This window comes from Hippopotamus amphibius, chromosome 13, assembly GCF_030028045.1.
Source record: "Hippopotamus amphibius kiboko isolate mHipAmp2 chromosome 13, mHipAmp2.hap2, whole genome shotgun sequence".
Taxonomy (NCBI): Eukaryota; Metazoa; Chordata; class Mammalia; order Artiodactyla; family Hippopotamidae; genus Hippopotamus; species Hippopotamus amphibius.
This window is the reverse complement of record NC_080198.1, coordinates 72,448,758-72,520,846: the sequence shown is the minus strand read 5'-3', so window position 1 is coordinate 72,520,846 and position 72,089 is coordinate 72,448,758. Positions and strand designations below refer to the sequence as shown.

Genomic DNA, 72,089 nt, shown 5'->3' with positions numbered 1-72,089 from the left:
AACCAGTCCTGGAAAATGGCCTGTGTAACCCAGGCTTTGGGGTTACTCTTCCACACAACAGGGAGAGAGCCCTTGGCTATGTTTGTAAGGGCTCTTGGATTGTCTGAATGATGAACTAAGAGAGGCTTCAGCTTCCTATATCGCTGGAAGCATTGCCACCAAACAGAGTTAGCCTGTCCTTTGCTGCTGTATAGCCCGGCATCAGCTTTTCCTCCTTACTGATGTAACTGTGGTCTGGATTCTCTTCCAAGACAGACCTCTCTCATCCACATCAAAAAGCTACTCAGGTAAATATGTGCCTTCATCAATAATTTCTCAAAGCATTTCAGGAAATTCTTGGGCAACTACAGTATCTGCACTTGCTGCCTCACCACCTACTTTTACATTGGGAAGTTTGGCTGTAGCCTCGAACCAATGAAACCAGCCATGGCTGGCATCAAAAGATGGGCCCTCTGATTCTTCGCCGTGTTTCTTCTTCGAGTCTCATAAAGCCTTTTAGCTTTCTCTTGAATCAGCATTAAGCTGAGCTGGACTCGATGCTGATGCTGAACCTGCATCCACACAGTGAGAAGTGTCTCCATCTCCTCCATCACTTTTCCACACTTCTTTGGTATTATTGTCAACATCATCGGCACAGCAGACGTCACATGTTCCATGATCTTGTCCTTGTTATTTGGAATTGTGCCGCTAGTCGAACGATTCATGTTATAAAAATGAGCGACATCTACCATCTTTTCATCTCACTCCACTCAATTTTTTTCACTTTTGTTTCCATCGTTATGTATTGGCGCTTTTTAGCAGTACCAGCTACATCACCATCGCTTTTACACTTGCTTCTGGACATCCTGGGCTTGAAATAAAGATACTGTACTACTGTACTCTATATAGTACTGTATGGTAAGGTACACAAAAGTACAACCACTTGTAGAGGATGCCCGCACCTGAAAATGTACGCCAGATACGTGAACTAACGTACGTGATTGGACGTGTGAACGCATGTTTGCATCTTTGAAAGTTCGCACTTGAAGGTTTGTATGTAGGGGACTTACTGTACCTAGCCTTTGGAGGAATTGGGACAAGGGGATATTGGTCTGGAGTGTAAGAGCCCAATAAAGGAAGTCATTGGGGATGTGGGCTCTGGATTGTTTGGTTTACATTTGAAAGGTGCATGCAAGGGAGAGGTTTTTTTTGGTTTTTGTTTTTGGTTTCCTAAGAATTGGCTAACACTGGGAGGGGCAGTTCTTTCAAGCTAGCAAGGTGTCAGATGTCAAAGCATCAGAATGCAGAAAATAAAGACGTGATTAATACAGTCATATAATGATGCACGTGTGCAGTCCAGGAGTTGTGACCACCTAGTCTATAGCTCTGATCTACTAACTAGAGACCAGAAAATCCTAAGTTGTTATAAATAAAGTAGGCCCAAAACACTGAAAAACTGCCTAGGGAACCATTTATAAGGCATGAAATAGACCTAGCCTTGAAGCCCTGGGACTGACTCTGATATTCCCAATATTCGTGCTGATGAAGCTCTGTGCTACTGATATAAAAGTCTTTCTTTAGGCTGGTAGCTTCAGGGGGCTAGATAGGGGGCAGCTGAAGAACATGAAATGAGAATGACAAGGGCAGGAAAAGAGCTTTAAAAATGTTTATTCAAGGGGAGCCATCAAACTAAAAATATAGGAGATATGAAGACAGTAAAAAAATAACCATTCAGAAGATGAATTCATTCCAGATAAAAATGAAAAAAATGAGCAGTCTTAAAATGACTTTGTCTGTTTAAAATGCTGTCTTAGTCTGCTCAGGCTGCCATAATGTAATACCAAAGACTGGGTGGCTTAAACAACAGAAATGTATTTTCTCACAGTTCTGGAGGCTGGGAAGTCCAAGATCAAGGTGCTCGCAGGGTCTGCTTCTGGTGAGGGCTCTCTTCCTAGCTTGCAGAGGGCTCCCTTCTCACTTTGTCCTCATATGTCGAGAGGGAGGGGGTGTGGAATCTGATGTCTCCTCTTTCATAGGGACACCAGTTCCAGTGTATCAGATTACCACCCTTCTGACTTCATTTAACCTTAATCATCTTCTTAAAGGCTCTATCTCTAATACAGTCACATAGGGGATTAGGGTTTCAACATATACAATTGGGGAGGGGACACAATTCAGTTCAAATATGCCTCTAGCCACTCCAAATTCATGTCTTTATCATGTGCAAAATACGTTCATTCTGTCCCAACAACCCCCAAAGCCTTAACTCATTCCAGCATCACCTCTTAAGTCTAAAGTTCACAGTCTAATCTAAATATCATCTAAATGAGATATAGATGAGACTCAAGGTACAGTTTGTCCTGAAACAAAAATTCCTCTCCAGCTGTGAACCTGTGATACCAGACAGTTTATGTGCTTGTGAACTACAGTGGTGGGACAGGCATAGACATTCCCCACTCCAGAAGAAAGAAATGGGAAAGAAGGATGGGGTGACAGGTCCCGGGCAAGTCCAAAACCTAGTAGGCAAAGTCCACTAGATTTTAAGGCTTGGGAATAATCCTCTTTGGCTCCATGCCCCACCTTCTGGACCCACTGGGGTGGCAGTCCTGTGGCTCTCTGCTGGGTGGGGTCTCATCTCCAAGCCTTCAGTTGGAGGTTGGCTGGCCTGTTGAAACCAAGGTGATGGCCCTACCCTTCGAAGCTGAAGAGGCAGCGCCAATGATCTCTGAATGGCCTTTGGAGTAATGCTTCCCTTTTCTTAAAGAATAGTGTACATTTGCACCCAAATAGCTCTGTGGTCCTGTCTTGTAGAATCTAAGGTTGACAGCCTTCTTTCATTTCATCCTGTCTCAGTCTCCTTGACTGGCAGTGTTTCTGCTAGTAGAATCCCATCTCTATCCCTCGTTTTTGCTGAGGTAGCTGAATAAATTTGTGATTCTAATCCCTGCTAATCTTCCTTTCAAATGGTTGTTTAGCCATACCCTCAGTGTTTTCTTCAGTACAAGCTTTCTCATTTTTTATAAAATGGGTAGACTGAGAATTTTTTAAGTCTTCAAGTTATGGTTCCTTTTTGCTTAACAATTCTTTCTTTAGTTCATCTCCCTCTTCGTGCATTTGACTGTAAGCAGTCAGGAGGAACCACACTGCTCCTTTAATGTTTTTGCTGAGCAAACTCCTCAGCTAAATACCCATTTTTTAAAATTTTATTTTATTTAAAGAAATTATTTTTAATTTATGTTTTATTTTTGAGTTGGATCTTTGTTGCTGTGAAAGGACTTTCTCTACTTGCAGCAAGCAGAGGCTACTCTTCATTGTAGTGCTGGGGCTCCTCAGTGCAGTGGCTTCTCTTGTTGCAGAGTATGGGCTCTAGGCATGCAGGCTTCAGTAGCTGCAGCACATGGGCTCAGTAGTTGTGGTGCATGGGCTTAGTTGCTCCACAGCATGTGAGATCTTCCTGTCCCAGGGCTCGAACCCATGTCCCCTGCATTGGCAGGTGGATTCTTAACCACTGCAGCACCAGGGAAGTCCCTAAATTTTATTTTTTAATTGAAGCATAGTTGCTATATAATATTATAGAAGTTACAGGTATATGATTTAGTGATTCACAATTTGTAAAGATTATATTCCATTTATAATTATAAAATATTTACCATATTTCCCGTGTTGTACAATATGTTCTTGTAGCTTATTTTATACCTAATAGCTTGTACCTATTAATTCCCTCATGTCCTGTCCCTACTTGTAACCACTAGTTTGTTCTCTGTATCTGTGAGTTTCTTTTTTGTTTTATTCACTAGTCTGTTGTATTTTTTTAGATTCCACATGTAAGTGATACCATGTAGTATTTGTCTTTGTTGACTTATTTCACTTAGCATAATGCCCCCCAAGTCCATCCATGTTGCTGCAAATGGCAAAATTTCATTCTTTTTTATGGCTGAGTAGTATTCCATTGTATATATGTACATTCCGTTCATCTGTTGATGGACACTTAAGGTGCTTGCATGTCTTGACAATTGTGATTTATGCTGCTATGGACATTGGGGTGCATGTATCTTTTCAAATTCGTTTTTGGTCTTTTCAGATATATACTCAGAAATGAAATTGTTGGGTCATGTGGTAGTTCTGTTTTTGGAGGTTTTGAGAAACTTCCATACTGTTTTCCACAGTATGAATGGATGCACAGAGTGAGAAGTTAGAAGTTTTTAACAAAGAGAAAATATAAAGAACAACCAGCCAGAGAGGAAGACTACAATAACTGAAATGAAAAATACACTAGAAGAAATCAACAGTAGACTAAATGATACAGAAGAATGGATCAGTGATCTGGAAGACAGAGTAGTGGAAATCCTGCCACTGAACTAAATACTCATTTTTACTGCTTGCAAGTTCTGTCTTCCACAAAACACTAGAAGACCAGATCAGCCAAATTTTTTGCCCTTTATAACATGGTTATTTTTTTCTTACAGTTTCCAGTAACATGTTCATTTCCATCTGAGACGTCACCAGAATGACCTTTACCATCTATGTTTCTACTAACATTCTGTTCATGATTATTTATGTATTCTTGAAGAAGATACAGACTGTCTCTAGATTCTAGCAAGGGTTCAGAAAGAAAAGAGGAGAGTTTGAGAATACATAAATAATCATGAACAGAATGTTAGTAGAAATATGGATGTTAAAGATCTTTCTGGTGAGGTTCAGAAGGCAATACTGCTTTCACAGCAATTCAGGCTTTTCCTAATATGCATCTCAAAAACTCTAGCCTCTACTCACTACCCAGTTGCAAAGCCCCTTCCACATTTTTAGTTATTTACTACAGAAGCATCCTACTTCTTGGTACCAGGATCAGAGAGGAAAAGGAAGGAATGACCTCTGTTTAAAAAGATAAAATCATATATGTGAATAGGAAAAAGATCCAATTAGTAACCCCAGAAACTATATCAGCATTAAAAAAGTCATAAAACTGAAAGTATAAACTCTGGAATGAACAAAGTTAAAGACTTAATAAACTGGAAGAGAGAACTAAGAATTATACCCAGGATGCAGCATAAAGAAAAAAATTGAAAAAGTTGTTGAGATATGGTGTTCTTCAAGAATCCTTGTTTCGTAAAGTTTTACTGGGATTCTAGCAAAATAGAGGAATATTATAGCAGCATATTCAAAGAGATAATGCCTGAGAAATTTTAATGTGTATAAATAAAAATCAATAGGGAAAACACTAGTCTACAGTTTACCAATCCAAGAAAAGTTAGGAAAGGAGGAGAAATGAAGCCGTGAGAAATTGCTGATGAACGTAAACCATGGAATAAAATGGTGAGTGTAACTCCAAATACATTATAGTGACAGTAAATGTAAATGGAGTACATGATTCTGATTAAATTAAAAATCAAATTAGTAGCTTGCATATAAAAAGATCAGTTATATGCTCTTTATAGGAGACACTGACACACACATACACACATTGCCACACCCATGCATACCTACTACTCTAAAACAGAACATTTAAAAAGAAAAAAAGAAAAAGAGATATGCCAGGCTATATGGACCAAAAAAGAGCTGGTATAACAGTGTCGCTCAAAATACAAGATGAAGCAAAAGCATTAACATGAATAAAGAATTATGAAAAGAGTATAAAAATTATAAATTTATGTATACTTAACGTAGACAAGCTGTAAAACACACACACACACACACACAAAACCTACAGAAACTCAGAATTACAAAATAAAGTTGACAAACTCATTATCATAATGGCAGAATTTAACACCTCTCTTAGAAACTACTTATTTGGAGAATATATAACAGAGGATTTGAATAACACATATAGCATGATTTTGAACGTATATGTCTCTGTATCCAAAAGAGAACCCAACAGAGAATGCATTCAACATTTTAAATGTACAAAATTTACTATATACTTTCAGTCATAAAGAATCACAGTGATTCACATATCATCTGATCACTATGTAATTAAATTAGAAATGAAGTATTATAAATAGTAATGGAAAACCTGAAAAAATAAAAAGCCTAAACAATGAACGGATTAAAAAAAATTCACAAAGAAATTATAAAATGTATTAACTGAATGATGATTAAAAAAACTAAATTACTAAAAAAAGAAAAATAAAAAATTTATGAGATGTAGCTAAAGCAGTACCTAGAAGTTATGAATAGTCTTAAATGTATTTATTATAAGTAAATGAGCTAGCATATAATCTAAGAAGCTAGATGAAGAAATCAAAAGAAGAGTAAGAAGGTTGAAGCAATGAAATTATAAAAACACATTAATCTAGGAAAAACATTAATGGACATAATTTTAAAAATCGATTCCTTTGAAAGCTAGTAAACTAGTCAAGGCTCTAGAAAGTTTGAGCAAGATAGATATATTGGGTTGGCCAAAAAGTAACATCTCATGGGAAAACCCGAATGAACTTTTTGGCTAGTCCAATACGTACGTAGATTAATGCGTGATTCTTATCATGGAATGCTACTATACAGCAACTAGACTGAGTGAATCGGGCCTGCATGTATCAGTATACAGAAATCACAAAAACATATGTTAAGGAAAAGAATAAAGTTGCTGAATGATAAAAATTTGTTTTATTTATTCATTGGATAAAGTTTTATGTTATATATAAAAATGTATATGTGTGTGTGTGCGCGCGCGCGCGTGCATTAGTGTGTTGCGGGTATTTATGTAACAAAATTACCTATTAACATTCTATTTCTTAAAAAAATGGAAGCATACAGCAAAATGTTAGCATTTAAAAATCTTTTAAGCAATAAAATAATATACATATGCTTGAAGTCTCTTTTTCACCTTTCCTATATCCCGTTCTCTTCCTTTCATCCACAGAGGTATCCGTTATCCTGAAGTCAGTATCGTTTTGTTTTATTTTACTTTTCCAACTCGTTTTATACCTCTGCATTTCAGAAAAACTCCCACTGTCACAAAGTAGTTTCTCTTTTCCCATTTTAGGAAACTATAACTCCTCCTTTGAGAATTTTGTTTTCTAGTAGTTTCTTTTACATGACAAAGGAATGATTTCATTCTTTGGAAAGACTTAGCCAACCAAATGAATACTGACATTTAGACCCAAGGCCAAAAAGAAATCAGTTGTCTTCCTAGCACCAGTTATGCTGTGGACATGTAAAGCATAAAAGTGGAAAATACAGTCACCATTCACTACAGATCTTTAGAGTACCTACTGGCTCATTTGGCTAGCATGGGAGGAATGATGGAGAAATATGAAAGGCATTGCCCAATCCTTTCTGAAAAAAGATGGCTTTTTGTACAAATATATACTCCATCCCCCCGATTCTTACATGTTGCTTTTGTGGAATAAAAGTTGAATATATGTATTATACATATTATATATATTTTTCCATTCAATATATCATAGTAATTAATTACCATAAAGAGGATAAGTTTTCTCATAAAGGTAGCCTATGAATAGCTTTGTTTCTGAGATAAAATAAGATTTTCATCCTCAGTATCTGCTTTACTTTTGAAAATGTTTCATCTTAATTACATCATTAAATGCAGGTTGATTGATGATTATACAGATCTTACCAGCTGGTAAAGACCAATATCAGAAAGTCTTAATTGCCTTTTGTACATTCTGGATCAGACAACTGGGTCCTTTTATAGTTTATCAGTTCCTAAATTTTCTAAAATTTAATAAATTGACTTTCTCAATGATACATTATACTTGAGCATCCTGAGGGGGAAAAACATTTATTGACCATTTCCACATGGCAAGAATCTCCTCTATGAGTTACAATTGACAAATTAGTTATTTTCAGCTTTTCTTTACCTCCTATTATTTCTTCTTTTCAAATTTGAGGGACTTTTGTATATCTTTATTGGCTCAAAAACTCACAGTTGCACTGCCCAACTATGTTTTTTGCCCCTTTTATTATGGAATTGTTGCTATTTAAAAGAAATTTCACACAAGCATGTAATTATTCCCAAATACATCACACCAATATCCCATTTGTTGCAAGATGAATAAAACTAGTATATCCCAGAACCTGTGAATAGTAGACTGTGAAGATATGACTATATCTAAAACACTTTAGTCAAACTGATGTCTTATTGCCACCCACTGAAATTCCATTTGTGCTGTGTTCTACCTCTTCAGGTTTAAAATTTGCAGTCATTACCAATCTATGTAAAATTTCTATATTCTTAGAAAAGCTCACAAATTCAGACATTTTTGTTAGTACACATTTAGCCAGGCGTTAAAAGTAATATAAAACTAACACAAGGTATAACCATTTACCACAGGAATTTGGATTTGTTGAGCTATGTATACACATACCAGCATAATTCCTGATGTTGCAAAGCAGCATATGAGCCAATGTCTAATGAAATCAAATGCTCGTGCATTATTAAAAAAAAACAATTAATTTGAGCTGGAATGGTCAAGGACAGCTTTGTGAAATTTCTAGGAGAGTAGAACCCAAGTGGCTACCTAGTTTGTGGATATGTAGAGACCAAGGGTAGTTGATAATTGTACGTAGAAACATGAGTGTATCTTGTTCGGGAAACAGTGGAGTGTCTGACCTAGCTAAAGAAAAGGTTCTACACTGGGAAATAGTGAAGAGAAAACTGATTACTGGAGCAGGTTGCATTGTGGAGGATCTTCTATGACCTAAGAAGATAAATGTAGAGCAAAGTTTATTAATATATTCATTTATTTATTCATTCATTAATAGGGTTCCTCCCAAAGGATCTCCCAGGTCAAATAAATGTGGAAAATACTGTGTTTTCTGTACTGTGGGTCTTCTCTAAGACATTAATATGTTAATGGGCATTTTGATTTCTGAAAAGAAAATACAGCATTTCCCAAACCTATGTGATCATGGAACCCCTTCTAGGAAAACAATGTGTGGATCAAGTATTCAACATGTATTGGTACTAATCTCAGTCTACAAACTGATATATGTAAGATATGTACTGTTCTATACTTTGAAATAACTCATTTGATTTCTAGTTTAATCTTTTGTTCCCAGATTGGCAGAAATTCAAGATCTGTTTTCTCCATGAGTGTGTCCATGTGCTGGAGTCTTCTAGTGCCAAGGAGTTAGGAGGTTATGGAGTGGGGAGACGACATGTAACTTATCCTCTGTGTCATCTGTGTATGCTGGGCATCTGCTGAGATGTCCTAATTCCTATCTGGTCCCAGGGAATTGGTCTGTACAACTGTTGCTGAGACGTGTCATTCAATTCCAGTGGCTTTGTTCCTTCCATACCATTCTCAGATTGATGGGAATAACTTCACTGATGTGTTCCATGTTGAGGTACAAGAGATTCTGCATGAATGTACAACACCCCATCTTTCTTAGACATGTCATTTAGTTGTTCTGTGAGGGCTTCCTGATTCCTCTTGGTTTCTGTTCAGGAAATGGGTCACATGTTCCGTACATCGAATGGTTTTGGGCTTTTCCCATGAGGTTTCCACCTAAATCTTTACTCTGTGCCATGAATTGTTTTGTTTTGTTTGAAATAAATTTTCAAAACTGATAAGCAACAAAGAGCTCTTTTCCCCTCATATTCTTCTGTAACTTCTGTTCCCTGAGGAAATGTTCTAGCTGTCTCTTAAGACAGCTTAAGACGGGGAGAAGGGTAGAGGCAAGAAATATCTGAGGAAAAAAAATCAATTATTGTTTCAGAGATATTTTCTACCACACTTCCTAACACCCCTTGGGAAGTGCTGTTCTGAAGAACGGAGGGTTGAAAGTGGATGAATAAAGGGAGGTGTGTGGTAGTAATGCTGTCGAGTTATGATTTTCATGTCTGGTAGACTACAGGAATAGCCCTCAGTAAATAATGAATAACTCATTGTCTTTGTGGTCTTTTGTGGAGTCCTCTCCTACACTGACTCTTGAAAAGCCTCTCGTGCTGTTGGGAACTCTTCTTCCACCATGTGAAGAAGACTGGCTAGCTTGTTGAAGACAATGGGGGTCGACCCAGAGCCAACAGCAACCAGCAGACATGTAAGTCAGCTCCAGGTGAGCTGCCAGCTGACTGCAGGGTGCGTAAGTGATCTTAGTTGAGACCCAGACTGCCAGATGAGCCACCACCAGTGTTAATATGAATCATAAGCAAAGAAAATGGTTGTCTAACCCACTTTTATTAATATAAAAATGTACAGTAAAATACAAAAAACATAATATGGCAGGACTAGAAGATAGAGGAGATATTTTGTGGGAAGATTTTCTCAACTATGCATCCATGGGATCAAGACAAAGAAAACTCAAATGGGATGAGCTGCGACCTTGTAAGGTCTTAACTTTCATTCAGTGACCTACAGTGTTTTCTTGGTTTAAGGTGCCTCATGTATATCCTTCTGCCAGGAAATTCATTTATTTCTGGACAGGATCTGAGGATTTAATCCAGACTGAACAAACTCATGCACATGTTTCGTGAAAAGAGTTCTCAAAGAGATATTTCTTTTAAGCTCTTTATTGGAATATACTTGCTTTACCTTGTTGTGCCAGTTTTTGCTGTACAACAAAGTGAATCAACTGTATTTATACACATGCTCCCATATCCCCTCCCTCCCGTGACTCCTTCCCAACCCTTCCTATCCCAGCCCTCTAAGTCGTCACCCATCATCCAGTTGATCTCCCTGTGCTATGCAGCAGCTTTCCCCTAGCTATCTATTTTACATTTGGTAGTGTATATATGTCAATGCTACTCTCTCACTTTGTCCCAACTTCCCCTTCACCCCCCACCCCGTGTCCTCAAATCTGTTCTCTACATCTGCATCTTTATTCTTTCCCTGTCACTGGGTTCATCAGTACCATTTTTTTAGATTCCATATATATGAGTTAGCACACAGTATTTGTTTTTCTCTTTCTGGCTTACTTCGCTCTGTATGACAGACTCTAGGTCCATCCACCTCACTACAAATAAATCAGTTTCATTCCTTTTTAGGGCTGAGTAATATTTCATTGTATATGTGTGCCACATCTTCTTTATCCATTCATCTGTTGGTGGGCATTTAGGTTGCTTCCATGTCCTGACTATTGTAAATAGTGCTGCAGTGAACACTGTGGTACATGTTTCTTTTTGGATTATGGTTTTCTCTGGGTATATGCCCAAGAGTGGGATTGCTGGCTCATATGGTAGTTCTATTTTTAGTTTTTTAAGGAACCTCCATACTGTTCTCCATAGTGGCTGTACCAACTTACATTCCCACCAACAGTGCAGGAGGGTTCCCTTTTCTCTGTATCCTCTCCATCATTTGCTGTTTTTAGATTTTGTGATGATGGCCATTCTGACCGGTGTGAGGTGATACCTCATTGTGGTTTTGACTTGCATCCCTCTGATGATGAGTGATGTTGAGCATCTTTTCATGTGTTCGTTAGCCATCTGCATGTCTTCTTTGGAGAAATATCTATTTAGGTTTCCTGCCCATTTTTGGATTGGGTTATTTGCTTTTTCTGATATTGAGCTGCATGAGCTGCTTGTATATTTTGGAGATTAATCCTTTGTCCGTTGCTTTGTTGGCAAATATTTTCTCCCATTCTGAGCGCTGTCTTCTTGTCTTGTGTTTGTTTTTAGTTTTTGTTTTTTTGGCGCATGGCCTTAGTTGCTCTGCAGCGTGTGGTATCTTCCTGGGGCAGGGATTGAACCCGTGTCCCCTGTGTTGGCAGGCGGATTCTTAACCACTGCGCCACCTAAGAAATCCCTTCTTGTCTTGTTTATGGTTTCTTTTGCTGTGCAAATGGTACCTAAGTTTCATTAGGTCCAATTTGTTTATTTTTTATTTTATTTCCATTATTCTAGGAGGTGGATCAAAAAGGATCTTGCTTTGATGTATGTCATAGAGTGTTCTGCCTGTGTTTTCCTCTAAGAGTTTTATAGTGTCTGGCCTTACATTTAGGTCGTTAATCCATTTTGAGTTTATTTTTGTGTATGGTGTTAGGAAGTGTTCTAATTTCATTCTTTTACATGTAGCTGTCCAATTTTCCCAGCTCCACTTATTGAAGAGGCTGTCTTTTCTCCATTGTATATTCTTGCCTCCTTTGGTGCTCATATGTGCGTGGGTTTATCTGTGGGCTCTCTATTCTGTTCATTGATCTATGTTTCTATTTTTGTGCCAGTACCATACTGTCTTGATCACTGTAGCCTTTAGTACCGTTTGAAGTCAGGGAGCCTGATTCCTCTGGCTCCATCTTTCCTTCTCAAGATTGCTTTGACTATTTGGGGGCAAGACTGAACCAGGAAGAAATAGAATATATGAACAGACCAATGACAAGCACTGAAATTGAGATGGTGATTAAAAATCTCCCAAGAAACAAAAGTCCAGGGCCAGATGGCTTCACAGGTGAATTCTATCAAACATTTAGAGAAGAGCTAACACCTATGCTTCTCAAACTCTTCCAGAATATAGTAGAAGGAGGAACACTCCCAAACTCATTCTACGAGGCCACCATCGCCCTGATACCAACACCAGAAAAAGCTGTCACCCAAAAAAGAAAATTTCAGGCCAATATCACTGATGAATATAGATGTAAAAATGCTCAAAAAAATACGAGCAAACAGAATCCAAGAGCACATTAAAAAGATCATATACCATGAATGCAAGTATTCCATGAATACCCTGGAATGCAAGGATTCTTCAATATACGCAAATCAATCAATGTGATACATATTAACAAGCTGAGGGATAAAAACCATATGATCATCTCAATAGATGCAGAAAAAGCCTTTAATAAAATTCAAATGAGGTATTATAGGAAATACACAAAAAGGAAGGGTCAGGTGTGATTATGGGGAATTCTAATCTTCAGTGACTTTGAAAATTGTAGACAGGCCGCTGGGTGGACCCATGCTAGGCGGGGTCTTGGCATCATCCTGCAGTTGTGCCTTTTTGTAAATCACTCTCTCTCTCACTGGCTTGGATTCAAGAGGTTGTTCTGTTGTCACTGATGAAATGAAAAACAAACAGTTATCTAAGTATAAGCATCTTCTCAGATATTAGGCTCATCTCAATGCCTGATTAAATGGCTTTTCCTAACGGTTTCCTCAAAGCAGTGAGGTAAATGTCATAAAACCAAGAAATGTGAAAAATATGAAGGAACGCATGACACATGTCCTCAGGTTCTGAATCTAAATGCTGCCGCATAAAATGGACTGCTATCCGTTAGCTGTGATTAGCTAGGCTCAGTTAGAACTAGCTCTGATCTCACGGAAACTTCTACTGGCCCCATTAATTGCTTTTTTACAAATTTATTTTACATCCATTGTTTCATTTAATCTTTTCAATAATCCTAAGATTTAGACATTATTTTTATTCACATTTTAGAGACGAAGAAACTGAAACTGAGCTAGAATAACTGGCTGAAGTTAACGCAGCTGGTAAATAGAGGCACATGAGGTTATAGTCTGGAAAGGCTGTTTGACGTGAAGTCAGGTCCTTTTTCTCTCAGTGATGCTGGTTCTTTTCAACCTATTTCAAAGACACGGGGTACCTGTGGTACGTCAGGAACCACTGACCAGAAAAAGGAGAGAGAGGGGAATAAACCAAGCAGTGCTCTGGGCCTCTCACTCTGGTTTCAACCAGAGCACATGTGATACATATATCAGTCCCATTTAAAGTTTTGTTTGAAAAACCAAATGCTGTATTATGCCATGATGTCTCCTAATGCTGTGCTTGCAACTTCTTGCAGTTAGATTTGTCTCATCCTTTCTTTGCTCTCACAACAGTGTGAAACCTCACCTGACCTGGAGCACATGGAAATCGTTGCCCTTGGGATGTGCTTTAGGCTCCAGGACAGCACAGTCTAAGGATCTGCCGTGACCCCTGGCAGCCTTGCTGTCTTTCTCATCAAGGCCAGTTAAATTATTCACAGTACCTGCAGCCTTCTCACGGCTGTCAGTGATATCACTACTATCACAACTCATTGAGCTCTCTTCAAAGAGGGAAGTGATATCTTCTCCAAATATCTTGAGGCAGTTTTCAATGAGAAATTGTACAAAAGAAATCTGTTACACAAAAGGGCCAAAAACAAGGTATTATTTTACATATGGCATAGTGGTAAATCACACTTCATATATGAATCTTGGCTCTAACAAAAAAGCAAAATAATCCTGAGAGAAATTCAGACTTGATTAAATATATATATATATATATACACACACACATACATATTTATAAACCAGTTTTCTCTAAGAAATAACCAATACTTTCAAGAGGACTTTGGGCACAGATTTTAAAATTCTTTCAATCAGTGGGCTAAAGTTATAATTTGTGGGCTAGTTTAAATAGCGAACATTTTTGTAATGATGGTTACGTCTTTAATACTAGGATAATTTTCAAGTAACCCACATAGAATGTTTGGGGCCAAGGTGTATATTCTCTTATTAAATTTTATTTATTTTTATTTAAAAATTTTTCCAGTTTTATTGAGATATAATTTATATATAACATCTTATTAAAATTTATAAAGTATCCAATACAGAAAAACTTGTGTGGTTTACTTCAGTTAAGAAATATCTGAAATATGGGAAGCAGAGATTTCAGTGGTTTTTTGTGAAAGAAGGAAGCAGCTGGAGAGAAAACATGTCTGCTTGTCTAACTGCATTGCCTTGCCTCATGCTTGCTCTGGGTAAGCTTGGGGGAAGAGCTCTGATCCTATTAGGCATGTTGTGGCTCTGTTAGGATGTTCTGAAATCTTTTACTAGTTTCTTCATCCTGTAGTGGAGGTGAAATAGCAGCCAAGTTTTTTTCTGAACGAGCCAGCGGGAGGCCAGCATGTGTGGCGCCACAGGTGCTCACGTTGCCCGAGCCACCTAGGATGTGCCAGCAGTGACCGGAGCCGCAAGGTGTTGGCATCACTATGTAATGATGAAACCATGGCTTGGAAACTTTGCCCAAGTTTACACATCCTTCAGTGATTAGGCTGAGAGTTGAACCTTGGCTCTCAGACTTCAAAGCCCAGATTCTTTTCTATCATATCATCCTACTCTCATCTTTCTATTGTTTGGGTCTCCTAGATGGAAAAGGAGAAGTGACTCAACTGCTCTCAGCTTCCCGCTTAATAGCCCACCTTCCCATATCCCACCACAGAAGGACTCTGCCACTCCAGGGGAGTGTAATTAAAATGTGCACTTTAAAAAACTGGTCCATCAGAGTTAATACCACAAACTTCAGGTTCAAAGCAGGGACCCCTTCCCATAAGGCATAAAAATGAGAGATCTTATTACCTTTTTTCTGAAGTCGTTTTCTAATGCTGAGCTGCCAGAATGAGGTGGGCAAAGAATGCTTGGGGCTATACACACTGATAAATTGTGAGCTGTCATCTGATTGGATGAGGAATTCTGCTCAATGTTGCGTAACACTCCAAAAAGGTATTGCAAGAGAACTACATTAGCTCTTGGCAGCTGGCCTAAAAGACTAAAGGCAGAAGAATGCACTTCTAAATAAAACAAGTCATTTTGCTTAGGAAGTGGAAATACAAAGACAGAAAATAGAGGACTTCTTTGTATACTATGTACACATTCCACTCTCACAGAGTTGCAGGCGTGAATGCATACAAAAATGTTTCATTGAATTTAATTCCTGATCCAGATAAGAACTCCTCTGGTTAGTTATGTGTTTGACAAAGTTAAAATCATATACCCCTGGCAGATTGGTCCTTTAGCATCTCTTTTTAGACCAGTGGATTTCATCTCCAGCAGTTTCATGTATTTAGAAGGTATAAAAGGGTCAAGGATTCCATATTAATAAGATTAGGAGAAAAACACGAATTCAATATCAGCAGTAAGGCATGTGTCTATTTTTTATACTGGCTGCCATGGTTAGGATCAAGTGGAACCCTTTGACATTGGTCATTATTTTAGTGGACAAAGCTGTAAACTATAAGCTAAGATTTTCCTGAGTGTATGTTGGTTGCATTTTTGAGGTGTGAACAGGGTTGAGTAATTATTGCATCATTACCTCTGGGCTGCAGCTATTTTCTCCTCCTCGTTCCCCTGGTCAATAACACCAAGCCATTTATCATAGAGACTGGCCGAAAATATACTTCCTTGGATATTTCGAAGAAAATCCTTACATGGGTAAAAAATTGTATATTAATCTTAAGTTAAATATGTTGGAGAAATTACAGAGAAAACATTTAGTTGCAAAATTGAGTTCAATGTCCATTTCCTTCACAACTACACAAACTGTGATCCACACAGAGCTTGGCTCTGATTCTCCATAGACTTGCACATCCAGAAGCATTGCTTGGATTTTCTGCAACTGAAATTAGAAGCATAAAAGTAGAGTCTGGGCTGTAGAGAGAGTGAAGCTAAAGCCCCTTCTATCACCTGGAACTTACTCTTTGTGTACATGTTAGCACAGTAGTACAAACTGACAAGGTCTGGTGATAGCTCATCCTAAATCGTATTAGTTTTTTGAAAAGAAATGCACATACCCATTTTGCTTGTTTACTTTAGACACAGTGCTTGCTCTTAATTCAAGCAAGAGAAGTTCTGAAACAAAAAAATAACCAAAAAACACACTCCCACATGCTCTTGCATCTTAAGAGAGAACTGGGCTTTCTGACTTGAGGTATGTGTGCTCCTTGGGAAAAAACTACTCTAATAATAGTTTCAGTCTTCCTTTTTTTTATAGCTATATAAAAGTTTGTTCTGCAGACTTCTAAGCAGCAGGTGTTGAAATATATCCAAATCCCCAGTGGGTAACTACATGTTACCTCTTACACCTCCTTGAATGGAACACATCCTCCTAAAAAAAGGAAATTAAAAATTTAGATATATAGCAGCTTCAGGCCTCTGAGTATCAGGCTAGTGATATGCAAATGTAAGTTTGCCAAGTGGAGGCCTGGAAAATTTGTCCCTTTAGAGGGCTGAGGAACAAGTCTTAATATCATAGAATTGGGCCCATTAAAATTTATGAAGTTGTAATCTTCTGTGCAAGACTGAGGGGAAATTATTGCATTGCCTTGCTAGTTTCAAAGGCACACCTTGCTTCCACTGATCTTAATATATAGCCCGACTTCTCTTAGTAGTAGTTTGTCCAGGAAGTGCTTCTAGGCAACTATCATGATTATAATCCAGTAACTGTCCACTTGTTCTGATACTTATTGAGCTACTCTTGGTGCCAGACACTCTGCTGAGTACTGGGGATAGAGCAGTGAAGACAACGGACAAAGTCTCAGTTCTCTCAAACCTTCACTGTGTTATTGGTATACAATACCCACTCACGGTCTTTAAGTTCTTCACTGTTTCCTACGGAGTGACCCCAGTGTCTTTGGAGAGAAGCAGCACTCCAGCTTTGGCTGGTTCTGGGAGTCTGGGAGGGTGCAGCAGGGCCTTTGCCTCATGTGTACCAAACTGCACGCACTTGGAGTGTGTGTCTCCTCTCTTTCCTGGACCCTGTGCTGCAGAGTCCACTGGTGGGGCTGAGTGTCATTAAGCCAGAACATGACCCATGCAGAATATGCTAAGGGTATCTGCTGTTGGACCTCTGTTTACAGAAAGTTTAATGGCAAACTCGGTGCGGTACGCATGATACATTCATTTCTGATTGAGGCCAACTCTCTGGTTAGTTTGACACGTGGTATCATCAAGGTCAAGGTTGCAAAGTCTGATCCTCCACCAAGGTCTGTCAACTTTAGGAAGAGAAAACTTTGGGAATGTCTAAGAACCGTACCCATGAGTAGCCACCCTCTTGCTAGTCTGTGCTTATAACACGGAAATAGGTAAGAGCCTACTAACTCTTGCTAGAAAATCAAGTCAGTTCCATGTGTGTACCTTACAGAGGGCAACACTTAGCTTGCTGTTTGCCTACCTAGTGTGTATTATTATGGTGCGAGTGTAGTAGCAGTCAACTCTAAGTCATTTCTAAACTGTCGCACTTTATCATATAATTGAATTATGACCGAACAGTAATAGGGGACAGGGAAAGACCACATGTTACTGAGTTCCTAAGATAATTTTAATAACCTGTTTACTACATTAACATATTTTTGTTCAGAGCTACTAACAAGTAGAATGTAACTAGACACTTGTAATTCAGCTGTATCATTTCAAACTCAATCTATTTTTGTATGAATCTATTGAATTTTCAGAATTCCAAACTGATTCTGACTGCTGCACCCACTTTAAAAGTCAGATTTATAGGAAAAGGCACGTGGGTAGGAGCTGGTTACCATGTAACTATAACCGCAGGTGGTGGGTTAAACATAACAAGTATTAACAAAGGATGCCAAAGGTGGTACAAGGAGGAAAAAGGAGGAACAAAGGGTGGAGTCATCCCTACACTAACTTTAAAGTAAAAGGCATTGAGAGACAGGGGAAGGAAGATGAAATGGTCAGCGATTTCAGTGGCCTCACTGAGCATTTTTTGATTTATGGTAAGGCAAATATTTACTTACTGTGGTAAACTTCTGTAACTGTTTCCAAAAGCTTAATATGAATTTTCTTTACTATGAACTTTGCCTTCATTAGTGGTGAGGAAGTCATTACAAGCAGGAAGCTTGTTTTGGTAAACACTCTGTGTGTATAAGTGTGTGTTTTGAAATTTATTATTTTTATTCTTTTGCATAGAGTGTTCAGGAGTAAATGGGGGAGGGTGTTGTGTGATGAAAAAGGAAAGTATATCTAACATGTGGGGCTTTTAACACCCAAAGTAGCTTCCTCCAATTCTGACTTGGTGAAGTTTTCTTTTTTTTTAAGAACTTTTATTGAGATATAGTTAACATACAATAAACTGCATATATTTAGAGTGTACAATTTGGTATTTTTTTTCTTAGTAATGTATATATGGCAATCCCAATCTCCCAGTTCATTCCCCCCAACCCTCCCCACTTGGTGTCCATATGTTTGTTCTCTACATCTGTGTCTCTATTTTTGCCTTGCAAACCGGTTGATTTGTACCATTTTTCTATATTCCGCATATATATATGTTAATATATGATATTTGTTTTTCTCTTTCTGACTCATTTCAATCTGTATGACAGTCTCTAGGTCCATCCATGTCTCTACAAATGTCCCCGTTTTGTTGCTTTTTACAGCTGCGTAATATTCCATTGTATCTATGTACCACATCTTTTTTATCCATTCATCTGTTGATGGACATTTAGGTTGCTTCCATGTCCTGGCTATTGAAAATAGTGCTGCAGTGAACATTGGAGTGCATGTGTCTTTTTGAATTATGGTGCCCTCTGGGTATATGCCCAGTAGTGGGATTGCTGGGTCATATGGAACTCTATTTTTAGTTTTGCAAGGAACCTCCCAACTGTTCTCCATAGTGGCTGTATTAATTTACATTCCCACCAACAGTTCAAGAGCATTCCCTTCTCTCCACACCCTCTCCACCATCTACTGTTTTTAGATTTTCTGATGATCCCCATTCTAACCGGTGAGGTGAGTGAAGTGTTTTTATATTACGCCTGTTAGGGTTCTTGGGCAGTCATGATGCAGGACCAGTCATATAGCTTCAGAGTTATTCTGTGTGGATAATGCTAGAAATTTCCCTACCTTGAAGACGGATGCTGCCACAAGAACGGATTCCTCATCCAAGTTCACTTTGTCCCCAGAGTTTATCTTCTCCTGTAGGGCTCTGCATGATTTTATACTGCCTGGTTTTCTGAAGATGCCTTCTGTGAGTGGCCCTTTTTGATTGATAAAGTAAAGTATATCCTATAGAGAAACAAAAAGAAAACTGTGCAGCATTTCATATCTACAAGCTCAGAGCACAAGCTTGCCCCCTTTTTGACAGAGCTGAGGTGTATGAGGGTACAGTGCTAGAGCTGCAAGGACTGGAGTCAATTTGAAATTTTTTTCAGTGTCTCTAAATATATTTTCTACCCAACAATCCATTTTACATTCATACACTGAAACATTTGACACACTTGCTTAATCAGATTTTCCTTTTTAGTAAATTTACACTAAGTCAAACTTCTCTGCTTTGAGGCGTTAGTAGAATCATCCTCTCCTCCTCCACTGTTCCTTTCTCAGTATTACCTAATATAGATGCTCCTTCCTAAGTGTAGAAATCTTTTTCCATACTCATTTCCCATTTGTTTTTTCTTTTTTCCGTGACTGTACACCCCATTTCTACTTCTGGTATTTCCTCCCCTCTCTTAAAACAGGCTCAAAACCCTTTTCCTCCTTCTCTGATCACATTCCCTTCCCATCAGTCTTTCATTTCCTTTTGCTGTGTCTTCAGGTCCTGTACTTACAGGGTAGAGAGATAACAGATGTTGGAGTCAGGTAATCCAAGCACTCTGAACTCTGTTATGCTACTCATCTGCTGTGTGACTATGGGCACAGCACATACTTTATTGAGGCTTTTTTATTTTTCATTTATGAAGTGGGGATGGTAATTATCATAGTTAGCCCCAAATTTGCTGTGAAAGGTGCAAGGACTGGGGTAGGAGCTAGCATGTACCTATTAATAGCGTGATACATTTCTTCATAGATAGCATAAGAATCCCTGCATCTAGGACAGTGCTTGGAGGGATAGTGGATCGTGAACAGATGTTAACACTGACAATTCAATACACTACTTTGAGATAACAGAGGCCAAACTCTGTGACTTTCATTGGACACATTCTGTCAGGATTAAATGATTCGTATTTGCCAGAGGATATCTTTATGCTTAAGCATGTGAATTACAAATGAAATCTCTGTGAGATGTTTTGAGTGGTAAGGTGGAGTAGACTCAGCTGAAGGAGACTTGAGACTTGTATGGAGTTCAAGGAAGGAGATGAGACTATGAGGATGAGGTGGGTTTTCAGAGATTCATATGCACAGAGCCCGTTACAGTTGATCTGACCAGGTGCAGGTGGGTCTTTGCTGAAACCAGTGGAATGGCCAAGAACATCTTTTCCATGTTGTATTTGCCTTATGACTCTGCGCTCCCTAAATCAGATCCTATTCTTTGAAATAGTGTTAACAAAACTTCTCAGTCAGAGCCAGGGGCTGTCTAATGACGTCTCCATTTGAGGGTGGATTTGGATGAGAACACGTGATCTCTCAGAGCTCCCCTCCTCAGGAGGGCTGCAGAAGCCCAAAATGAGACCTACTCGGATTGGGGTGGGCAGGCTGCCATCATCGCACACATCCTCCAGAGAAACTCCGAAGAGCTGTTTTGGCTTTGTGGGTGGTGGGGCTGGGCCCTGGCTGTCCCGGCGAGTCCTGAAGCTCCGCCAGAAGGCCCAGTTTTTGGCAGAACTCTTCTTGACTGTCTTTTGGCCTGCATCTAAGGAAGAAGTGAGATTATTACGAATAGCAGTGTAGTTTATTTAACCTGATTTCCACGGTTTACATTTTACAGCATATTCATTGCAGTGGCCGGAAGAGAGAACAACTGAGTCATTTGTTGTACAGAATTTCCCACATTCTGAAATTGGCTACTTGCATCCTTGTGGTGTTCATGTGTTCTTCTTCAACGTATCCTGCAACCCAGTATTTAAACTTAGAGGCTTGATTAGACTCAGGACTGATTCTCCCAGTGACAGTATTCCCCAGACAGTGCTATCTACTGCCTCTTAACTGTGTCCTGAGGCACTTAACCTGTATTATACACATTTCCTGATGTTGTGTTATCAGTGGATTCAGGTGTCAGATCTCATTTTAAAAGCCAAAAAGATTTGGTATTCAAATCAAGCAGAGTTTGGTAATCATTTACTTTTGTAGTAGGTTTCTTCCCACTCTTAGATTTCCTGTTTGGCTGAGTACCCAACCATGGTCAACTTTCTCCCGTCAAAAGGATCTGCCTGTCATGACACATCCTGCCTGACCCCACTTCTCAGCCAGCTTCTGGACCTCTCTTCTGGGTGGCCACAACCCTCTGGCAGCTCTATAGATGACTTTCTGCAGTCAGGGTCCTTGGGAAGTAGTCATTAAATGCTGGCTATATGGTAAGATGCCAGGTGGCCATCTTCCTGTAACACCCTACCCAGCTACCCAGGCCCCTGTCAAAGGAAAGCTGAAGACAGGCTTTTAAAGAAAAAGTGATCATCAATGAAAAGCTGAGTTCAACATTTCTACTGCCTAACTGTGAGTATTTTCTGGATATTTGCTTAAGTAACCTGTTTAACATTTACTTAAAAAACCTGCTGAAATAACCAACGAAAAAAGTCAACAGAGGTGCCAAGTTGTAGGAAAATAAACAGATGAGCAACATTTTACCAAATATCCTTAAACGCCCATCCACTTGGCTTTCCTGAGACATAGTGAGTGCATCACCATGTCCACTCATGTGGACGGAACACTTCTGGTTCTGGATGAGAGAACCAGAAGGCTCCTGTTCTGCCAGCTAGTTGGATAAGTTACTTTAAACTCTTTGAGCTTTGGTTTGCTCAAATTTAACATAAATGATGCTACCTACACTTCATTGAACTACATAATGTAATGTACTACTCAACACAAGACATGGCTCATAGCAGCCTTAGCAGAGGTAATTCCCCCCCGCCCCTGCCTCAGAGAGCCTAAGGCAGCCTAGACATCAGTCTCCTCCCTGCAAAGCAGACCCCACCCCCATTCTTCAGCTGATTTTGCAGCCTGCAGATGTGCACTCATGAACGAATGCCACCAGTCCACCTTAGGCTCTTCCTGCCCTGGCATGTATACCTCCATCATTTTAAAAGGAGAGAATGAAGAAAGCAAATACATTCTTAAATCCAGGAGGAGATTTTTCTACCTTAACATGTACAGAAATTTAAGATACATGTTTAGATAGGTTGAATTGTTTTATGCAACCTGGTTTCCCTATTCTTAACCTGACTGTATTATTTTTAAAGCTATCCAAATGTACTCATGTATTACAACCGTATTCATTCACTGTTCAGCTTTAATAAGAATACTCCTAAGAAGAGTGCTCTATCCCTTGCTATAAAGCTATATATCCAGCTACTCTATGAGCATAGACAGAAAGCAAAATAGACCTTGAGTCCTATACTTTCTCAAAGATACTTTCAGGCTTAGTTGGACCTCTCATAATGTACTTTAAAGTTCATGTTGCCTCTGTGACCAATAAAAATATATGCTATAGCCATGAAAAATATGGAGACTAGTAAACAAGCTAACCTTACAACCTCATCCTCCTTACACAGTCTTGGCAAGATGTAGTTTAGTGTTTCCTGATGCTCAGATTAGGGTTTGAATATTAAAAAAATATATAATTTTTGAAACTTTTTGCTTACAGAATAACAATCATAACAATAAAAATACTTTAAGTAGGAATTCTATTCTGGCCCCAGTACTTCCCAGATTAATTAAGAACATTTTATTCAGAGAAAGAAATATCAGTGGGACAATATTGGAATGGTAGGGGGAGAAAATTGCAAGAGGGAAGATTTTTAAAAACCCCAGCCATAAATGTTCAGTTCCAATCGCAACCTGGGTCTGAAGCAAATGTGGAAATGAGACTGCTGTGGGGGTAGAATTAAGAGTTCAATTCTAACCAGAACCCCCAGAGCCACTTCAGCCTAAGTCCAGAATAGATTTGAAGTCTTTTCTAAGCCATACAGTCATCTAACCACCTCCTGTGAAGGCACGAGATGCTAGACACAACATGGGGAACATGTGTTCCCAGGCCATAAGAAGCTCATATTCTAATAAGACACACAGATGTGTACAGATGTAATTATATGTAGGCAGTGCTCTGGGGAATACAGAGAAGGGAGATGTGTACCTGGAGGAATTAAAAAAAAAAAAAAAAAAACCAAAAAACCAAAAGCCAAAACCTTCCTGGAAGTGAGTTGGATCTTGATTTCAGACCTTTGGTGTTTCTCTGAGCTTGATTCTGTGGGTATTGGGGCCTGCCTATACGGTTCCCTTAACCCCACATGGAGAATCGGCTGTATGTCATGAGTTTGTTTACAGCAGGAGAGACAAGAGCCAAGGGAAGACACTTCCAGGAAAGGAAGGGGCTCACCTTTCCCCTGCTGATTCCTGGCTTGGTTCCTGGCTGTGTGCTTGGGTTTCAGGATAAACCGGCCTTGGATCTCTTGGGACTCCTGCTGCAGTGGGAAGGCCTCCTGGAGGGCAGAAGGAGAGGTGGAGTCCTCCGATCCCCGCTGCAGGAGCACAGTAGCTGGAAGATGGCTCATTTTAATTCCATAGGGATGTTCATGCCCTATGTGGAGAAAAATCTACATATAGATTCAGGCTGATATGATGGGTACAGTCAAACCTACCTTACCGTGAGCAAGTGCCCCACACTGGTGTGGCTGCTGTTCTTCTGGGGCTTCTGGGTAGAGAAGGCTGTACTTTCTGAGTAGGATGTGCACTGTCATGGGGGACACCCTGCAAAAAGCAGGTGCCCAAGCAAATGAGTTTAAATAGTAAAGAGAAGAATGTTTTGAGACACCTTGCTTGGTTTGGAATGTATATATCCATCCCTGCATTGCACAATGTTGACTTTTGTTGTGTTTCCATCTGAGAATATTGAAGGCCTTCTAGTTTCTGCCTTGACACTCACTAGATTGTACATCTCAGGCAAGCCTTACGTTCTTCCTTTGAAATGCTCACCCTCACATAGACTGATAAGGAGCAAAGTAAATATATGAATAAACATTGGTGCTTAATATTTTTAAAATGATTGGGCTATATACGTTAAGAATTGCTCTGATCACTGTTCTCTCACACGTGTCAGTTTAACACACAGATTTTTCATTTCCTTTTGTCAGTTCAACAGCCAGAGCTATTCCAGAGCAGCGGGGTGGTTTGCCTTTATGTTTCCCTCCCATTGCTGCCTTCCCTCCGTGGGGGGGGTTCCTGCAAGGCAGTGAGGCAAGGCTGCGCGGTGGTGGAAACCCGGAAGCAAAGTGCAAACCAGTGTTTACAGAGTGGAAAACCACACCAGAAATCCTCAGGAGGTGCCTGCCAAGTGATTTGTTTTGCTCTTTCATGCTTTACAGTGCTTCCTCTCCATAGAATGCCCAAAGACCCTGTGTTGTGACGTGGATTTCATTTTTTAAGAATAGAAGGAAAGTTCCTTTTCTTTTGTTTCTGATTTATTATTGAATGTAACTTGGGGAGCTCTTGCTTTTGCTTTTCATCTAACATAAGTGCAATGTCAGCGTTCTGTTCAGAGCAAGAATCACAGTGACTTCCATCCTTTAAAGCAAAAGAAGCTTCCATGACAGCAATAAAATGCAACCAAATCACCAGGATAACCAGGAGCTAATCCGTAACTGTGAGTTGAGAGCAGGTTAGGAAATGCATTCGGGGTGACTGCTGAGGTAGCATCATGAAGGCCCGGCTCTTAGGAGTCCTTTAGAGCCAGCCACGGTGCGTGAAGCTGTTCTAAGCCTAAAGATTGTCATTTACATGGTTTTGTTTAAATGAATGCACTTCATTAAAATAAATATATTTAAGTATTCGATTGTTTTCACCTTATTGCTGGTGGACTTTTACAAAAATGTCAACATTAAACAAGAAAAACACATGAAATAGGTGAGGGGAGTTTGTCCTCAGCTTGGTGCTTGGTGACTCCATGTATTTCTGAGACTGGGAATATATATATCATAGAAAAAGCTCAGTTGATTAGATTTTCTAGATCACTTGAAAACGTTCTTCAGGTCACTTGAAAGAGTAAAAGCCTCACAGGATTATTGAAGAGATTAAAAAAAGAAAAAAGAGGGAATGCTCTAAGATTTCTAGCAGAAATCATTGTCACCGTTACTGTATTGCAAGTTCTGCTACAGGTTTTGTCCTTTCCTTTGTTTTATTCCCTCCTTTTTTCACTGACCACACTGAACAGACTTGCTGATCTAAGAAAAGCAAGTCTTTCCTAGCTTTAGAAAAGCTAGATTATTTTTAGCTATTATTATATTATTATTATTTCTAACTATTATATAATAACTATTGTAGGAAAGATGGAATCTACGTATCAAAAACCTCAAGAGCAATGCTGGTAAACAGCTTGAGAAACAGCAAAGTACAGGTGGTTTAGTCAGTGAAGACTTGAAGAATCTGAGTGTGATTATCTCATTCTCTTTATGATGCTGAGAAAAGTTTTGGGCACAGAGCAGGTTATTAAATAAATGTACTCGGGTACAGAGGCATGGCTGGATTTTAGAAGAGTCTCACAAAATAGAGACTGCTTAGTAGTTAGGAAATGGATCAGAGGACTTCAAGACTACAATATGAAAAGTATAGGGAAGGTGGGAAGGAGTCGCAGGAGGGAGAGGCTATGGGGATATATGTATAAATACAGCTGATTCACTTTGTTGTACAGCAAAAACTGGCACAACAGTGTGAAGCAATTATATTCCAATAAAGAGCTTAAGAAAAGAAAAGTAATGTATGAGAAAAAGAAATTCCAGTTTGTGTTGCTTTCATACCTAAGTAAGTAAGTACGTAGGGAGGTAAATCAATGTTTTCAAGACAAGTCTGTTTGTCAAGTGAAAAAAGTAAAGAAGAAAAATTCCCATTTCTCTCCCCAGCTAGACCGTAAGTTGCTGAATGAAGAGATGTTATTAGTGCTCAGGATAGAGTAAGTGCTTGGAATTCGTTAATAAATGTATGAATAAATATTGCATGAGATTTTCATTTTTAAGGGTATTTAAGTTCAAGACTGATCAGCTATTACTTTGAGACTTTAGAGTTACAGTTTTGAACCCAATCAACCCCATCTTAGGTTTTCCCTGACACTTACCGATGAGTGGGTATGAGGCCTCTTTCTTACCAGAACTGGCCCACAGCTGGTAATCTTTCTCAGAGCCCTTGGAGACAAAAAGAACTGTGTGTCACAGCAAATCTTCCCAGTAGGTACTTGAAGAACCCATTTCCTTAGCACTTTTATACTTCCAAAGAGAAAGAACTTGGGCCAGTATAAATGCTATGTGGTGCATGGGGGTGGCTACAATTTTTGAGTTAACAATGCTGATTTCAGGATCTCCTGTCTCTTTCGCAGCCTCCAATGGACCTTCTGAGATTCTTGTCCTTTTTGGTAAAGGGTGGGGATCTATGGTACCACAGTGCAATTAGCCCCTCACTTTGTGGGCGGCCCATGGCATAAAAAAAATCGCAGTAATGCCCCTTCGCTGTGGAGGAGAAGTCTAATCTCAGGAGTCCTGCTTTCTGCTGTCTCTAGATTCCTTGGAGAATGTTGGCTTTTGGCTTCGAATATCCCAGCCCAGATAAGCATGTTGTCCAGAGAGCCACACACTCTGCCATGACCATTCCTGAGCAAAGTACAACTTGAAAGGCATCATAAGCTCAGCAACCATGAGCAAAAGGAGACAGATGCCCAAGAGGCTTTGAGTAGATGGCAGAATCAAGTCAGCCCACTGGCTCTGATGTAGATGAGTGCCATTCAAGGGAGAGAAGGGACAAGGACTGTAGCCTAGAGAGTGTCAGATGCAGAAAACAATCACTGCCTAGGAATATTGGATATCCCATTTGAAACAAGCCTAAATTATAAAAAATGCTGAATTAAAGAGTCCTCCAGGAGAGGATAAAGCAAAAAAATGTTTGAAATACAGTTGTTGGTGATAGGTACTATGCTTGCCCTTGACTTCTGATTAAAAACCATGGCCTTGCCATGAAGGAGGCAAGGTCCCAGGTAGTGGAAGCAGTCACACACACACACACACACACACACACAGCTAAACCTGCTCAAAATTGTATTGCAAATAAGAAGTGAAAGCTAATAAAAAATCTTTTCTTTTAAGGTAAAGATTGAAAAAACTGTGTTGGAATCCCTTAAATCAGGCATACACATATAGGCAAATAACCCCAATTCTTCATTAAAATAGAAATTTTTTCTTGTCTAGTGAGATTGATCACTTTAAGCAAAGGAAAATTACAAAAATGAAATAAAATGAGCTCTAACATTAATGAGTCTCCCCAGCCTTATCCCTAAAACCACTCTCTTGTAAGATTTAATTCTTATTCAGGACATACGTATCAAATAGGTTAGAAATCAATGCAGAGGGGTACTTCACCCAGTGCATATAGATTCAATTTTATTTATAATGTATTATTAAATTCCATCTTTACAGAATCAACGCTTTCTTATATCAAATTCTGGCTGCCCTGAGTTTTTAAGGGGCTTTATTATACCACTGAGTCAGACAAAACTTAAATACAAATATTTTAATTATGTCATTTCACAATAGCAAGACATTTTCACATTTATGTATATATATATATAAATATATATTCATATTTGTATATATAAATTTTATATAAGGAGCCGTGCTTTACAAGTGCTTTTTTCAATTCTGTCCATCTGAATGTCCCTCTCCCTCTCTTTTCCCCTATGCACCCTCATCCCCATAGCCATCCCTTTCACCAAAAAATTCTTACAAGCCATAACAGTCCTATCAAAACATAAAGGAGAGGGAGTCGCGGGAAGGAGGGAATATGGGGATATGTGTATAAATACAGCTGGTTGACTTTGGTGTACCTCAAAAACTGGTACAAGAGTGTAAAGCAATTATATTCCAATAAAGAGCTTTAACAAATAAAATAATCACAATATCAAAAAAAAAAAAAAAAGGAACAGACACTTGAAAGCAAAACAAGATGAAAGTGATGTGTACACAGATGCCCCCAGATCCATGGTCTTACTCAGAACTTCTCTTCTTTACCAGTTCACAGGTGGCATTAGCCATCTAGTTCTCAGGACCTGCATCAAGGGGATGTAGTGTCTAGCCAGGTGGTCTTTATGTCAAATTTACAACAAAACATATCATTTAGGATTTCTGATGCTGAGATTGAGTCCTCAGGTGGCAATCAGGATAAACAGGGATGGGACTAGAGGAATCAGGAATGAAGATACAGAAAGAACAGTCCTAGAGAGGAGGAGATGTTTAGAATCTTATTTTATTGTCTATATATATAATATATAGACAATAAAAAGCACATGTTTTCATTAGCACTCTAAAATTATAGCCCGATTTCATTATGCTGTGACTTTCAACTCACACAAAATTTAAAATGAGAATACAAGAATAACGTGCATAGGCTAATAATATAGCTTTGCTGCCTTCAACTTCTAAATTTAGGGGACAAAATATGACTTACATATCTGTAATAATCAGCTGTCTTATGATGGTAGGTACATTACACACACACACACACACACACACACACATACACACGAATCTCAAAAATCAAAGTTGGTTTTTAACTAAAAATAACCTTCAGGTACTTACAGTTATTCCTAGCTTTGAAAGTGTCATGTTGATAACATCATTCACTGTGTCTGAATTTGTTACTGTTATAGTGACAGACTGCAAGAAGCAAGAAAAATTGCTATAAATAAGTTTTAAACAGGTGAGTAAATAACTATTGTCAAATTATTTATCCATATTCTAAAGGCAAAGCTTGTTTTCAGGTAATGACAATGTAAAGCGCATGTAGAACACAAACCCCTAATTATAGTTGATTTCCATTTCTTTATATAACATGAAGCTAGCTAGGAGAAAGCATTTCAGTAAAACAGATATTTCTCTTAAAGGATTTGTGGCACACAAAATATAGAAGCTTAAGTAAGAAAGAGAAAGACAGAATTCTGAGAGGGCACATGGGCTGGTCTTCAGCACCTTAAGGCTGTGTCTATAATAGAGGAAGGATAGTTTAAAAAGAAGGATCTGGACCCTCTTCTCTCTTCCTGAGTTGTGTTTTTATAGTATGGTTTTATTGCTTTGCAATTACATAGTAAAGTAAATTAGTAAAATTAGAATAAGAGCTGGCTGTAAAATATATTTCTAAAAAAACTACTATTTAGTGAGTACTTTCTCTGTGTCAGGTATCATGGTTACTAAGATTTTCATGATTGAAATCTGTTGAGGACTTCCCTGGTGGCACAGTGGTTAAGAATCCAGCTGACAATGCAGGGGACGCAGGTTCGATCCCTGGTCAGGGAAGATCCCTCATTCTGAGGAGCAACCAAGCCCGTGTGCCACAACTACTGAGGCTGCGCTCTAGAGCCCGAGAGTGACAACTGCTCCGCCCGTGTGCCACAGCTACTGAAGCCTGCACGCCTAGAGCCTGTGCTCTGCAACAAGAGAAGCCACCGCAATGAGAAGCCCGCGCACTGCAATGAAGAGTAGTCGCCTCTCGCTGCAACTAGAGAAAGCCCTCGTGCACAGCAACAAAGACCCAATGCAGCCAAAAATAAATAAATTAATTAATTAATTAAAAAAAAAGAAATCTGTTGAGTCAACTAAATAAAATCAATGAATCTAGGAAATGAGATTGAAAATTTTAAAGATTCCAGTTCCATTCCGAACTCTGCCCGTGAATAGGGTATTTATAATAGCTCTACCACACATCACAGTAAGAAACTGCTCCAAAAAAATAGGAAGACAATTTATAGAAAATTAATATGAGGTAATAATGATTAAAATTTTGCAAACTTGGTGAAAGACATAAATTTACAAATTCAAGAAGTTCAGAAAATGCCAAACCGGCAGATTCAAAAAAGACCATGCTTTGAAACTTCATCGGCACGCTGCTAAAAACGAAAAATAAAGAAAAAATCTTGAAAGCAGCCAAAGAAAAATGACAAATCACATACAGGGGATTAATGTTTGAGCACAGAATACTCATCAGAAAACACAGAGACTAAAAGACAATGGAACATCTTTAAAGTGCTGAGAGGAAAACATTTGCAAACAAAATTCTATAGCCAGCAAAAATAGCCTTCAAGAGTTAAGGTGAGATAGACTTTTTAAAAAGTCTTTATTGACTTTATTACGATATTGCTTCTGTCTTATGTTTTTTGTTTTTTTTTTTTTGACCCTGAGGCACGTGGGATCTTATCTCCCTGACCAGGGATTGAACCTGCACCCCTTGCATTGGAAGGCAACGTCTTAACCACTTGGCTGCCAGGGAAGTCTCCCAAAGTAAAGACATTTTTAGATAAAAGAAACTAAGAAAATCTGTTAGCACCAGATCTGTACAAGAAAAGCTAAGGACAATTTCCTCAGGATGAAATGAGGTAGTACCAGAGGGAAACTTGGATCTTCAGGAATGAAAAACATCAGAAATGTTTATTTTGTGTAAATTATATATAAAGTTGATTTTTTAAAATTTCCAGGTGATTTTCTGTGAAAAATTCTGAGTGTAACCCGCTGCCACAAATCAAAGCTGGCAGAGATAAAGAGTGGGCTTTGCTACAGGAGAACTCTCTAGTCTCATCTCCCTCAACCATTGCATTTATCTGGTGCTCAGAAACAGATCAGAATATTTGCATGGCTTTTGCTGTTGGCCAGGAAATAACTGTCTTAAACTACTTCTTCTTCTGTCTGCAAATACTATTTTGTGTGATCTAGAGCTACTGTAAACTAGAGCAGAACAGAATGTCATAAAAAGTACCCAGAATATCTTGTCACTGTAAATGTTTTGGCTACTACAGTACACGTTCAGAAATTAAATGATATACAGATAACTGGGGCTAATGGTGTGACTTTTTTCTTTCTCCAACAGCGGAAACAAAATCAGGTAGAAATATGCTGGTAATTTCAGAGTGTCATCCCTTTCAGCTCAATTCGATCCTGACATTCTTCAGAATGAAAGACCTTTCAGAAGTCTTCTGCATTTGACATGACTAAAAGCAACACCATCCCCTTGATCCTGTACTGGAAAGGGGACAGCACTGAGGTCAGCTGACAAAATGGGAACATGAATGGTTGATTAAAGTATTACATCAATGTTAAATTTAGTAAAGGTCATAACTGTGTGGTGGTTATATGAGAGAATATCATCATTCTTAGGAGATACCTCAGTATTTAAGCATAAAGGGCCATGGTGTATGTATGACCCTCAAAAATAGTTAGACACATACACCTACAGAGAGAGAGAGAGAGAGGGAGGGAGAAATGATAAAGCAAATGGAACAAAGTGTTCATAAATAGATGAATTTAGGTCAAGGGTATATGGAGTATTCTTTGCACTGTTTTTATTTTTGTAGCTTTTCTGTAAGTTTGCAATTATTCCAAATAAAAACATCACAGGAAAAAAAGAAAACTGTGGAAACAATCCAAACCACAATGTATGTAAGTAGCAACAATTAGAAGAAAAAATGTTTAATTTCGATAGGAAATACCTGCTTATGAAAATTACTTTATTACAGTGAACCACTAAAGTCGTTATTAGAAGAATCCAGAGAAATATTATGGACACTTAACGGTCAGTATTCTTTCCATGCTTAAACAGTGTAGCTGTCGTGGATTCCTCTTGCTTCATATTGCCTAGGATTCACTTTTTATGAGGGAGAGTCAAAAATTATCCGCACTCCGGTTATATTAAAACTTCTGTTGGCTGTACTGTCTTATCAGCGCTTTCTGTTCAAGGCTACTGTCTCCGCAGTCACTGGTATGGAGGTGTGAACGTGTTACATCAGTTCATTTGTAACTGCAGTGCAAGCAAAAATGGATGCCCCACTTGTGATCTGCACAAAAGAAGAGCAGCGTGCAGTGATTTGTTTTTTGTGCTCTGAGGGTGTACCCGGTGCCGATATTTATCGAAGACTTTGTGCGCAGTATGGAGAAAGTGTTTTGTTGTGACGAAGTGTGTATGAATGGATAGAGGAGTTCAAGGAAGGTCACACAAGTGTTAGCCATCAAGAAGGAGCCAGATTCACTTCTGATGAAGAAGTGAAGACAGCAGTGCATTTGAACATTTTTAATGAGGGAATACGAAAGCTTGTTGACAGATGGACAAAGTGTGTTGAAAAGCGAGGAGATTACATCGAAAAATGATGTATTTGTCTTTTCTGAAAGTTAAATTCTACAGCCAGAGTGCAGATAATTTCTGACTCACCCTTGTGTGTGTGTGTGTGTGTGTGTGTGTGTGTGTGAAGACACACATTTTTATAGGAAAATACATGTTCCCACATAGTACTTTCTAAATACTCCCTCTCTCTTTCCACTCTCTTTCATTCTCCCTCCCTCCCACCCATCCCATCTCTCTCTCTCTCTCTTTCTCTCTCCTGTATATCTCTATCAGTTTCATTTTGCTAAGCCAAGAACTTGGAATTTCTTGTTTGATCTTAAAAACACTTACACAGGCACAGTTCTTGATGTCCTCAGTGAAGATTTTGAGGGGAATGCTTTTTGGCTGGTCCTTCTCTTTGGCTAACTTGATGTACCTAATAAAATTCAGTAATAACCCAAAATAGAGTAGACAAATTAGCTATTAGCTTATTTTCAAATCAATCTGTGTTGCTAATATTTTAAATAGTCTTTTTTATTCTCAAAGCATATAGATAGACTCAACAAAATCAAATTAGGGGTTGGAAGAAAATATGCAAAAATGTTTCAGGAAAATAAGATATGACCCAGAAAATAACAGGTCTCCTTTGTCATGTGAGATGTGGGCAGCAGATCCAGTCCTCAAAGCTTTCCTGCCTAGACTGGCAGGCCCAGTGCCTTCCTGGGTTCAAGGGTAGGAAGTAGCCGTTGCTTTGAGAATCATTCAGTACAGTCAGTAACCTGCACTTATGGAAATTTAATATATGTTTTGAGAATAATGTTAGCTCCGGCCATCAGGATGGAGAAAAGGGAAAGATGAGAGTGATCATCAGAACTTCCTCAAAAATAAGCAGAACATACATGTAAATGAGAGAACAGTATTTGCAGTAGGAGCCATGATAAATCTACACAAGAGGGTAGTCTAACAATTCCTACCAAAGAGAGGGAGAAAAGTTTGGGGGCACTGCCTTGAAGAGATTTGTATTCTTCTATCCTGGATTAAAGATTTAAGATATGTATACAAAATACCTTTGAAGGAAAGAGCGCCATTTTTCCTTTAGTTCGGAAAAACTGTAATATTAAAAAGTGGGAGAAAAAATTACATGAAATACTTACACTAACATATTAAGACTTGTACTAACATATCAAGTGCCATTCCAGATAAAAATATCAGCAGCCAGTTGGTAACCGATGTGTATGCATGTGTAAGTTGTACCTTCCTCATAACTGGGCTTTTGATGGATGGACTCTGCTCTTTTTCAAGCAGTATTACAGCGATCGCAAGTAGATCTTAAGAGAAATTGGTTTGGAATCTAAACACTTGATTGCAGCTGTGTGATGCAAGCTGTGTCATCACGGGCAAGTCGCTTAACCACTCTGAGCTTCAGTTTTCAGAACTGAAGAAGGGTTAATTATACCTCAGAGTGTTCTTGCAGCTGGAAGTGCGATTCAGGTATAAAGAACATTATTATTCAGATTACATCATACTTAGGAACTGGCATTTGGATGGAACTGTCTTGTCCCAGAAACAAGAGTATCTTTTTAGGGAAAAAACCCTACAGTATTTTATTCCTTTATGTGTATAGTGTATAGCAGATTGTAATACATTAAATTAGTTTCTAGAAAACACGTTTTTCAGTACTGTGATCCTCTGATCGAGATCAGTCTACCTACTGCTAAGTTATTAAAGAGTAGTAGTTTGTCTGCTAAAGTTTGTGCAGCATTTACTATCCAAAGCTGAAAATGTTTTAAGTCTCATTCATGTGTGGGCTTATCACTTACTAGCTTTTATTTATTGTAGTAAATTTCACATAACATAAAATTGACCATGAGTGACCTTCAGTACATTAACAGTATCGTGCAACCCTCACCACTATCTGGTTCTGGAGCATTTTCGTCACCCAAAAGCAAACCCAGTGTCCATTAAGCAGTCACTCCCCATCCCCCCACCCTCAGGCCCTGGACCACATTTTGTTTATACATTCATCAGCTGATAAACACTTAGGCTTGTTTATTTGGCTATTGTGGATAATGCTTCTGTGAGCATGTGTGTATAGATTTTTGTGTGGATGTGTGTTTTCATTTCCTTTGGGTATATACCCAGAATATATATGTTCTCCAGGGGCTGCCACATTTTATTTTCCTCTCCGCAACGCTGCTCCTGCCCCCTCCATCACCATTTCAGGACGTGTTTTAATCAGGAAGTGGAAATGCCCACTTATCTCCGCAACCGACATATGTACATGACACAGCTTCTAATTACTCATGGCAGTCTGCGGGAGAGCAAAACAGCCAATGGCAAAAGCGCTAGGTGCCAGGCATTGTCATACATGCCGTATATGTTCTTACACAGATTTTTAGCCAGTATGACACGTGTGAACCTGCCTTTCGCACTCCCCCCTCACTAGAAAACAAGAATCTTGGACCCTCCCTTATCATAATCTTTGAATATTCCCAGTTGAAACTGCTTCCTTTCACTTGCAACATGGAAAAGATGTTAAGCCATAGGAGCTGATAATCTTTCGAGAAGTAAGTCATGGAAAGTAGACATGTAGAGAATGACACAAATACATGTTTCTTCCCAAAAAGCTTTGAAAACGTTCCTGAAGTCAACAGCTGCATTCTAGAATAGAGTATAAATTAACAACTTGGCAACATTTTCGTTGTCCTGTCTTTGTGATGGTGCCAGAGATTTTGGTGGAGTGGGGCGGGGGGGACAAGAAAGAGGAGTGTTGAGTGCCTGTGATGAGCACTCAGTGTGCATAAGAATGAGACTTGAGGTGTGGTTGTTCCCAAAGGGCAGGCATAAGTGTTGCATGACCCCTGGGAACCCAGCAGTGTCGACCTAGGATGTCCACATTCCCCATCCTCACTCCAGCTTAACGCTGCATCTTGGAAAACTGACCTGTACTCCATGAAATCATACCTTTGTTTTAGACTGTCACCCCTCTGCAGACACCAAATAAGATAACCTGTACACAGCAATTTAGGCGACCTAGTATTTGATGAAATGATGAATGTTATGTGTCTAATTAAATCCTGTTTTTAAGGGAATTAATTTGGGAATATAAAGTCAGTTTTTCAAATGTAATTGTACTTGCTCAAGAAAGATATTCTAGTGATTTAAAGACACAGATACTCCCTTGAGATTAGGGGGCAGGAAGTTGGAGCGGGTTCCTAGGGTCTTGCTCTCATGCTCCTCCTTCCCGATACACGAACACCATGAACACATGAAGATGCAACTTCCCAAGCTCACATGGCCCATTGAAAAACCGCTGGTCAAAACCAAAGGAAGTTATTCCAGTAGTTCCCACTATTTATCATCAATATGCACGTATTTGCACATAAAAACCGTTTTTGGGGAAAGTACAAGGCATACAAGTGTCATGGGCTGTCAAAAGGTGAGTCACTGGCGTGATATACGATCAGATTTAAATGTTTTCCTTTTTTAACCCTTACAAATACAGGACCAAGCTGTAGGTCTTACCTGAAGGTGGCCACAAAGTTCACCATGGGCCAGCCTAGGACAAAGGACTTCCTGGCACCAGTGTTGGCTTCACCAACTTTGTCTGTACAGTTGGCAGTCCACATGGTGCTCAGTGGTATTTCATTTTTTACCTTCAAGTTCTTTTTATACCTGGAAAGAACCAAACAACACTTCTGTTAGTCTGTTTCTTAAATGTAATGGGAGAAGCTGTGTTCATGCTAAGGATGCTAGTTCTCACTGCTCCAGGGCAAAGCATGTCTCCTTCATCTCTGTTACTCTGTGTGCACAGCATAGCGAGTAGTTTGATAGACCTTTTCAAAGTGTGTGCTGAGCAGAGGCTGGTCCAGGAAGGCCCTGAAAACACTTCCTCGATGGCAGGAAATAGGCATTTTCTGAATGTTGAGTGTTGAGTATGGACCATCGTTTATATTTTAGAGCTTTTTTTACAGAACCATTAACTCATTCTTATATTTGTTATTTATGACACTATATATTATATATGTATTTTTGTAATTATAATTTATTATACATTCACGTCTTGCCTACTTCAAAAAGTATTGAGGGGCTGAACAAAGATACATGGTACATGGTTTGTAAAAATAATTATACAGTCTTTTTCCTAGCAGAGACAGGCAAAATAAAAGCTGGGATTAGAGAGATTTAAAATACATTTTCAACCTTAATTTTTAAAAAGATATTTTAGTATAGGTTATTTTAAGTTTCCTTTCTTAAGATGTTGTTCATACAATTTTCTCTTTGATTATAGCTAAAACTGAAAAACTGTTAGCATACAGGCTGAACCCCAATTGAAAAATCAGTCAGTCAGTCTCAGACCAGTGGCTAGGGTGTCTCATGTGTAAGTGATAGACATACTTCCCATTTATCTCTGGGGAGTCAGAAGGTGATTGTCACCAGTGAAACTGCTTTCTGACAGTTTCTGCTGATTCTCTTTTGACTTCTGATATGGAAACTACCATATCTTTTGGTTAATTCACAAATTGAACACTTAGGTGGGCCTAGGATTTAGATCTTTACAAGTCCTATGAAAGATGCCTAGGGGACTTGGGCACACTGCTCTGGAACTCCCCACTAGCCAGAACCACATGTAGAAACACTAAAGGTAGAATGAGATCAAAGACACCTCACGTGCAGAAATCCCTGTGACTCTACTGATTCATGGAACAGTTAAAGCTACAACTCTTCAGTGGGATTTATGAAATGAAAATAATTTTGCAGGAAGCCCACTTGAAGGATAATCTAGATTCAGTGGGCACTATGAATATATATATATATATATATATATATATATATATATATATATATATATATGGAAACATACCTTTTTTCTACACTTAATTTCAACAGTTTTACCCTATGTCTGTGTATTTTAAGATTTCTATGAAACACAATTATCAGATAAAATTCTTTTTCTACATAGTAATTCTAAAGATATTATGAAGCAAAAAATATATGGCCAATGGGGAAGATAGACACATATCTGCTGGATTTTATAGATTTTTTTTTTCTGATGTAGATATCCATGTGTATTGACACCCAAAGTACTGTGCAGAAACTTCCCAATACACTGACCTTGCAAAAGTCATTTCAGTAATTCTCTTCTTAGTGAAATGAAGTGCCAAAATTATCCACTCCCTTGAAACCAAACCTAGGAGTTATCCAAAAGTCCAGAGCATGGTTTCCACTCTCCTATAACATTGAGCACTTACCATATGCCAAGCACTGTTGTAAATATTTTATAAACACTATTTCCTTTAATTGTCAAACAACCACACCAGGCAGTCTTTTTTAGCCCCATTTTACAGAGGAGGAAACTCACAGGGAGGTTAAGTGAATTGCCAAAAGCAGCAGAAACAGGGTTTGAACTCAGACAACCTGACTCATGAGCCTGTGCTCGTAACCACTTGGCCTCCATGGGTGTTGACCTGTAGGTCCCTGAAGAAGCCTCCTCCTCTTGCCTGTCCTCAGCCCCACCTCTTCCCACAGAGCCACCAGGCTTTCTGATGGGATTGTTCTTTTATTTGTGGAGTGAGATGATATATCTCATGATATTATACCAACAGAGCTAGACGCTAGCTTGGAAATGTTTAAACTGTATCACAACAAAGCTTTATACTACAGTGATTCTCCTAGGGTCTCATTGTGTTTCTTCACACTCAGTCACAACTCAGTGAGATTTTCTCAGTAGAGGTCAGAAAGAACAAAGCTAATGTAAACTAACTCGAGAAGAAGGGAGAGGAGGGCTGCAGTTTTCATTTCTATCGTGTGTCCCTTACTATGGATACCCCTCTCCTTTCCTTTACCTCAACCTTTATACCAGGGAGTAAGCCCCAATGGTTTGTGGAATTTATAGCAGTCTAGGGAGATTTCTCTTTACACAGGGGTGTCCCCTTAGATGCTTAGGAGAAGGGATTGTGGTGTATTCTGTAAGTATCTGTCATTTCACTGGTAAATTAATAGTAATTGTCATCTTTTGACCTAAATAAAATTCATTTTTTCATTGTTTCTGTATTCTTCAATAACTAAACATGAGGATAGTGATGTCTAAAGATGGTGTGAGCTACGTACAGTCCCTTCCCATTTGTAAATTCCTCATGGACCTCTACTAGTATTAATATCTTAGTATTTACAAAGCAGATCCTGTTCTAAACAACAGAGGTAATCATTTTATTTGAAAAATAACTTATTAAGCATTCTAATAAATATCAAACGTGATATTGAAGGTTTCATCTGAGTTTAATTCTTGAGAACAGAATTTTCTAGTGTATGCAGTATGAAAAAGAAAGGACAAAAACCTCAAAACAATTTTCACTGAATATTAACATCCCACACAACTGGAGAAATATAATTTCTTTGTGAAGAAATAAACATTTTAATCCCCCTTATTATTACATACAAGCTAAATTTTACTGATTCTGACCAACTACATAGGTAGCAATCAGCTGTTTATTCCATTTGTGTTGATTTCTGTAGCATCAGTCTAAAGATGAGTGAGTTTTCACCTGAAGTCTGAAGGTGAGCTGAGGTAAAAGGAAACTTCATTCAGTCCCTCCACCCCTTCTTACGGCAAGTGGAAAAACTGGGTGCTAAACTCAGATTATTAATTGGAACAGACTGATTCAGGGCATAACACGGTCCTCCATCTAAAAAGATGAGGCACAACAGGGAAGAAGTACGTTTGTTATCACAGACGGCTATTTCTTTTTTGTTGTTTCTTTCTGGAATAAAAAAAAAACAATTTTTCTTTCATATTAATAATGATCATGACTATACCTAAATGTGTTATGGGAATGATCTTGTAGGTAGTTTTCTAAAAATTGTGGAGAAAATTTGTGCAAGGTTGGCGGCATTCAGTCCTGCTAGTTATTGCAATGGAAGAATTGTGTTCCCCCCACTCCCTGCCAACACCTTCACACCCTGACGCCCTCACTGCCAACACGACTATATTTGGAGATGGAGCTTTTAGGGTGTAATTAAGGCTTAGGAGGTCATGAGGCTAAGATTCTAATCCAGTAGGATGGGTGGGCTTGTTAGAGGAGGGAGAGAGCTTTCTTCCACTCTCCCCACATCCATGCACTGAGGAAATGCCATGTGAACATACAGTGAGAGGACAGCCATCTGCAAGCCAGGAAGAGAGCTCTCATTAGAACTTCCCTACGCTGGTGCCTGATCTTGGACCTCCAGCCTCCAGAACTATCAGAAAATAAGTTTCTGTTGTTTACGCCACCAAGTCTATGGTATTAGTTGCATTTGTATTCAGGGTTGAGAGCAAAGTGCACCCAGTTGGTTCTGTCTCCAACATATATTCCAGATCTGTCTGGCCTCATCTTTCATTTTCACTGTCAACCCCACGATGGAGCCTTTGTTCCTGTTCATCAGGACTGTTGCCTCCTCTAACTAGTCTCCCTGCTTCCACTCTTGCTTACCCAAAAGTCCATCATCTTCCAATAGTTAGAACATTCTGCTAAAAATATACACTAGATATGGCTCCTATCCTAGTTAAACACCCTTCAGCATAGTATTTCAACCCCTTCCAGGCCTGTGGAGACCCTCTGTGACCTGACTACCATATCACATCTAATGTCACGCCCCCTGCTTTAGGCTCCAGTCACACTGGCCTTCCCTGAACTCCTCCCTCCAGGGGACTGAGCCGCACCCACTTGGGCCTAGACGCCTAGGAGACTCATGCACCTTGGCTGGGGATGGTGGCTGCTGCTCACCCCGCAGGTCCAGTTTAGAGGCTGCCGCCTTGAGAGGTTCTCCTGCACAACCCCTCTCTAAGATGGTCCCATCTTCTACATGGTACCCTATCTCCCTTGTATCAGAAGCACTCATCACAATCTGTAATTTCCCCCTCTTATTTTTATCATCTGTCTGCAAGCCCCGGGCAAGAGAGACACTGTCATATTTTCCTACAATAAGGGTTAGCGAATGTGCAATTTTATGATCCTCGGGAGAGCATGTCATGTATACGCACTTGGTATTAGATATAAGCAACACATCGCTGTATAAGAAGAGGTGCTGCTTCTGCCTCCTCCAGCCTCTTTTGAGTTCTACGGGGCTGTGGATCAGCAGGGTATGATTGGCTCCCTCAGAGGATGTAGTATTTTGGCTGTGGGTGTCCACCTCAACGGAAGGGCTTCTCCTGCAAAACACAAACACCATAGAACAGCGAGTCGCTGGTCAGATATGGGATGGAGTTTATGTTAAATGTCAAGCTCGACACACGTCTAAAAATTAGACTCAATCTCCCAAACAGGCCTTCATAGCTCAAACTCAGGAGTCAGTAAGTTATAGAACGTTACTGAAAGAAATGAGGTCACCTAGGGAGTTGATATGGACAGAGAACAGTTTCAGGAACAAAACCCTGGGGCATGTGGACTCTTAAAGGTGGGGAAAAGAAGAAAGCAGCAAAGCTGCTCAGGAACTGTTAGGAAGAGGAGAACCAAGAGGCCAAAGGTAGAGAGTATGACAAGAAGGTGAAAACCACCACCACCACCAAACCAACAACAACCACCCAAAACAGGACAATGTGTGGCCTCATATAGATAAAATAAAAGGATATGGAGATTTGCAAAGAAGTAATTACAATGCAGTTTCACGTGAACATAAAACTTTAGATAACTGAGGATTCTGGAAGATTGACCCCAATCTTATCTAAGTATTCCAATTTGGGGGAAAATTCTCAAAGATCAGCAAATAATGCTGGAAACATCAAAAAGTTTCTAAGTATGGTAGTGCTTAGCTATTCTTTGGTTGAGCTATGACTACGCTCTAACATAACTCTCAGGTCATGATAGGTAAAACAACTAAGTTGAACAGAAAATACTCTTTGATAAATAGAACAGACATTTTCATAGATCTACAGAAAGTTCTCCCCCGTGGAGCCAAAAAAGTGTCTCCTACTCCCCACTCCACCCCAGGAATGTAAAGCTGCTCACTTGTGTTCAGCAGCACTGAATCCTATGAACACCAGTAGCTTTTCATGAAACCAGTGCTGAAGTTAAAAATTAGTTCATATGTCTTTGAGGAAATAAAACAAAACACTTCCTGTGACCACCATCTGTTTTGATGATCAAAAATAGTATATTAAAAGACTACCTGAGGCGGCGAAACCTTGAATGACCACCAAAAAGCTCAAAGCGCTTTCTGATTGACGCGAACATCGTTTTTTCTCCAATTCTTGGCACTGAAACCAGAGTATGTCTACAGCACTTGGCAGAGTACTGTGGACAAATCCACGAAAGCTCAGGATTCCGTAGTAGTCAAGATCACTCGCCATTATGATGTCAGAGTTTTGAGGCTTATGCTATAACTGACAAACGCCATACTGGCTTTGCTGACTTTGCTTCCACCTTTTCATATTTTAAAATTACTCTTTTTATTTTGAAATAACTGTAGATTCCCATGTAGCTATAGGAAATAATACAGAGTCTATAACCTTTTACTCAGTTTCTCCCAATGGTAACATGTCTCTAAGCTATGATACAATATCATAACTAGGATATTAACATTGAAACAGTCAAGATACAGCACATTTCCATCACCTCAGCAATCCTTTAAATTACCCTTCTACAGCTATGTAGACTTCCCTCCAACTTTTACCACCTCTTTAATCCCTGGCAACCACTAATCTTTCTCCATTTCTTTAATTTTTGCCATTTTCAAGAATGTTATACCAATGGGATCATACAGTATGTCACATTTTGGGATTTGCTCTTGTCCACTCAGCATAATTGGAGATTCATCCAGATTGTTGCAGGTATAATAGTTCGTTTCTTTGTAACTCTTGGTAGTAGTCCAGGATAATGATGTATCACAGTTTGCTTAACCAACTGGGTAGTCTTCAGTTTTGGCCTGTTACAAATAAAGCTGCAACAAAAACTTGTGTACACATTTTTGTGTCAACATAGGTTTCCCTTTCTCTAGGCTAAATGCCCAGGAGTGCAAATGTCTGGTTGTATGGTAGTTGTACCTTTTGTTTTTAAAGAAACGGTCAAATCATTTTCCAGAGTGGCTGTACCATTTCACATTCTCACCAGTACTGTATGTGTTTGTTTCCCCAAATCCACACAAACATTTGGTGGTGTCATTTTTTATTTTAGGCATTCTGATAGCTGGGTAGCTCCATCTCATTGTGGATTTAATTTGCATTTCCCTAATAGTTAATGACACTGAACATCTTTTCATGTGCTTATTTGCCATCTGTATATCTTCTTCAGTTTTACGAACCTACGGTAATCTGCTAAAAACATTTCCTGTAAAGACACCTTTCTCTTTCCACTAGAAAACTGACCATTGTGCAGTTGAGGAGGCTGCTGCACAGATAGTTTAGGTACCATGAACCCAAGCAGCCACAGTGTAACGGAAGGATTCAAATCCCGCTGACTCTGGAGGTCACACAGCCTCTGGGCAGTGAGGCCCCTAATCTTTTCTCACAGGGATGGTCTCTTTGCTCTGACAACAGTGAAGGACTGAAATTTGATTATGTAAGAAAGTTTATGGTTTCCCTGGCAGGCTCCTGTAATAGTTATCTGAATACATATCTTTTATTCCCCACTAGACTCTAAGGACCTCAAGGAATGAGCCTATTTTTTGATGTATCATTAAATTCTCACAGGCATTGGCACATTGGAGGAATTCAAAACATTTTATTGAGTAAATCAATGATATAGCTTTCTGCCCTGGATGAAGGAAAAAAAGAGAGAATCTAAAAGTCTCTCTTCCTTTTACTTTATTCATTTAACAGAGAGTATTTGAACCCGTACTGAAGGAAAGGCACTTGGTTAGGTCCGGGCAGCAGGGAGCAAAAGGGACTCTGGCCCAGCTCTCTCACAAAACCTAGATTTAAATGGGGGAGACAGAAATTAAACAGACTCTCACCAATAACTCTTATGTCAGACTCTGGTAGGTACTACAAAGAAAAATTAAAGAGTGAGATGAGCAATTACAAGACGGACCAGACACCTGACTTTGTGGAGAGGGCAGGCAAGGAAGGCTTCTTTGAACAGCTCCTGTGAAATGAGCTTTACAAGATAATTTGGGGGACCTCCCTGGTGGTCCAGTGGGTAAGACTCTGTGCTCCCAATGAAGAGGGCCCAGGTTCGATCCCTGGTCAGGGAACTATATCCCACATGCATACCACAACTAAGACTCCACATGCCACAACTAAAGATCCCACATGCCACAACTAAGACCCGGCATAGCCAAAATAAATAATAGATTTTTTAAAAAGATAATTTGGAATTAATTAGGAGGGTGGAGAGGAAAGGAGAGAGGTAAAGAGGGTTGGAGGGAAGGAGCGGAAAGAGAGAGAGGGAAAGAGGGAGAAGAAGAGAAGAGAAGAGAAAAATGTGTGTTGGGAGAGGATGTTTCATATTTCTTGCTGAAGGGATAGAATCTGAATATATGACATTTCAGAGACGGGAAAGAGTTTGGTAGATTGGAGACACTAACAGAAGGTACGGGAAGGTGAAGTAAGTTAGGAAAGGTGGGTGGAGGCCAGAAGCACAGGTCTTTTTAGTCCTTTGTAACTTTGTTAAGGTCTTCACTCTTAAAATGAACTAGCATAGAAGCGGCATATAGACAGTGGCCTCCAGAGACTATTCAGCACTTTTAAAGGGACAGTGCTGGTCTGGACATGCTTGACTGTGATTAGAACCGTGGAGGCTCATTGGGCAACACTTTCTGGCCTCTCATCAAGCATTTGGCAGAATCTATTTAAGGCAAGAAATGTAGGCAGACATATCTCTGCACCTTCCCCAGTTCCCAAATTATCTCCATTCTCTGCCTCTCCCTTTTGGAGAGGTTAGGGGCCAGGAAGACGTCTCCCCTTCTAGAATCTAGTCACTGGTAATCAGTTCTGATATTCATCGAGGAGCTTTTTAGGCTGTCCTCTCCCAGAAATGTTGAGTTACCAGATCCAGAAAACCTGTATTTATAAAAAGTGTTTTGCGTGATCCTTACATAGGACCAGGACTGTGATTGTTTTTTTAGGCATCAGTTGAGGAAGAAGTATTCTTACACCATCTTCCCTTTCTAGTGAAGCAAAAGAGAGAACACTTCTCAGAAAGATCAAGGAAGGGTTCCTTAGTCATGTAATAGTAATCTTTAAATGTAATAGCTAAAGCTGAATTTCTTCCAAAATACCATTGTTAGTTCTTTTAATTTTATGAAAGAATTCTAAATGGAAAAACAGTGACGTGTGTTTTCTTTTTTTTTTTAACTTTATTTAATTTTTTTATTGGGGTATAGTTGCCTTACAATGTTGTATTAGTTTCTGCTGTACAATGAAGTGGATCAGATATATGTATACATATATCCCCTCCCTCTTGGATCTCCCTACACCCCCACCCCCAATCCCACCCATCTAGGTCATTACAGAGCACTGAGCTGAGCTCCCTGTGCTATACAGCAGGTTCCCACCAGCTGTCTATTTTACACATGGTAGTGTATATATGTCAATCATAATCTCCCAATTTGTCCCACCCTCTCCATCTCCCTCCGTGTCCACATGTCCATTCTCTGTGTCTGCGACAAGGCGCGTTTTCATTTATTTCATTGAACACTGAACTTTTGCCCTAAGTATCAAATAGAAGAGGTGATCCTATGACAATAGTACCAACATTTCAACACGTTGCAAAGACGAGACTATTCTGTTTTTTCCTTTAGATTTTTAACTCTTTGATTAAATGTCTGTATTGGAAAACAGATTGGGTATTGTCAAGAGCATGAGTTCTGGAATCCAGTTACCTAGTTTTGAATCCTTCCTTGTTCTTTACCATGTGGAAAGACTAGGAAAATCGGTGTGCAATGTCCTTATTTGTAAAATAGAGATGATGATAAAAGTACATCATGAAAATTAAGTGAGATTATACTTCAGAAAACTTACTGTGGTACCTAACACAGTAATCCCTCAGTTAATGTTACTTATACTTTTAGGAGACTGAAACTTTGTATTCAAAGACAGCAAGCAGCATGGTGGATATTCTTCCAAGACAAAGACAGGGAGCTAGAACAGCTACCAATGTTGACTGACTGACTACAAGTTGCCAAGCTCTTTGCCATGCAGTTTATGTACATCATCTCATTTCTTTGCAGCAGATTTGTGAGGTGAGAATCATTATTTCTAGTTTTAGAGATGGAGAAACTGAGGCTCAGAAAGGTTAAGTAACTGAGAACCATATACCAAACAGTTTAGAGTCACGTTTGTCTCATTTCAAAGTCAAAATGTTTGCACAACTGAACAATGTTTCCCCTCTGGAGGAGGGAAGAAAATATATTTAAGCCACATCAGGTTTAGGTTGGCTCCCAAATTATTTAATTGGAATGTATCTAAGTGTTTTCATTAACTGTCAGCATTTGCATTTGGTGCCCATACCCTACTCTGTCCTCCTTAAAATGGCTGGTTGTGGAACCCTTGGCTGGCAGCATGGACTAGCTCTCAGACAGGAAGTTTATGTCAGCTCCCAAGGTGGATCGTCGACTCCTGTTACTTTAAGGAGCCAGACCTTGGGCTTCAGGCAGGCTGGGAGTAGCAGTCAGGACTGTGAAAGTGCTCTGATGATTCACCTCCTGATGTCTGGTTGTCCACGTCTCTGTGACACAGACCAGGCTGTGAATGGTGGCTAAACCTTTCCCCTGCCTCCTCAGCCTACTCGCCATTCTGGGTCACTGTCTCTGTGAGTAATTTCTCTCCTGATTCTGGCACTCTGGACCGTCTACTACCTACTAATTGATTTTTACCTCCGCAGAAAGGGGAAAGAGAGGGATGCCCAGGCCTTGGCAGTGAGTACTTGTTCCACTACCCTTTTCTGCCCCCTGCTGACCATACCTGGGAATTATGTTTAACCCCCAGGCCCTTGGTCCAAGCCAGATTCCTAATAGAGTGAGTGAATCCTGGCACACACAAAAAAACTAAGTAAATAAAATAAGTGATATTTTCATGCATTATTTTTAAAAGGCAAATTTCAAAAAAATACTTTAAAATATATTTCAAATTTCAAAAAAAATACATGATTAACAAAATATCTCAATGTATCCTTAAAGAATACAGTCATCCCTCAGTATCTGTGGGGGATTAGTTCCAGGATTCCTTGTGGATACTACAATCCACAGATGTTTGAGTCTGTTATGTAAAATGGCATAGTATTTGCATATAACCTATGCACATCCTTCTGTATGCTTTACATCATCTACAGAGTACTTATAATAGCTAATACAATGTAAATTCTAGGTACACAGTTGCCAGTGTGCAGCAAATTTAAGTATCGCTTTCTGGAAATTTCTGGAATTTTTTTGGAATATTTTGGACCTTAAGTTGGTTGAATCCGTGGAACTTATGGATGCATAGGGCTGACTGTACCATCTTATATGTACATAGACCCTACCATCCATCTTTTCACTCAAGGGACAGGTCTGATAGCAGAGTTGAAAATCATGCTAACAGTATTGATCAGTCTTTTTCATCATGCATGTGTATGAGAAAAAAACCCCAGAAAGTGTAGTAGAAACCAGCAGCAAAAATGATAGGGTCCAAGTGGAACCGATATAACAGTTGACTCCTGAAGAAAACAGTTAATTAAGAGAACTGAAGAAAAAATGGATAAAAAAAAAAAACACCCCAAACCCTAACATCTTCAGAGTCAAGAAGCCAAAGAATAGGTGGCTGGGAAATGAGAATAATCAAAGAAGAAAGATTTCTTGGAAATTAAAGGTATCCTTGGCTAAATGAATAATTTAGTAGGAAGTCTTGAAGATTGGGTTTAAGGAATCCCATTTGAGCTTGACACTTGGAACATTCATCTTTCCATTTTAATGATATAGATTACCTTTTTTTCCTCAATAGGTAGAGCTATTCAGTCTTTCAACAAGGAGTAATTTAATAATCGGAATAATGTAAATGCTATTTCAGTTTGTAGAATCAACATATAAACAAAACTTGGAAGACAATAGTAGCTATAAAAGAGAATCTAATATTAATAACATTGATAATGTATAAAAATGGAAGTCTGACTTTTAAGGCAGCAGAGAGATGTGGAAGGTAATATCAGACAGATTTTTCTCACGTTATCTAGTAATGAATCAGATATACTATCTAAAATTGATGTAACGAAATATGGGGTTTAAGCATATTCTTTAAAATTATAGATAACCACCAGAAGAACCAAAGCACTATAACTGGAAAAACTTAGTAATGGATAAGGAAATATGAACTAAGTTTATTGTCTTTCAATAGATACTATCTAAAGTTGATGAATGAGAAGTGGAGGAATTAGCATAAGTTTCAGAGGTATGGTAATAACCAGCAACAGAATAAAAGATGTTTAAAAATAGGGAGTAAGGGGTGGTGGGATGAATTGGGACTTTGGGATTGACATATATACACTACTAAGTATAAAATAGATAACTAATGAAAACCTACTGTATAGTATAGGGAACTCTACTCAGTGCTCTGTGGTGACCTAAGTGGAAAGGAAATCCAAAAAGGAGGCGATATGTGTATACATATAGCTGATTCACTTGGCTCTACAGCAGAAACTAACACAACATTGTAAAGCAACTATACTCCAATAAAAATTAATTAAAAAAGTAGGAAGCTGGGTTAGAAATGGGCCGTGGCAGAACGAGGTCAGGTAGAGAACTTACATTTTTTAGTACCACTCTGTACTGTTTTATTTTTTTTAACTTGTGCATGTATTAATTTTACAGGTTAAAGTAAAAAGTGAAAACACACACACACACACACACAAAACAACCAAAAAAAATTCTGCAGCTGCAGCTCTTGGCACCATTTTCCTCCACAGCTGCAGTCTCTCTCCTTACACTGATGGTCAGATCCTACTGAGACAGGAATGCGTAAGAACAGAAAAGTTTCTACCCTGAAGTTTAGGTTTAAGTATTTTTTGTTTGTCTGTGCTTGTGCTCTGTCTTTTCAGTGGCCCAACCTTTTGGAATACTAACTTTTGACTACTTACATCTGTGATATCTAGAATCTCCTTAAAAGTTTTGCTAAACTTTGGTATCCTCCTGTTACTTTTTCTTCCTTTTTTTGTTTTTTCAATCAAGGTAAAATTGGTATATAACATTTATACAAATTTCAGGTATGCAACATTATAAATCAATATTTGTATACACTACAAAATAATCAGCACTGTACGTCTAGCTACCATCCATCACCATACAATTGCTCTCCTTCACTCACTTCACCCTTCCTCCAGCCCTCTTCCTTCTGGTAAACACCAATCTGTTCTCTGAATCTGTGAGTTTGCTTTCGTTTTGTTTGTTTTGGTTTTTATATTGCACATAAAAGAGAAATTATATGGTATTTGTCTTTCTTCTTCTGACTTATTTCACTTAGCATAATGCCCTCAAGGTCCATCCATGTTGTCACAAATGGCAAGATTTCCTTCTTTTATGGCTACACGGTATTCTGTTGTGTCTATATACATTGCATCTTCTTTATCCATTCACCCATCCTTGGACGTTTGGGTTGTTTCCATATCTTGGCTGTTGTAATAATGCTGCTGTAAACATAGGGGTGCATATATCTTTTCAAATTAGTGTTTTTGTTTTCTTCAGGTAAATACCCAGAAGTAGAACTGCTGGGTCATTTAGAAGTTCTAGTAAATTTTTGAGGCGTTTCCATACTGTTTTCCACAGTGGCTGAACCAGTTTACATTCCTACCAACAGTGCACAAGAGTAATCCTGACTCACTGGCCTCTGTTGTGATCCTGGTGTTTTTTTGTTTGTTTCTGTTTTTTGTTCTTTAATACTTATTTGGGCTGCTCCAGGTCATAGGTGCAGCATGCGAACGTAGTTATGGCATGCAGACGTCTTAGCTGCAGCACGCAAGTGGGACCAAGTTCCCCCGTCAGGCACTGAACCCCAGCCCCCTGCATTGGGAGTGCAGAGTCGTACCCACTGGACCACCAGGGAAGTCCTGATCCTAGTGTTTTATTTATTTATTTTTTTTTAATTTTGACTCTAGTTACCTACTGCCCACCTGGGTCCAACTCAGCCTGCCTAGGTAGGAAGGAAACGTTTATGGAAAAGTGACGACAATTACTAGTATCAGAGTAAATAAAACAGTGTACATTATTAAGTTAAAACATAGTGCGAAGGAAGTAGGGTGATGGTCTCTACTCCATTCCTCACGTTTTCATGGAGAATAGTGTACTTCACCCCTACAGAGAACACACTTGGAAGGATCTGGGAGTAGAGGTTTTCTCTAGACCACAGTCTTGCATGAGACATTAGACAGGAGGAAATGAAGAAACCAGAATATCTAAATAAGAAGGCAATAATGTCTCGCATGTCACTCTCTGAGAGAAAGTAGGCAACACATACGGGGGGAATCCCCACAAGCATCTCCCAAACAAAACAAAACAAGAAGAAACACAGAAATACATATATTATACATGTAGAAATACAACTGTTGGGCAGTTTCTGGTCAGTACACACAGATGCCCAGGCTGTGGACTCAACACTGGTGCAGCTGGCTGGCCTGCCATGGGACTGAAACCAGGTGTTCTCAGGTTCTCACTGTCTCCCACACAGCTACCACTAAGTGACCTGCCATGCTCTTTGGCTGAGAATAGCAACATCGAACGACATTCCACCATTCATTTAATTTGGGGATCATAATTTTGTTTGTGATAACTTCTGCAGTGGAGCTGCAGTTTCCTTTGTGGTTACTGACCCCTTGGAGAGTAAAACTAACCAGAGATTTGAATTTAAAAAGGCTGAAGAAGCTACATACCTATGAAAGACAGCTTGGGACACAGCTGCAGATGTGGGAACCCAGACAAGTACGTAAGACCCTCTGGCTGAGACGGAGCCAGTCGTATAAAATTGGGAATGAAGGCATTTGGACTTTCATTTCTGTGGGCTTTTATTTGCAAGGGGATTTCGTTTTGAGGACGTTGAATAATAAGAGTTTCCTATTGTTCAAATTTGGGACATGTTTCTGTTGTTGATCCAGTCTTTGTATTCATTTCATAAAATCTGGTGGATCTATTCTGGACAACATGACAGGAGATAATTACTGATAAGAATAGAATAGGGAGTGAATTTTGAGCTTAGGGTGCCGCATGGAATCCTGGCTGACTCATGATGCTAGAGTCTTTTGTGGGCAAAAGGTGAAATGCCCATCAGCAGTTCCAGAGGGGAACGTTGTGTAGAAAGGAGCAGAGTGTACGATGGTGAGAGCACAGCAGCACTGTGAGCAGCTGCCTGCCCTGCTGAGAGGACGGCAGCCCTGGCTGACTTCTAACTCGCTTAAGAACAATGCCTTATGACATCGTTTCCCAGCCTTCCTTCATATAAGCGCTGCTTTGGGATTTTTATTTATTTGCGCATCACCCATGCTAATACTGATACATTTTTAAAATATTGTGTGTACTTTAAAATTCTTGAGCTCATGATATGTTAAAATATTTTTTTTCTGAATACAGATTAAAATGCATAATTACTAAAGTTAAAAAAAATGCCTGTCACCATCACCCTGCTACCTGAAATCAACTGACATAATGCCAGTGGGACACACACTGTAATATGCTACAAGATGAGAAACCTGGCAGAGAAGGGGAGGGATGCGTGTTGCTTCACTCTTCAGGTTTCTGTTCTAATCCTGATGATGGAAAGTGGTACTGGATAAATATTTGGGGCCCCTCTCTACACCTTCTCTCTCACACCTTCCCAGGCAACAAAGAAGAACTCAGTTTCTAAGACTTGCAGGAGCTCAGGTACAGCGTTTTCTAATTCTGCCCTTGGCGTTCAGGGAGCAGTACTTCTTACTCCCACGCTGGAGCTGGGCTTGAGTGAGGAAGACTGAAGTTCATTTGTGGAGAACTGGAGCAAACCTATTTCTGCTTTAGGCCTAAGCCTCATCTCCTACTCAGCTTTACTAGGGAACCCCATAATTTAGATGATAAGACATACATTTCAATCTCTGCTTCCTGGGTCTATTTCTCAACCTGGCTAAAGTCCATAAAGCAGAAGCCCAAATTCCAACACAGCATTTAGTTACAAAAACAAGTGAAAGAAATGAGAGAAGAAAATGTTGACTGAAGAAAACGAATGCTCCTGTTACACAACAAAATGTTTTGTGTTAATAAACATTTAGTGATAGCTTATTATGCAAAAGAGTTTTTTAAAAAGTTAATGTTCCTTGACACTCAAATATTGTGGCTGTGAGTTTTCACTTCTCCAGCTTGGGGTTAGAGTCGTGTGGTATTGTAGTCTCCTTGGCTGAGTCTGCACAGGGAAACAGGGGAACCCTTCTTTGTTCCCCAGTCTCTGAGAAGCAATGAGATACAGTAGAAAGAATATGGGCTTTGGAGTCGGGTCTGGGGATGTATTCTGGATGTTTCAAGTTGGGCAAATTACTTAACCTTCCTGAATCTCACTGTTTACAGGTATAAAATGGGGATAGTAACTCTCATTGGGTTGTTGTGAGGACTGAGATAATGCATGTGTAATGTACTAACTTGATGCCGGATCCCCTCCCTGCCCACAAATTGAGCTAAAGATACTCTAGGAAGGATTCTTTCTCCCTACTCAGTGTTCCTTCACGGTTATCCTCTGGGACTTACTGGGGACCAGCAGTTATACAACCTTCATTCTGGATCCAGTCCTTCTCTTTCCACACTCTTCTCCCCTCACAGCCCTGAAGTTTTGGAGCTATTCCTTACTCTGGAGGACTTGTCATTTGGAACTCAGACTTCATCATTTTCTTTGCTTCGTGGCTCTGCCTATGTCCCATCACCAGTTTCCAAGACCACAGGCTGCAGCCCAAGTCTCCCACTTCCCCACCTAGAAGGAACCAGGCTGAACAGGTGTAAAGCACCGAATTGGTATTTGGCACGCAGTAGATGCTCATTACCTATAAATTTCTTTTCTTAGATCTGGAAGCTTTGAACTGTTTTCTACAGAGCTGTATTGACTATTATGATTGAGTACAGTGATCCAAGAATTGTATTTTAGAAATGAAGTATTTTGGATATCACTGACTCAATCTTTAAAACCACTAACTTCTGCACTTAGTGAGACTGCCATTCAAATAGAAATCATACCCATGTCTAGGCATCCACTCAATATGTCCATATCTAGATAGTTTTTAAAGACATTTTGAGATCTTTCCCTTGCATAGAAAGAGTATGGTTTGCCTCCTTATGCTCAGCGGCCTTTTCCAGCACAGATAAAATTCCAAGATAATAAAGATTTTGATCTCATGTAAGTTCCTTGGTGCAAACAGGCTTGCATAGCAAAATGATGCAGATAAACGTGGATGAAAACGGACTTTACACAAATAAATGAAACTATATTATGTTTCTCTAGTATAAAAATAGATCAAATGGCAGGAGGACAAAAATAGGTGAAGTGGTAACATAAACTGACTTGTGAAAAAAAGCAGTCAATAGAAAATGACCTCAAGATAATTCAGAGGTTGGAATTAACAAACAGGGACTTTAAAGCAGCTATTATAAGTGTGTTTAAGGACTGAATAGAAAATATGGTAATAATGAACAGATGGACATCTCTGTAGAAAGAAAGAAGTATTTTAAAAAAGCCAAATGGAAATTCTAGAACTGAAAAATAACAAAAGTTCATTGATGGATTTAACAACAGACTGGAAACAACAGAAGGGTCAGTGAACTTGAAGATAGATCAACAGAAAATATCTAGTCAAAAGGACTGAGAGGACAAAAAAAAAATCTATAAAAAAGTTAACAGAGCCTCAGTGTTCTCTGAGTCCAACATCAAATGGTCTAACATATATACAATTGGAGTTCAAAGAGAAGTGAATGGGGCAGAAAAAATATTTAAACACATGACCAAAAATTTCCCAACATTAGTGAAAACCTTAAACATACACACATAGTGTGAAAATGACATATATTGTGAAACTCATAAGGTGAAAAATGAAGGCTGGCTGACTTCTCATAAGAAAAATTAAAACCAGAAAAACGTGGGAGAACATTTTAAGTGTTGAAAGGAAACTACTATTAACTAAGAATTGTCCAGGCAGTGAAAATATCTTTTAGGATTACAGTCAAAATAAAGGCATTTTCAGATAAACGAAATCAGAGAATTGGTCACCACCACACGGGTACTAAAGAAGAGTTAATGAAAGCTCTTCAGCTTGAAGAGAAAGATAAGAGATTCTACAGAGAGGAGTAAAGAGCTTGGAACATGGCTTGAGCACATGCACACATATATAAAGAATAAGGAAATGAATCCAGAAAGATATTGCTAGGATTTATGTTAAGGAGTTTTATAGTGTTTTCTGTTTTCCTCTAGGAGTTTTATAGTGTCTGGTCTTACATTTAGGTCTTTAATCCATTTTGAGTTTATTTTTGTGTATGGTGTTAGAGAATGTTCTAATTTCATTCTTTTACATGTGGCTGTTCAGTTTTCCCAGCGCCATTTACTGAAGAGACTGTCTTTTATCCATTGTATATTCTTGCCCCGTTTGTCAGAGATTTGGGTTATGACGGCATCTGTGTGCTGGGATGGTGATGCACTGCCCCTCCTCCCACTCGAGAGGGCATGGAAGTTTTGTGTCCCCCACCTCGTTCCTTGCCCTATGCATCGCTTCTGTTTGGCTATTTCTGAATTGTATCCTTTATAATAAAACTGTAGTGTTAATTATAGTGCTTTCCTGAGTTCTGAGTCATTTTAAGAAATCATTAAATCTGAGCAGGGAACTCCTGAATCTGTAGCTAGCCAGACATGGATGTGGGGATCCTATTTATGGCTGGCATCTGAAGCGGGGACAATACTGTGGCACTGAGTCCTTAACCTGTGGGGTCTGCACTAACTCCAGGTAGCTAGTGTCTGAATTGAGCTGGAATGTAGCTCAAAGCGGGTGCAGGAGAAGTGAAGAACTGACTGTTGTTTGTAAAACCAAACAAGGTCTCAAGGTCAACATCTGTGGTATTCCTGCCAAAAGTGCCTAACTTGTATCTATTCAAGGAAAACATTCTACAAGATAACTGCCCTGTATTCTTCCAAAATACATGTTAAGAAAGATAAACACTGAGAAACTATTCCAGATTTAATGGAGACTAAAGAGATAGAACAAGTATATGCAATATGCAGTCCTGAATTAGAGCCTTGATCAGAGGGAAAAAACAACTATAAAGGACATCATGGAACAACTGACCAAATTTGACTATAGAATGTCAGATAAGAGTATTGTATCATAAAATTTCCAGATTTTGATTAATGTATCACAATTGTGTAAGAGAATATTCTTGTTAGAAAATATATACTCATAAAAAAGTCTCCAAATGGTTCAGAAAAAAATAATATGCATATATTACTTACATGCATTATATATAGAAAAAGAAAATAATAAAGCAAATGGCACAAAATATAAACAATTGGAGAATCTGCGTAAAGGGTATACACAAGTTTGTGATGCTGGTCTTGCAACCTTTCTGTAAGCTTGAAATAATATAAAAATAAAAGATAAAAGAAAACGAAAACGGAAATAACACAGTAGACTTGCCAAATTATATGTCGGTTTTCTTCCGCAAAGTGGAATACCTAAAGATTATTAGAACATTGAACAAAGATAGAGCAGTTCCCGAACTGTGTTTCCTGGAGTACAATTATGCCATGACAAATTTATCAAATTTATCACAATTAATAATTTTGATAAATTAAAGACTTATCAAAATTAAAACAGTTGCTGTTGTTCTTTCTTTCCTCTGAAAATTCATTTTAGAAATAATTTCATTCATCAGAAATTCACTTGAGTAGCAAGTGAGACCTGTAGGATGAGAGCTGGTGAAGATTTGTTTATCTGGAGAAGGACTGAAAAGGGAGGAGTAAAGTAGGGGTGGGTGAAGGCCACATGAGTGGCAATGTGACCCTTCCCTAAGACCTTCCAAGTTTCCTCCCTAGAAATCATGGTATCCATGGAGAGGCTGTCTCCAGGAAACAAGAGAAGAGTACAAGTTTTGCATTCCAGTTGACTTAGGAAAAAGGGTTGTTTAGACAATGTAAATCCTTTGACATAGGAAATCTTGGGGAGGCTTATGGCTTCCACAGGTCATGGAACCAGGGGTTCAAAGCAATTTGTGATGGTTAATTTTCTGTGTCACCTTGACTAGGCGAAGGGATACCCAAGTGGCTGATAAAATGTAATTTCTAGGTGTGTCTATGAGGACGTCTCCAGAAGAGATGAGCATTTGAATCAGGAGAATGAGTAAAGAAGATCTTCATCAACGCAGTGGGCATCACCCAATCCCTTGAGTACCTGAACAGAACAAAAAGGGAGAGGGAGGACGAATTTGCTTTCGGAGCTAAGACATCCATCTTCTCTTGCCCTCCTGCTGTCCATCAGAGCTCTTGGAACTAAAGCTTTTGGACTCAAACCAGAGTTACACAATTGACCCCTCCCTGATTCTTAGGCCTTCAGTTGATTATACCATCAATTTATCTGGTTCTCCAGATTGTGCAGATGGTGGGCAGATTGTGGAACTTCTAGGCCTCCATATCCAAGTGAGCTAATCCCTACAATAAATCACTTATTTATCTCTGGATATCCTACTGGTTCTGTTTCTCTGAAGAACACTGACTAATACACAATTCAATCTAGATATTGGATGATATCTAGTTTTCACATATGAGGATAATGCCAACACATTTATATAGTTGTTCTGTTTATTATGTGTTAATATCTTATTATTAATAAATACTGTGCCACATTCAAGAAATTTGCACGAATGATGGGGCTGATGAAGGAGGAGATGATGTGTGACTGAACACCATTGGTATTGGTGGTCTAATTGAAACTCACTGGTCTAAACTGTGGACCTTGTCTTCTATTTTAAACATATGAATGTGTTATGTTATTAATAATATAATAGTTGAATCCCTAAATTTATATCATTCTGTTACAAAGTTTTAAAAAGCGAATCAAAAGTTGACCATTTCTTACAATTAATCTATCTAGCAGACTATTTTTTTACTCTTAGCTTCAATCTGAGCACTACTTTGTTTCACGGCCACTTCTTGGATTTCTACTGCTACATTATTAATTTTTAAGTGTTCTGTGGTCTCATAAGCTGAAGAAATGTGTCATTTTCACAGACACGTATTTAAAGAAGTAGGACTCAGAAAACATAGAAGATACTTTCATATTCTGACGATTTTCATAAAAGGCTATGAGACAGTATTTTGACTATTCAAATTATGAGTGGGCTAAGTGATGAATTACCCACTAGCCAACTGATTTCCACTGTTAATACCAATGTAAATTATGGCCCAGATCAATCCCACAACTTCTAATGAAATTCCTGGGATGGGAATAACTTCTGCAAGGCCTCTATAAACACAGATCAAGGGTGTCAAGGGTGAAGCAGCAACATGAGAAATCCACAGACTAAGAGGCTTCAGTCTGGGGTCACTGCAGATCAAGGACACTGAGCCTATTTTAGATGGCAGTACAAGAATTAAATCATTACTAACTGCAAAACAAAGATTACACCATCAAAACTCTAAAGATGGTAAACAGATTAAATAACGTGCATATAAATGAAGAAATTCTCAGGGCTGGAGAAATTTAGGACCATGCAAACAGATGAAGGCTTTCTCAGCAAAGCTGTAGCATATTTATGGTCCTACTGTACTTGGGACTATAGTGCCATTGAAAAGCGGAAACCCAGCTGTCACCTAAGACAGGACGGGAATTCTGCAAATTTGGCAGCCATCCTTCAGCTGTGTCCTTAATACCCCTCTTGGAGTCTGCCATGCTGTGACATTACTTACAGAGCTCAAAGAGGTCATGGAGATAGCTCCGTGAAGAATCAAAATTGAAAACACTGCTGGTATAGAGTGGATTCTGAAAGCTATCTCAGGATTTAGCCAATCTGAACTATCACATCTTCCCCCAGATACCTGCCCTCAGGATTTCTCACCAGTTACTATTACTTATTCACCCAACTTCAAAACCTGAGTCTTCTCCAACTCCTCTTTTCTCCTCACTTCCACCTCCTGTTAGCTGCCAAGTCTAGCAGATTCAGCTTCTTCATCTTTAATCCAGTCCCTCCTTTTGGTCTCAAAGGCCAGTGCTCTGGTTCAGGTGCTTACTCCCTCAGACTATTTAACCTGTCCTCCCAGTTTCCAGTATTTTTCCCTCTAATTCATTTTATGGCCACCATAATATTCATCTTTCTAAAGCACAGTCTGAATCATGCCAGTCCCCCTTTCAAACCATCTTTAATTAGTCCTCATGGCTCTGAATCAAATAAATACTCCTCAGCTTGGCATTTAAGACCCCAGTAATCTCCAGTAGCTCCTCAACGTCTATACTATCACCCACACATTTCCTTACAAGCACCCCATGGTCCAACTTCCGGTTTCTTCCTCAAACTTCTTTTTGCAACTGGATCTCAATATGCACACGACTCAATCTACTGAAATCTTATCCATCTTCCAGGGTCCATATCAATCATTGCTTCCTCAAAGAAACCTCTCTCCATCTCCCCAATTGTATGTGATCTCCTGCTTCCCTGAACCTAACACATTTTCCCTGGATCAATTATGACCTGCTATCTAGTCTACTTATTTATCTCATCTACTATAATTTTCTCCCAATCAATATTTATTAACACTCATCTATGTTCCAGGCACTGTATTAGGCATCAGGAGTACAGGAATGAATAAAACATCTATGACCCCTCAAATGACACAGAGGAGCCTCAAGCTGGTATTATTATGGAATCTTCAAAGTGTACCACATGATAAGTAACTAGCATAATTGTTCTAGCATGATGCCAGAACATAATTCATAAACATACTAAGTGTCATTCAATTAAGATGATTTGTTTAAAACCTCTAATTCAATTAATAAAAGAATCATTTTAAATGGGAAATTTGAAAAATCATACAGTGTAAACTTTAAGTCCATAATAAAGATCTGTTCATAATGGAAGCAAAAGTGGAAGAAATATCAAATCTTTCCACTGAAATATTGTAGGGCAAAAATGTCCATTTTCTAGAGCTATCCACACATTTATTTGTTTAATGAAACGAAAGAGTGGGAAGAAGGAAACTCAGACTTTGGTGTCAAAGGGACTTCAAATGAATGAATATGATGTATCGAGTGAATGAATTTAAAAAGACTATGGGTTTGGTTTTCTGACACTTTTTGGACCTATCATTTTAGAATCTTAGTAAAGTCCCCAGAAGTTCACGTGGAGATAACATAGATAGGGGATATGTATAGTGATCAGGTAAAAAGATGAAAGAATACAACTGTGAGATGAGCTATGTTAAATTATCATTAAGCAGGAAAACAAGACAATATTTCCCTCAGGCCTCTATCCTTGATTCAGCCCCCAGTGAAGAAACTCTGGCATTTAAAAGATGGGGAGGTCCTTACCATACAGTCCCATTTTTAACAAGTATGCACATTTTTACATCTCAGTTTCAAATATCCCCACAATTCACAGTAGTTGTCCAAGGCCCCACCCACGCTCCACCTCCCACCCCGCCTCTGTTTCTTATTTACCTCATATGCATCTTTGATGTTCAAGGGCTCACCAAGAGCAGCCACATGTCCCACGATGCCTTTGTTCCACTCTAAGCAGATACAGTTATTTGAAGCTTCTTCCAGTGTTGAACCTTCTGCAACATCAAAGAGGCGGCTGATAAGAAACTTGTCGTTGCAGCTGTCCTCACAGACAAGGAACAGGGAATAGCGGTCAGCGGAGATGAGTCCATGGATGTGCAAGAAAATTTTGTGACATAAGGCTGTGACATCCAAGTGACTAGAAATATCTTTCACTAATTCCAAGAGTCTTGAGCACTGGTCCCCTTCATCATTATCAAACCTTGGGGGGGTTAGAGGCATCTGTTCCTTCTTTTCTGAGTCAGAGAGGAAGCTCACAGTTCCCTCAGAATCCTTGACGACAATGGGTCTAAGAGGCCGATCAAATTCGGAGGCGGAGATTTTCCTGGTTGGTGTTCCAGGGACGCTGCTCTCTGCATGGGGACTCTGCTGTGAGGGGCAAGAGCAAGCTTCCGTGTGGCCTCTGACGCCTTCCTTGCACACAGGGATGGTGTGAACTCTCTCAGCAAACCATGCATTGACCATTTCTCTGCAGAAAAGAACATGTAGACACAGTAAATGTTTGAGGAACACCCCTTCTTAAATACTGCTACCCCCGAAAGCTTCTAAAAAGCCGCTCATGGTAAACTGATGTGGTAATGATTGATTTGTCATAGAAAATAAAAACAAGATGGTTTATTTAAGACAGTTTTATTTTGAAAAACTCTAGAGGACAATTGCTTCAGTGAACATTTTAATAAAGCCTAACTCCTATAACGTGTATTTTCAGATATCTGATTTATAACACATTGTCAAGTCTGCTCCTCTCAAATCAGTTTGTGTTAAAGTAAAAGACACTAAATTTGACAAGAGTCTTAGGAAAATATAAATATGGAAATTTATCTGCTATTTAAAACATACAACTTTTTCTGAAGTTAAATATTTAAAAATTTTTAAAAATTTATATAAAATTGGCTAGCTAATATGCTTAATTGTAGATAGTTGTTTTAATCTATATCGCTACATATAGATTAGATTTAGAAAGGGAAATGGAAAATATAAACCATTTGATCTGGTATGTGGTAGAAAGATTATAGATTTCCATTAAAATCATCCTAATAAGATTTGTTCAATTAATGGTAAAGATGATCTCTTCTTCTAGAGTATCTACTCCTTGTATAAAGGAGAAAACAAAAAAGGTAGGTAATAACATATAGAAAATTCAGTCCAAGAAAACTTAAGTTATTTATGTTATTAATGTGCCATCCCATGAAAAAAACCCATTTGGGCTAAAGCCTTCACAGTGGGTGATTTTTTTAAACAAATATGCCAGATCATACACATCCAAATGATTGTTGTTCAGGTCAAATAATTCCTCTTGGGAAGCTGCATTCTCATGCCAACGGATGGTGCCATTACTTTAGACATTTTTGGAACTCTTCTTTTGAAACTAACTTCTAAAAATTTTCAAGAGCCACATAAGAATATTAGTTTTTTAAATTAATTTTTTTTGGAGTACAGTTGATTTACAATGTTGTGTGAGTTTCTGCTGTACAGCAAAGTGAATCAGTTATACATATATCCACTCTGTTTTTGATTCTTTTCCCATGTAAGCCATTACAGAGTATTGAGTAGAAAGAATATTTGTTTTATCTTAAAGTTAGATCTTGTTTTTCACTAAGCCTTCCTCTCAAAACAAGCAAGTAAAACCACAAAAACCTAGAGTAAAAGCTAACTTAATGTATATCTTATGCATTAGACTTGACTTTTTCTGAAACTCAAATTCACTTTCAAGAGACAGAAACTTGCTACCACTGAGGATACTTAAAAGAACTGCCCTATAAAAGCAATGCAATCTCCACTTGACAATGACTTACTGATTATCTTCACCAAGGAGCCAGGATAAAAAAGTTTGACAGTGTATCATTTTGGAGAGTGCAGGGAAACAGGCACTCTCTAATCCTTCTGAATGCAATAGAAATTGTTAACACCTCTTCAGAGGGCAAGTAGGCAATAGCTAACAAGTTTTAAAATGCATTTATCCTTTGTTCCACAGATTTTACGCATGTGGGAAAGGAAGTACCAGGGTATCTATTTACTGTGGTACTTTTTGTTATAGCGAAGATAAGAAGCAACCTAATACCACAAACAGAAGCCTGGCAAAAACACATCATGGCGGACTTCCTAGGTGGCGCAGTGGTTAAGAATCCGCCTGACAATGCAGAGGTCACGGGTTCGATCCAAGCTCCAGGAAGATCCCACATGCCACGGAGCAACTAAGCCCGTGTGCCAAAAAAAAAAAAAACAAAAACACATCATGGCACATTTATAAAGGGAACACTAGGCAGACATTTAAAAATGGTCGTAGGTACTGATGTGAATAGTTATCACAATTTATTAAGTGAAAAAAGAAGATCCAGAAGGGAGAAAGAAGAGTTAGCCTTTTTTCTGAGTCTCTACTAAGTCTTTCACTTATAGAATGTTCCCTTAATTATTTTATTTTGAACAGCAACTATTGTTTGGTAAATACTGTACTACCCTGAAATGACACCAGTCTAGAATGAAATGGGTCAAAAAAAAGATAACACAGATATGATCAGGATTACCCCATAATTCCAAGTGTTAGATACAGGTATAAATTTTAAAATTCTCTTTAAAAAGCAATGTAGGGACTTCGCCCGTGGTCCAGCGGTTAAGACTGCATGCCCTCAAGTGCAGGGGGCACAGGTTTGATCCCTGATTGGGGAACTAAGATCCTGCATGTGACGCAGCATGGGCCAAAATAGTAATAATAATAATAATAATAATAATAATTAGTTTTTAAAAAAGCAATATAGGGCTTCCTGGTGGTGCAGTGGTTAAGAATCTGCCCGCCATTGCACAGCGAAAGAAACCATAAACAGGACTAGAAGACAACCCTCAGAATGGGAGAAAATATTTGCCAATGAAGCAACGGACAAAGGATTAATCTTCAAAATATACAAGCAGCTCATGCAGCTTAATACCAAAAAAGCAAATAACCCAATCCACAAATGGGCAGAAGACCTAAATAGACATTTCTCCAAAGAAGACCTGCAGATGGCCAACAAACACATGAAAAGATGCTCAACATCACTACTCATTAGAGAAATGCAAGTCAAAGCCACAATGAGGTATCACCTCACACCAATCAGAATGGCCATCATCAAAACAACTAAAAACAATAAATGCTGGAGAGGGTGTGGAGAAAAGGGAACTCTCCTGCACTGCTGGTGGGAATGTAAGTTGGGGTACAGCCACGATGGAAAACAGTTTGGAGGTTCCTTAAAAAACTAAAAATGGAACTAACATATGACCCAGCAATTCCAATACTAGGCATATACCCAAAGCAAACCATAATCCCAAAAGAAACATGTACCATAATGTTCATTGCAGCACTGCTTACAACAGCCAGGACGTGGAAGCAACCTAAATGCCCATCAACAGATGAATAAAGAAGTTGTGGCACATATATACAATGGAATATTACTCAGCCATAAAAAAGAATGAAATTGAGTTATTTGTAATGAGGTGGATAGACCTAGAGTCGGTCATGCAGAGTGAAGTAAGCCAGAAAGAGAAAAACAAATACTGTATGCTAACTCATATATATGGAATCTAAAAAAAAAAAAAAAAAAAATGGTACTGATGAACCCAGTGACAGGGAAAGAATAAAGATGCAGATGTAGAGTATGGACTTGAGCACACAGGGTTGGGGGAGGGGGAAGGAATGGGGAAGCTGGGACGAAGTGAGAGAGTAGCTTTGAAATATATACACAACCAAATGTAAAATATATAGCTCATGAGAAGTTCCTGCATAACGTAAGGAGACAAACTCGATGATGGGTGATGACTTAGAGGGCCGGGATAGGGAGGGTTGGAGGGAGTCACGGGAGGGTGGGGATATGTGTATAAATACAGCTGATTCATTTTGATGTACCTTAAAAATTGGCACAGCACTGTAAAGCAATTATATTCCAAAAAAGAGCTTAAATTTTAAAAAATGACACAAAGATAACTAAAAAATTAAAAAAAAAAAAAAAAAAAAAGAATCCGCCTGCTAGTGCAGGGAACACAGATGGGTTCAATTCCTGGTCTGGGAAGATCCCACATGCCATGGAGCAACTAAGCCTGTGCACCACAACTACTGAAGCCCATGCACCTAGAGCCCATGCTCTGCCACAAGAGAAGCCACTGTACTGAAAAGCCCAAGCACCACAACGAAGAGTAGCCTCTGCTTTCCGCAACTAGAGAAAGCCCGCACGTAGCAATGAAGACCTAACGCAGCCAATAAATAAATAAATAAATAAATAAATAAATAAATTTATTTTTAGAAAAGCAATGTAGTAAGTATACTGTACAGATCCCTGGTGTATACCTACAGCACAGAATCTTTTAAAATATAATTGCCTAATGTTTTATAAATTCACGACAAGGCTTAGGACAAAATTTTCAGCAATGAGAACATACGCTGATAATAAAATAATGCTGTATCTCAAAAACTTCGACAGAAATGAGGGGGACATACTTTGGGAAATGCTTGCATTACCTCCAGAATCACAGCAGTAGTGCCAAAGACACTGACGTCAGACATGTATGTGAAAAATGCACAGGAAGCATTTGAATATAAGCTGTTTCATAAAATGTAAGACAGAAAAAAGCAATACATTTAACTTAACGTCTCATGTGATTTAAAAGTGTGTACATGTAACTTAAATTCTCAAATGTATACAAAAATAGGCATTTTTACTATTTCAGCTACAAACCTGAAACACAGCCTCAACTTATTTCTTATCCTCTCATTGAAAAATGGTGGTCGACTTTTAAATTTTTTAATCAAACCACCTACTTGACAACTCCATGTGAACATCTAAACAGACACCTTAAAATCGTGAAATCAGAATTCCTAATGGCCCATCCTTCATCTTGCTTCAACCTCACTCCTTGACAGTTTTCTTCATATTAATAAGTAGCACCATGATCTCCCTAGCTACTCAACCAAACATCTAGGAGTTACTCTGAATTTCTGTTTCTTTCAACTCACACGTCCAATCCAGCAGCCAAGTCTTGTCTACATGACTTTCAAAACCCTATATTCTAGTCTGTTCATTTCTATCTCCTGTACTACCTCCCTGATCCAAGCCCACCACCTCTCACCTGGGACTGTGGCCACAGCCCCTTAACTGGTCTCTCTGATATTATACTAGCCTCCCTTCAATCCATTCTCCACACAGCAGCCAGAGTCATCTTTGAACAAAGAAAACCTTAACATCTTAACTACCCTACTTGGCTTCTCACTGAATTGAGACTCAAACTCAAACTCTTTCTATCCCCTACCATAGCCCCTCTCGCCCATGCCGGCCCCTTGATACTCCTCATCACATCAAACTCTAACTGCCCCCAGTCTGGACCACTCTACTCACCTGCACCCGGCTGATCGCAGCTCCTCAGCCCCTGCGCAGACAGGTCTTCCCTGATCACTCCACCTCAAGTGGCCTCGACACACTATGTTCTCCCCCCACGCTATCTGAATTCTTACTATCGTCTATTTTTCTTGTTTATCAATCTGTTGGTTTATTGTCTGCCTCCTCCGAGGAGATGTAAATGTCATACTTGTCTGTCTTGTTCACGGCTGCATGTCTGTACTTAGAAAATGCCTTGCACATACTAAGTCCTTGATAACTATTTGTGTGAATGAATAAATAAATGAAGCCTCCTAAATTAACTGCATTAAAAGGGACAATAGTCCTTTGAAAATCTGAATGCTGGTATATTTGTTACAGAAAATCAACATTGTGTTTTAGCTATTAATGTTCATCTTCCTTTGGATGTGAGTCTCATAACTGACCATGGCTAATTTACCCTATAGGATATCCTATAGGGCCTAATATATGTCTTAAACTAAGCCAGTGTCCAAAAATTCTTTGTTAGGTGTTTTGTATTATATTTGTATTGTGTCACAAGTGTTTTACTTCTAGATATTTTCTTGGAGAGATGAACTCAGTATTAAATGACTCAGGAAAAATAGATCTGGTATATTCAGTGACTCAATCAACAATTTTTATTAACTACCAGTCATGGAGGGAAGGGTTTTCTCACGACCACATTATTGATCATCTGAGTCCCTGTAGATATGTCCCTGCGTAGGAAAACATATGTTATCATAACATCAAAACAATCACTTATAAACCAAGCATAAATGAAATTAAATCCTCTCTCCCACCTCTCTCCCTTTAGGCATCCCTTGAGGTTTTGCAGTGCATGACCTACGTGGCTGTATGAAGTGGGCCTTCCTTCCTAAGACTAATATCTATCATCTCCTGTTGATTGTTTTTTAATACTTTAATCTCTGCAAATACAAATCACCTGCAGACTGCAATTTTACACTCTTATGTAAGATATAGAATTTCTAGAAGGAAACCAAGGTGATATTGGAGAACTATTCTAATATTACATAAAGCCACTGATAATTAAGGGTTAAGTCCAATTAAAAAACAGCTAACAACTGGAAAAAAATCAACAAGGATCATGATATAACAAACACGTGAAAAGAGAATTCTATTCAAAGAACTGCAGTCTAGATTAAGAAAGGCTGCTGGAAAAACGTCAAATATTAATTTTAAAAAACTATATTTGAGGAAAAAAGACTCTCTTTAGGATCCTGCTGCGAATGCCAAATAAGAAGTAAAGATACTTGTGTTTACGATACAGTCTTGCCAGAAAATTGTTTATTTTAATAGCTTGGAGTTTTCATTATAATCTAAATCTTCTTAAATCTAAAATAAGGTAAATTTACTCTTATAACCCATGGTTCCATTTTTCAAGATAAAGTTCCGATCAAAGCCTTTTCACTGATATTTTTCCGTTTTAATTGGATTCACTTTTGTGTCCTTTTTTTTCTAGAATAAATTATTCTCATGAAGGTCCTTGAGTGTGTCAGGCACTAGGGATACAGGAGTGAGCAAGCCCAGACCTCTCCTCCCCAAACTGAAGCTTATATTGTGTCCAGCAGCGAATTTACACACACACTGAATTTGCTGTCATATGAAGTTATATGTAACTGCATATGAATGAAAAAAGATGGAAAGATGAACATGTCAAATATGAGGGTAATATACCAGATGGGATTCAAGAAACCTGGCTGGTAGCTCTGATGGGGCAAATCACTTCTTTGGCCTGAGACAGGATCTCTGTTTTCCCTTCTTTCTCTTCCTTGAGTCTCTGAGATTTTGAAAAGTATTTACATTAGTGATATTGGAAGGGAAAAAAAAGCACCATTTTATTTAAACCTCGTGAAGCAGGCATGCACAATCCCAGTTTCTAAATTATGAAGCTAAATTAAATGGCTGAACCAAACACATTCTGCAAGCTGGTAACAAAACCTGGAATCAAATCTGGGTCTCCTAATCCAAGTCTTACGGCCTACAAGAACCTAAAAGTTCCCAGAACATCAATGTTTGTCACGAAGACACTTCATAATGTCTAGCTGCATCTGAAAGAGTCAAAGATCAAATTTAAACACACAAGGCATAGAGAAAATAAAATCACCTATAATACACATCCTCTAACTAAATTCTTTCCATCCAGATCATAAAAGGACAGCACACTTAACCACTGAGGTAAAAACACTGCCTCAAGGGATTCAGAGAACCAAGATTCTTAAGGATAGTGTCCTGAAAAAAAATCTGACTGAATCCCATGCCTATGTTTCTCTGAAAGCATAAAATGTTTTACAAACCGAAAATGATTCACTGAAAAGAATATATAATAAATGTGTTCAAGAGAAGAATAATTCTCAGGGCTGCTAGATTTAGCAAATAAAAATCCTGGATATCCAGTTAAAACTCAGTTTCAGGTAAACAATGAATAATTTTTTAATATAAGCAGTATCTAAAATTCAAATTTTACTGGGTGTCCTATATTTTAGCTGGCCACACTAGTCACTCGATATTCTATTTTTCCCAAGTGAAACTGTTGGCAGGTAGACAACAAAGAAAAAAGCAGGTTCTGTGCAGCATGCCAATGAGCTCCAGGCATCAAATCACTAATACTAATTTTATCATTGAAAGAGCACAAAGGATCCTGTGTAAGATAACTGAACCTTTTGAAAGCTCTTGGATTAATAATTTGTGGCATAAAAGTCTTCCTTAAATCAAGCTTTTTCATTTTACTGTCCAAACCATACCATATATTTAATACAAAAAAACAAACTGCAATCTACTTATAAAAGGGAGGCTGACTAAGTGCTAAAAACTCTTGGGACTTACAACCACACCCCGGGAAGCTGTGTTTTTCAGCCATAAATCCTAAATTCCAATCTGTTTCTTAGCTTTTGCTACCAATGGGATTTGTGACCAGTGGCAAACAATTTTCTTCTTCTGAGTTTCGATTTCATCCTCTGTATAATAGGGGAAATACTGCCTATTCTAACTTCTTCATGAAGCGCAAGGTGCTGACTTTCTTCAGCAGAGTATGAAGCCAAGAATACCAAACTGGCCATCAGGAGAGAACTCTAGTTCCAACTATAAGAATACACAGACGTGAGGCTGAACCAATCACAACTTCTCTGGAGTTCATTGTCTCCAGAGTACAAGTTCTTCATTGTACACACGGTCAGCCATATGAACAGGTCATGAAGCCTGCTTACATGATGAACGGGCCAGTAGGTGATGAGGATTAGGTTGGTCAACTCTTGTCATCTCCTTTTGCCCCTCAGCTTCCTCATTTTTAAACAGGCAAAAGACTTCTTCCTCCTTCACTCACCGCACAGGGTTGGTGTGCGAGTCAAGTTAGAAAACGCACGTGGAAGCATTTCAAAATCTCTTCCATATATTGAAGATCTTGCTATCTCCTAGACCCTTAGGATTCATTCCAGTGGAGACGTAGGGCTGGGGTAAGGAGCCATGGCTGTTCACTCCCTCCTAAAGTCCAGCCAAGAGAATCAGAGAAAGTGAGGGAGAAAAAGGTTGTATTCCTGGTGGTACAGGCCCACAGGCTGAGTGGGCCTCAGAGGGTTTGGAAACAGGCTGACTACCTGCACCCTGAGCATCCAGAGTACTTGTCCAAAGCAGATACTGCAGATTGTCACTCATTATAGAATCCCACTGAGTTCTCCCTCTAAAAAGAAGAGTTACATCATAACTCTACATAAGTTACATCCTAGCCACTTGAACGAAAAGAACAAAATGGATGCACGTTCCACAAAGGTATTCTACCCTCTCCTACAAGCACTGATAACTTAGTGACTCTGCTTTCAGGTATCAGCAAGTCCTTGCTAACTGCCCTGCAATCGAAAGCAGAACAGACCTCTTGAAGTCTTTGAGTTGATTTAACTTTTACAAGGCTGTTAATGAAAGACAACAGGCCCTGATTAATGAAGGACAACAGGCCCTGGACCCTTGAAAAAAACCCACAGGCAAGGGAAATGCAATAAAAATTAACGCCAAGAATTTATAATCGATGACAAGATCCCGATGTTTAACACCCCATCTAAGTCATTCCTTCTCTTCTCACCGAAATCTGTTTTCTTATTCTCCAGTCAGTTATTTCCTTCCACATTTTATTACACACAAAATTTCTCACCTCATAAATGAGTTGCATTATACACCTTTTTAAAATGGGTAAATTCGACGTAGTTTTGTTTTTAAACTTCTACAATATGTCTTAAAATAACTGGAGAAACCCTGGAGGGTGCCAAAATCAATGTTGGGAGTTACTTCACTCAGGTAACATGAATGTGAATACCATCTGTGCTTTCAAACGTACAGGTACCAGAGATGCTGCTCAGGGCTCACGAAGGGATCCTTTCCCTTCCTGAGCAAGTAAAGAACCCCAAAGATTGAAATTAATTAGAGAGCCGGAAATACAGCCACTGGAAGCTGATCAAAACGTGCCATGAGTTATCACAAATGTGACTTGGATTTTAAACCCCCAATCTCTTAAAACAATGAATCCAATCAGAAGTCTACTATCTTAGTATTCTACTTTACTGAAGACGCTTGCAGCTCAAGAGTCCCACCCGTGCAATGATGATTTAATACAAACATCAGTGTCATGAGGAATAACGTTTAACATATTTTGATTTCAGGAGGCTTCTGTAAAGCCCCAACGGCACTGCATCCTTCAAGACAATGTTCATTGTGGCTGGAGCACCCTACAAAACTAAATGAGTTCATGCACTCAAAAGGCCAGGCGGCCAGGTTCTAGCAGCTGCTGCAGGAAAAGGCTGAGCTTGACATTTCCAGTGTCGGGCATTTGGGATCTTTGGTAATACACAGAGAAATGGAAAGAATAAATTCATTCGTGAATGATAAGAAAAAAGCATCGAAGAAATTCTGGGGGGTAGAAAGCCTAGGAGGTAAATTGTCATTTTTACAACGGTTGTAACAAAGAGTTATCTCATCAAAATTACACACATGGTAGAAACAAAGTGCTACATATTTCATTCCTACACATCCTGTGTGCTCATATTTTTAAAGAAGATGAAAAGTGTATCATTCTTAAAATGATAGATTCAATTAAGTTAATGATTAAATTTAATGGTACCAAGCTAAGAATATCTTTTTACGGGATATTTAAATAGGTTTAAGTTTTAGATATGAGCTATGCTTCATCTCATATTCTACAAAAATTTTATAAACTGATTAGTAATATCCATTGAAAAAATGGAATGTCACCAGATGATGGCACATACTCTGTTATGAATGACAACTTTCCCCCTTTTGCAATTTCTGATTTTCACTCAATATTATTACCTATCCCAGGGAGGAAAACTACAGTTTATAATTTGTGTTCTAGAAATTTCCCACTAATCTAAACAAGTCATAGCTTCTTCCAAATGCTTACTATCTAGAAGTATTAAATAGAATATGCAAAACTTACTGCATAGTGGGATGCAAATTCTCACATACCATTTCAAATACGGTTAGCAAAAGGGAGACACACACACACACACAAACACACATGCACTCGCAACTGTGTACAAAGGGGCTCCACGAAGCAATAGCTTTTACTGTGCTCACTCATCTTAAAAAGACAGAAATACCTTAAAGTACATATTCAGTATTCCAGATGCCTTGAAAGGGAAAAATAATTTAAATACTTTGTCTAGGTTTTATAGACTATTTCCTGGCATCTAGAAAAGTAAGGCAAAGAAAAATTTACAAAGCAGTGTAAAATTCTGATGTAAACATAATTCTCACGGGTTAAAAATATAATTAGATGAAATCTACTTGTAGAGCAACTAGTTTAATGTGTTTCGTACTCTTGCCTAAAATAATGTATCAGAGGATAAAAATTCTTTGAAAATATACTGTACTTAGGGTATTTGTGTTCTAATACTAAAAATACAATGGTAACAGTCTAGTACCCAAGTTTTCAGCCGTTCTATTTTAAAATGTCATTGGCGAGGTCCCACTTTTCATACTCTAAAATTATATATGGAAACGAAACCCACTTGGGCAAAGTCTTTAGGCACCTCATTTAGTAACGTGCTTGCACATTAAGAGGCCCTAGGAGAAACTTTAGCCTCTTCCTGAGTTAAATTCCTCACGACATTAAATCTATGAGTCTTTGCTTTGCTTCCGTTAATATTGAATATTGAACTTCAGTAGAGATTGGTGGGTAAGGGCTCTTGGTGGGACAGACTGAGGCTTCAATCCCAGAGCTGCTTCTGAGATAAGACCTCAGGTGCATTATTCACTCTCTATAAAATAGAGATAATGGCATTAACCCTCATAGCGTTCTTCAGAAAATTAAGGGAAATGATGCCTATAAAGTAATAGCATAGAGTCTAGTACACAGTGTTTAATATGTGGTCATTACTGTTTTTAAGTTAACTGAATTTTTTTTTTCTGGCCACGCCATGCAGCCTGTGGGATCTTAGTTCCCTGACCAAGGATCGAACCCAGGCCATTGGCAGTGAAAGCACTGAGTCCTAAACACTGGACCACCAGGAAATTCCCAAGTTAATCGAACATTAACTGAAATATATTTTCAAAATTTATTTTGTAAAAATAAAAATAATGTATTCATGGGTTTCTACAGAATAATGAGATGTTACCCATTTGTTTCTTTTTAAGCTCCTAGTTTAAAAGCACTAATTTCTCTATAGAAACACTTGTGCAAAAAAAAAAAATTGTTTCAATGTTGGTATTTTCTCAAATTAGAACTGAAAAAACATAGACTCCCTAGACCAATAACTACACTTACATATGACATAATTTCCTGAATAATGCACAAAGATTAAGAGCTGAACAGTGTTGTGTTTTGTTTCTTGAGAAAAATCAGTCTTTCTATTACTACTCAGAATTTAATTTTTAAAAATAAGTTATAGAATTTCGGTGATGAGTTTTTCAAAACATCACAGATATAATAAAACTGACAACAAATGTGATAAAATATACAACTAATTACTTATGATAAAAACCATAGCAATATTTCATAACAACCATACCTCTAAACTGGAGAATGGTTTTAAATATCAACACTTGATAAAAACAATGCTTTAACACTCTGCTACAGGAGATTTGGGGATTAAAATTGGTCCACTTTAGTTCCCACCCAAGGGGGCTTACTTGGGGGAATTCTATAGGTAGGCTGATATCTGGGCCTCAAGGATGTTACCCTTGAGTAACATTACAGAGATCTGCAGGGTGCCTCAAACAAAACAAAGGAAACAGTTACAGGCCCTGAATGATCCACAAACACAGTGCACAATCATGTTTTTAAGTCTACTATTAAAACATGACCCCTTTCTCTTTCTCTCCAGTGCCTTTTTCCATCACTGATGGGAATTAACCACTTAAAACCAGAATTACAAAGAGTACACTAATTTC

General features: G+C 38.8%; 2 protein-coding genes across 2 annotated transcripts; both read right to left on the bottom strand.

The window, feature by feature from the left end:
* Window positions 1–13,655: 13,655 nt before the first annotated feature.
* On the bottom strand, window positions 13,656–41,835 carry LOC130834495 (rho GTPase-activating protein 20-like). Its single transcript, XM_057704639.1, has 13 exons — window positions 41,771–41,835; window positions 40,647–40,814; window positions 36,152–36,301; window positions 33,694–33,735; window positions 32,978–33,062; window positions 29,122–29,199; window positions 26,616–26,682; window positions 23,889–24,089; window positions 21,034–21,209; window positions 19,484–19,645; window positions 15,936–16,045; window positions 15,203–15,392; window positions 13,656–13,981 (listed from the first exon to the last, which is right to left on the bottom strand). Exons 1-13 carry the CDS (start codon window positions 41,833–41,835, stop codon window positions 13,712–13,714), a joined length of 1,764 nt encoding a protein of 587 aa, XP_057560622.1. The 3' UTR covers window positions 13,656–13,711.
* A 14,040-nt stretch (window positions 41,836–55,875) lies between these two features.
* LOC130834494 (cGMP-specific 3',5'-cyclic phosphodiesterase-like) lies at window positions 55,876–59,781 on the bottom strand. The gene is made up of 2 exons (XM_057704638.1): window positions 59,197–59,781; window positions 55,876–55,938 (listed from the first exon to the last, which is right to left on the bottom strand). Exons 1-2 carry the CDS (start codon window positions 59,779–59,781, stop codon window positions 55,876–55,878), a joined length of 648 nt encoding a protein of 215 aa, XP_057560621.1.
* Window positions 59,782–72,089: the final 12,308 nt, after the last annotated feature.

Excerpts from the sequence above, each read along its gene's own strand:
- LOC130834495 (XM_057704639.1), bottom strand. The coding sequence starts at position 41,835 with ATGTTCGCGTCAATCAGAAAGCGCTTTGAGCTTTTTGGTGGTCATTCA. Across the intron at positions 15,393-15,935 it reads AAAATAGCTGCAGCCCAGAG|TCTTTTAGGCCAGCTGCCAA; the intron begins GTAATGATGCAA and ends TTCTGCCTTTAG. Across the intron at positions 13,982-15,202 it reads AAAACGACTTCAGAAAAAAG|ATTTCTTTTGTACAATTTCT; the intron begins GTAATAAGATCT and ends TTTGTGTAACAG.
- LOC130834494 (XM_057704638.1), bottom strand. The coding sequence starts at position 59,781 with ATGGTCAATGCATGGTTTGCTGAGAGAGTTCACACCATCCCTGTGTGC. Across the intron at positions 55,939-59,196 it reads ACATCAAAGATGCATATGAG|GTACTCAAGGGATTGGGTGA; the intron begins GTAAATAAGAAA and ends TGTTCTGTTCAG.